This window comes from Antrostomus carolinensis, unplaced genomic scaffold (genome assembly GCF_000700745.2).
Source record: "Antrostomus carolinensis isolate BGI_N321 unplaced genomic scaffold, ASM70074v2 scaffold498, whole genome shotgun sequence".
In the NCBI taxonomy this organism is placed as follows: Eukaryota; Metazoa; Chordata; class Aves; order Caprimulgiformes; family Caprimulgidae; genus Antrostomus; species Antrostomus carolinensis.
Window position 1 is genome coordinate 1 of NW_010330643.1, and position 63734 is coordinate 63734.

Below are 63734 nucleotides of genomic sequence, written 5' to 3' on the forward strand. Positions count from 1 at the left end.
CATTCTATGATTCTATGATTCTATGATATTGATTTATTTGTCATAATTGTCACTGCAGTAGTCAACAAAGCTTTGGTCTGTGAAAACTCTCACCCTTCTAAAATTTGTTGCCTCTTTATTTTTTTGAAATGTAAATACAAACCACGCTTGAGAAAATAAATCCTTTTTCCTAAGCTCACTCTTTTGCTGCTGGTAACCCTGAAGAGCATTTAGAATGTGTACTGGCCCTGAGCAGAGCACATCAGATCAAACAAGGCTATCTACCTCCATCAATTACTAGCTCTACTGCTGGGCAGGTTCAAAAAGGAAGCTGCAGGGTTTTTCTGTGATAATCTCAACAAATTGAAAACTGATGATATTTAATATTTTAAATTTTCCTTATTTTTCAGGTGTGATGGGGGAATACGAACCAAAAATTGAAGTCCATTTTCCTTACACAGTTACAGCTGCAAGGGGAACTACTGTTAAGATGGAGTGTTTTGCACTTGGCAAGTAAGTAGAGATTCTTTCATAATTAGACATTATTGTTTATTAAGATGTGACATGCCTAATTTGTTCTTTCATTATTTTGCTGGATTTCATTTTCACAGACAGTCCTTACTGCACACTCAGAGTAACCAATTGACTAAGTAGCCAATTATGAATTCCCTACCCAGCCATTTCTGTGGACAGTAATTCATTCAAGTTAAACGACACCTTGTCAAAATGAAAAGCAATGTTCTTGTAAACAGAAAGAGGAAAGTTTTTTTTATAGAAAATTTTATCAGACTCACATGTTTTTTCACTGTGATACTATAAATCACTAAATTAGATTTTAGTCTGCAAAAATGTCATACTTGGAAAATAAAGAAGATTAGTAGCTTTTTTTCCCCCAAATGCACATAGTTTATATATGAAGTTGAGCACAATGTTTTAAACATGTCCAAATATACTTTGTAGTGGTGGCAATTCTCTAATTTCTACCTGATCTAATAGCACTACTAGAGAACAGATGTTTAGTATTCATGTCAAGGGGGTTTTTATATGTTTATTGATAAATTAGTTAGAGAGAGAAAGGTTTTAGAAATTTGTTTTTATTATTTCATAAAAAAATAAATAAGTGAAATTACTTCTATACATTATTCAGATTACAGAATATAGGCTGAAACTGATAAGATTTCAATTTTGTTGTGGCAGTTACTATTATTATTGTTGCCAAGAATAAGGGTGGAAAGGGTAGTCTACAGTCAGACAGAAGAAGCAGTTCTAGTGATCCAAAGAAATACTTCTTTCTTCTGTACATGTATGTAGCTAAAAACATCCATCAGTGGTGTTTCACTAGAGATTTACAAACAAATTAAAAGTGTAGAGTTTTTTCAAAAATACCCCATCAAATTCTGTTTGGGGTGTGTACATTGAAAGAAATCTCACTGTATTGAATTCCTTTCAATTCTTTTTTATAATGGTGTTCCTTTTGGACATCTCCCCACCCCCTAAATTCATGCTGCTCAGTATCATCAATCCCGCTTGGTTTTCTAGTTTGTAGCTTATCAAGGCACGTACAGGTTCCTTACAGCCTGGCTTTGATTAATAGCGGAAGGATTTGTCTTTGTAACTCCTGTGGAAAACCTTCACAAATCAGTTAGTTTCAGGGGTGCCGTATCCTCCATACTAATTCTTTTTACTTGTTTACCTAAGTAGGAACAAAACATAAGAGGAAAGGAATTTTAAAGTAATAATTTGTTTTCCTGAGGATTGCCATTCCAGCTTGCTCAGCAGGTCTGGTTTTCCTGTCTCTACTACCTGAGAAGGCTTTTTAATTTTTTTTTATGGTCATTTTGACCTTCATGTGTAACTGATTGCTGGATTTTTTGTTCAGATTTTTCGCTCAGATTTTTCTCTTAACAATTCCTGTTTACTGGCTGGAAGAGGTATGTCTTGAAGTTGCTTCCCTTCTTGTCTGTTTTTCCTGTTTGATCAACATCCAGATACACTCAGTGAACAGGTCAACAGAAAGTATTCATAAATAATTACAGAGGAATTCTGACAAAAATAATTAATTATATCTACTTAGGCCCAGTAAGGTTGAAAGCACACAACCAAACCAGTCCAAACAAGGTATGGGCCACCATAGGGAGCCATTAGACAGTGACAGAAATTCATTCCCTATTTAAATGTAAGCAGGAGTTTAGAAAGCAAATGTGAGGTGCGAACATCTGTAGGGTAAAACACACAGTATGTTTTATATAGTAAATATAAGGAAAGAGATACATAAAAGAGGACAGAAATGCAATAAATTGATAAATTCTCTGAAATGCTGAAATACATGAGGACAAGGGCTGTTCTGTAGAGGCTGGTGGCTCCAGGCTCTCTCCTGTCAGCAACACTAACCAATTTTCTGCCAGGTCGATAGTTGGTAACAAGTCCCTTTTCAACTCTTTGCTATATGGCTGAAGAAGTAACCAATGTGTTAGTTTTAGTTTTCCTCATTTCACTGGAATTAAATTACAGCTGCTGACAGATTACAAGTCAACTGTCACTTTCCAGTGAAGAGGAGGTATGCCACACATTGCCTATACCTAGGAGGTATGCCTATCACTGACAGGCAAGAAACACAGCTACTGATGCGTTCCATCATTGGCACCTTGGGTTTTAGTAAAATCTCTCAAAAAGAGTCAGTTGCTATTCAAATAGCCACAAAAGGAAGGCAAAGGTTGACAGGAGGTGCTTCAATTAGCTTATTTACACATTCATATTTGGTGTTAACCTTTGATAAACAAAAAAACAGAAACATCTGAACCATCAAGGAATTTAAGGTTATCTAATAAGTTGACCCCATTTGCTGGTATTGTAATGGGCAGATATTTTTACCATGCACATTCCTTATCTTCTTTTCACAGCGATTAATGCATAATCAAATCAGCTGAGTTGAAATTGCTTTCAACCTGATATTGTAATAATTACATGAATGGCATTTCAGGGTTTGAAACCTGGAGGCTGAGGTGGGACATAGAAATGCATCAGATTTCCTGTTCATGTTCATAATTTTCATTTTCTGTCCCCATCTCTTATTCCCAATAGCTTGTATGTATCTTTTCTTTTTACACTGCCATGAGTTCCCATTATCAAACTGAATCAACAACTAATTTGTTCCTTCTTTATTTAGCATTTTGAGATTTGACATTTTGAATTCTTATTGTAAATAACACAGAAATTATTCCAGTCTCAAAACCAATGTGATGCTGTTTTTGTCATGCTTTAATTTAGCTGTCTGAAACACTCACTCTTCTCTCTCCGCTATAATTCAGAGAATGACAGACGTACCAATGAGATTTCCTGAAGCAGACATTTGGCAAATATTCCAGAAAGAGCCTAGTCTTTAGTTACAGATTAATGATTTATTAATAGTGTTTATTTAGAACTGCCAGTCACTATGGCTGTAGGAATTAAATAAATTGGAGCCATGCAGGTTTTGTCTCCAAATAAAATCAAATGTCTTAATTGCTTGACAGACAGAAATTCTCTGAGAAGGATTTTATTCTGACCCAAGCAATATGTAGTTGGCCCAGTTACAAGTGAAAATATTATCACAGAATTACAGAATCGCCTTGATTTGAAAAGACCTATAAGATCATCAAGTCCAGTCATTAACCTAACACTGACAAGTTACTGATGCCACTTAGACTTTGTTATTGCTAAAGAATTCAAAGTAATACAAGAGTGAAATATCTCAAAATTATGTGATTTGTATTAGATAATGCTGCTTATAATGAGCATCAGTCATTGGTTAAGAAATCACTTCATATATCCATGATTTACTGCTGTGATATAACAGCAGACATGACAGACAAAGGAGTCAAAATTTACTGTATTATATCAGACTGTGCATTTTGCAATTAACAATGTATTGTGATTTGTGCTGGCTATTTATGCTGGCCCATTTTTGTTGAAAGGTTGTTTGTATAGCCATATTCACTGTCATATCCACACAACAACTTGTGTTCTGATTAAATCTATGTTTCATACATATCTGTATATATAGCGTACAGATATGTTTTCTGCCACCCATTTAATTATGTCATTTTTATTAGGAACACTTGCATTTTTGTTTGTTTTCTAACAAGACAGAGGATCATATTTTTAAAAAAAGAAGAAATAAAAAAACCCACTGACAATAACAAAATATTAACATCTATTTTCTGAACTTTTCATGAGAACAGAACTAGATCTTTTAAATTTATGTAAACACTAATTTCTGATTAAGACCTACATTAAATATTGTTAAAATAATATTTTTTAAAAGAAAATATCTTTTAAAATTTAGTGAATGAAAGTATTCAAAACACCTAAATTAAAAAAAAAATAATCAACACTATGTTGATATTTACTTTTGAGTAACACAATTTTCAATACTTATGTTTTTTGTCATTTAAAAAGACAAGCTAAATTTTTGGTAAAACAAATAAATTAGCTTATTGTTAATGAGGTGGTGGTTCATAGTCCAGATAGTCCTGGTTTTCTAACAAGGAAAAAGTCCACCATTTCAATGTCAGAACTTGAATCAGGTAGATAGATCAAGACCTTGTTCTTTGGGTAAGTTCTGGTGAAAAAGTATTCATTTTCCGAGCTGACAGTCTCGCACAGATTACAGCATTCCTGACATTTCCTGCTCCGGAAATGCAATTTCTTGGGCTGTTCCTTTTGTCACATGAGGTTGCCATTTTCATTTTCTCTCAAAGATTACTGACTTTGCTTCAAAGAACATCTGGAGGCAAAGGTTAATTCTTTCATTTCTTTTTTAATATACTTTTTAAAAAGAAGAAATTCTGATTTCTTCATTTTACTCCCCATTAAAAACATAAGAAAGTAATGGTACTGACAGGTAAAAGGACTTTAGTTCTGTCCTCACCACGTGACATATTCATTAATGAAGCATTTCCAGTCATAGCCATGCCTGAGCATTCTTTAACACTTCCTGACTTTGAAGTACAGTTTTCACATAAGTAGTTTTAATATTATTATTTTGACATGAGATTTAAAAGCAAGTGTGGATGGAAATATGTGGGGTTTTCTTTAAAGCCTCACAATGAAGAAGTTTTCATAGTTCAAATAATTATATAGGATGGATTTGTCCAAGCTTACATGAAAAGCTGTAAGGTACAACCCTCCTCAATGATCACAGACCCTTGCCCTCAGAGGAAGACAATCACAGAATCACAGAATGTTGGGGATTGGAAGGGACCTCAAAAGATCATCTAGTCCAATCCCCCTGCCGGAGCAGGAACCTAAATGAAATTACACAGGAAGGCGTCCAGGCGGGTCTTGAATGTCTCCAGAGAAGGAGACTCCACAACCTCCCTGGGCAGCCTGTTCCAGGGCTCTGTCACCCTCACTGTAAAGTAGTTTTTTCTCAAGTTTAAGTGGAACCTCCTGTGTTCCAGCTCACACCCATTGCTCCTTGTCCTACCATTGGGCATCACTGAGAAGAGCCTGACATTCCCCCCAGCATATACTTCTAGGCTGACTTATTTTCTCCCTTTCAAATAATTCTTCTACATCCACTCTGTCACACAGATTCCTCAATTTCCAGTCGTGTACAATGCACTCGTCCCACCTCACACTTCAGTCTTTTCCTCACTATATTTTTGGTCCTGCATCACTCCACACAGCAGCTTCTATTTTACTCTCCATATAAACCTCATACTTCATTGGTTTTATGGGTCTAACCAGAAAAATAATTTGTATTATGACAGTGCCAACAGCCAATTTTGAGTGAGTAATCATATTTTATTTCTCATTAGAACAAATTAGAGGATGTGCGCTATTGCTGTACTTGTATGTTACCAAAGTTTTCAATCTTCTTTTTCTTAAAATAGGGTCCCCGGGCCATGTAGACTTGCCAGAAGGATTGTCTTGTTAAAAAAAAAAAAAAAGTTTTATGCATCTTTTTTTCACTTTGGTTATTTTTAACCATATAGATCTACACATAGAGATTTTAATCAAGAAAAATCAATAGAGAACAGTGCTGAAATTTTTTCTTACAATCCCATATGCTTGTTTTTCTATGTTTTTGAAAGACTGTTTTATGCTTGTGCTATTTGTCTATAAGTAACATCTACACAGTGTAACAATATTCTAACTACTAACTTAGTTCACCTTAGTAGTTCCAAGACTATGTTTTTATTATGAAATATTCTTAGTTAAAGATAAGAATAAAATAAAGATATTGACTTCCTTTTATTATTGAATTATGATGAGGTTGTTATGATAGAAGCATTGTTCATGCTGTTATAGTCAATGTTGCTTTAATAATTCTATTGTAAACTTTGTTTTGAAAAGATTTATAGCTCAGTCATAAACATTTATCCCATCTGTTATATGGCTTGCAAGAACTCAGCTGATAGTGCATTTTTAACACTTTCTTTCTAAATGTAATAAAATAAAAATAAGGTGAAGTTACATATCTTTAAGTCACATAAGTGAATGCAATTTAGTGACTTGTAATCAAGGAAATGTTCAAAAATGTTCTCTTGAAACAATGAACTCTGAATCAATTCTAATTAATAAATATCTCAAAGTTTTAAATCCATAGAATATAGGATTTTATTTTACCTCCTTGACCTGATTTTCTTTTAATTGATTTTTCTAACTGTCCTTCAACATTTTATTACAAATGTTATTATTTATTTAATATCATTATCAATATTTTCATTACAGACTATGTACATGTAGAGAGAGCTTATGAAAGATTTTTCAACATGCAGAAATAATAGCAAAAAGTATTTGGATAAGTGAATATGATATCAAGGCAGAGATCAGAGTGTCAATATAAAAAATCTTTATGAGACTGAAGGGCATTTGTCTGAAACTGTGGAGAATTGCATGAAGCATCTGAAGAAGTTATTTTTCTACTGTTACTCATTAAGACAATGACATAGAGTAATGGCTGCAAAGAAGGTTTCTAGATACTGCAAATCTTTTTGCAACTGTAATAAACTTTGCATGTTCACATGTAAAAAGGATGACTCTGTGATGTCTGGTTGTTGTTGTGCAAACAAGGTACTGAGGATGAGAATAATTTCAGGAAAGAAGGAAGGTTAAAGGTAGTCAAGAAATGCATCTTTGGTCAAAGGTTTTGTAACACTTGGTTCTTTTCTTTCTCTGAACTTAAACTATATGCGATTTCTGCCACAACCACAAAATTCAAAAAATAATCCTATAATGAGTCACAGATCCAGCTTGCACACTTCTCTTGATCCGTGACTCATTATAGGATTATTGTGTTATAAAACTGCATATGCAGTTATCCATATGGTCCCTCTATGTAGGTGATTAGAAGTTTCCAGTATTGCACTATATTTTTTCTTGACTGACAAGGATAAAACAACCCTCTCTCCTCATCAAATTTGTAAAATATGGATTTTCCTTCCAGTCCAGTTAAAATGATGCCCCAAGTCTTCCATGTTTCTCTCGCTACCTTTTATCCTTTTGTTGGTTGATCTTGACAAGTCCAATATTACCTTATTTATATTCATCCAGAATGTTTCAGAACAGGTATTCAGCTGTAGTCTGTAGACAGCAAGATTCTTCCTGGCTTCAGATATAGCAGGAGGCATCTCCTGCTACAAACTATCAAGAGAAGCAGACAATACTTTCCCTTGACCTGACCCCTTCCCACTAATCCAGTATCACAAAAAGTCTCATGGAGATTTCTATTTGGAGATAAATTATTTTCTGACATAAATCTCCTTAATATAAAACCATGAATCCACCTCTCACTCCAGTCCTGGTATTACTCCAAAGAGTAGCAGACCTAGTGCATTGATTGCATTTTAAAACAAACTTAAAAGTTAAACTCTGTTAACTGCACTACACGGCATCCTAAGGGCATCGGGATGAGTGAGGGGTCAAGGTGACAAGCAGCAGCTGAGTATCATTAGGTGTAAATATGGGAATATAACAGGAGTATAAAATGATACTGATATCTGTGATATAAAACAAAATTCACTGGTTTTGGGGCCAAGCATGATAGTTCTGTTGGCTATTTCTTTGGGATATGTAGGCAGATATTTACAGTGTGGTACCGGTCAAGAGATACAGCTCAGAAATTTTGTCTGAAGTGGAATGGCTATTCAGCCCCAGCAGCTGCTCCTTTCTACTTATTGTCTTTTGGAAATGACTAAGTCTCCTTGTGGTTTTCTATGAACATAAACAAGTCTTACCTCTTTCTGCAATAATGGTGACATACAGAAACACCTTTGATTTTACAGATACCCTGATTTTATGCTAAGGACATTCAGAGCACATTAACAACTCTTATTTCCACTGAATCCTGTGCCAGTTGTGTGTACACTGCTACTGCCTACACAGGGAACTATTGGTCAAAATAAAGTTTAAAACTACATGATGAATCACTGCATTGATAAATAAAGGTTGGAAGGTTGAGGAATTCTAACCAGATTTAATATAGAATTTATAGACAAACAGAAAGCTAATTTTGACTTGTATTTTATTGTATTGTATTGACTTGTATTATGATACTCACAATTTAATGACATGCCAAAATCTCTGGCTTGCATTAAATGGAGCAAATCATTCGAGATGCTATACATCAGATTCCTTATTGGAACTAGAGATTCAGATATTGTTTTCCCTATATATAGGAGAATTACTAGGGGAACAAGGAGTGCTAGCATCTTAACATTGAGTATTAACCAAATTCATGGTGTAGAAGTCCACAGGCAGTAATTTGCCTTCACCTGCAAAAACAATTCTTATCATAATGTTCTATTTTTCATCTACAGGTCACAGAGATATAAAATGGCTGCTTTCTTTTTCTAAAACAGGAAAACCATGGTTTAGGGTATTGAAATATAATTATTTGCCCAAAATCAAACTCTGGGATAGGCAAAAACCTGTATAGAAATATGTTTCTAAGTCCCATAGGACAAAATACCATGTTTCTTGACACTACTTTAGGAAAAAGATTTAGTTAATTCTATCAGATGACAAACCTGGAAGCTGTGGAAGCTACTCTTAAACTTTACTGATAACAAAACAATTCCAAGAGGGAAATGAACATTCTCAGTAGAACAGCATTTGTCAGTGTTATAAGTAGGGATGTCCTTTCCCCTGGAGATAAATTTGTGATGAGAGGAAGGTACTTTTTTAAATATAAACATGGCACCTTCAAGCTGAATTTTTTTATATAAGACAGGAATACATCCAGGAGTTTTTTGTCCTTTGATAGCACATATTGTTTATGTCAAAGAAATCTTTCTAAGTCTTTCATCAATCTAAAGTTTGTTTTTAGCTCATACTGAATGAGAAATTATGTCATAAGGTGCTAGACCATCACTGGGTTTTGTTCCTAATTTTCAGGCTGGGTTGATTTCTGCCTTTCTTTAAGTAGACTTGTTCTTTCATAGACTCTTTACAGAGGTGGCCAGTGATAGGACAAGGGGCAACAGGCACAAGCTGGAACACAGAATGTTCTGCTTAAACACGAGGAAAAACTTTTTTTTTTTTTACTGTGAGGGTGTCAGAGCACTGGAACAGGCTGCCCGGAGAGGTTCCTGCCGAGAGGTGGAGTCTCCTTCTCTGGAGATATTCAAAACCCGCCTGGATGCAGACCTGTGCAACTTGCTGTAGGTGAACCTGCTTTGGTGGGAGGGTTGGACTAGATGATCTCCAGGGGTCCCTTCCAACCCCTAGCACTCTGTGATTCCTGAAGAAGACATATTACCAGTACATTACCTTTCTCTCTCATGATCATAAGAGAAAACTTGTAAATGTTACTAAAGACTGTTTAATAATTTACACAGCTTTGCTTTAGCTTTAAAGATGGAGGTGCATTTTCTTGCCTTCCAAACTTACTGTCCAGAAGCACATGTGTGTCAGAGATTGAGAGGTTCAGAAAGAAACACATTCTGGCAATTGTCGATAGCGGCTCCACAGGGTTACCAAAAAGTTTGGAACGGATAAAAATGATGTGACAGAAAGTCCAGTTATAAAATAGCTTTACACAGGGCAAGTAAGCACAGGGGTACTGTAGCACTGCAGCCCTGAGAATCCATCTGAACACTTGCCAAAGACATATCACCTTCACCACAGGCAAAATTTCTCCTTCAAAGTATTTGTCACAGAATCTCCTCTAACAAATCTCTGGATTCTTCCCGTATTATCCCCCATACTAACACAGCACATGTTATGTATGTCTTTTGCTTTTCAAGTTGCTTCAGATTATCTTCTCAACAGCCTTGATCAAATTGCAGGCTGGTGGCAATTTACCTGTTTTTGTGTCTTTAATATGTTTTAGAAGAATGTCCATTATTTCAGAGCACCTCTAGCTAGCAAGCTGAGGTAGGGTGTGATACAGAGAGTAGAAAAAAAGGGTCACTGGTTGGCTGAGGGAAAAACAGAGCTTATTTATGTCCTTATTTAACAGTTGTAGTAGTTCAACACCTCCTCCATCCCATAATATAACATTTACTGTACTATGATGACATTATATAAAATATGGAATTTTTTCAATGTGGTCAACACTGAATCCACAGGATGAGATGTTCAGCTCTTTTCTGCTAAATTTTTCATCATCCAGCTGTGCTGTTGTGGTTTCATTAAGAACAAATACCATTGTCTAACTTTTAAATGGAGAAACAAAGGTTGCATAATAGCTTTTCCCCTTTACTCACTACTTGTGAAACCAAGACTTTGCCTATTGTGGATCTTCTGTTCTCTTGTTTGATTACACCTTATTCAGATGACTCTTGTGTTCATTAATAACTTGAATTTAAGAATTTGGAAAAATCTTTGAAATCATCAGAAGTGTCAGTTATTTTATCTAACTTTAGCTATCAAACAGTTAAGGATCAAGTTTGAGCTAACAGTTTAGGCTCTGATAAATCAGTAAAGAGAAGCCTCTGGAGTACAATTCACTATGAATAATGGATCATTATAGATAATGAATAATTACCTATAGCACTATTTTAGACATTAGAGATTCTCCAACATGTTATGATTTCAAGGCTGAAGAAAATGATGTGGAGCTGGACGTGCAGCTAAGGAGGCACATTGTCCTTGCTCTGTGCCATAAAGAACAAGCCCGCAGTGGTGGGAAAGCATATCCACATTAGTATATGACACTGATACATGCATCAGACTGTTTTAGTACGGTCATGGATATGTGTTGATGTGACTTGCAGACCTGGATTTGTTGATGCACACAGGCTTCAAACTCTTGACCATTTCTTTCTATTCTATTTCTAGTCTTAAACCACCAGTACTGACAGCTGCTATATTTCATGAGTACTAACTATATTTTAACAACCAAATGAAAAGAAAAGTCAGTTATTATCTTGTCTCCTAAATCTCTGCATCTGAGCAGAACAGATTTATATGGGATGTTCTAAAGGTAGAATCGTATAAATGGTTGATGGGCATTTCTGGAAAGTATCTGGTGGAGAGAATTTCATGATACTCCTCAACATTTTAATCCTATATAATTATACTGTAATAATTAGAAGATATTTAACACAGTTGCAAGGCTGGAGGGCACAAGAAGAGAGGTTTTTTTCTACTCTGAAATGCACAGGCATGCAAAGGTTTTCAAGATATATTACGATGTGAACCCGTGGGTTTGAAGGCACAGCTCAGAACAGTGATGCATGGTAAAGAGAAATAGTGTGGAGAGAAATTGAAGTTACAATAGAAATTAAAATATTTCAAAAGAGCACATCAATTTGAACCAACCAAAAATAGAAAAAGTAACCTATGCATTCTTATTTAAGATATTGCTTAAAAACTAGAAGCTCAGATCCATGGAAAAGGTATTTTGAAATCCAGACATTATTCTCATTTACACTTCATCTCTTTCCTGAAATAAAAAAAGATCAACTTAATTAAATTATTTTTCACATGAAATTACAAAACATAAAAAAGTATAAAATTCCTTCCAATAGTTTTTTTTCAAACCATAAAACTTGTGAAGAATTCCCAACAAATTCAATAGCACTTGTCCCAAATACTATACTGCTGAAAATTGGCTCACATAATATCTTCTAGATATAAACGTAAAATTATGAGTCATATTTTCTTCAAATTCAAAGTGAACAAGCCCACAGTAATGTCTATCACAGTCATCAGTGACCTCTTAGAACTTTTATTTCAGCTCAGATGAACGAGAAGTTTAATGATGATATTTCTGTAATCAAGTAGGATTTTTTTCCTCGATGGTGCTAGAGATTTGCCAGTAGTATACAACAGATTATTTCCAAAAGTGAGGAGAAATAATATTTTTGAACTCAATTTAAACTTGAATAAAATTACTCATAGGAATTGAATGTGAAGAAGGTTATAATAAACAAGAAAATTATATTCCCATAGATGACTGTTGAGATCAAAATAAAAATAGATTGTAATGATGATAAGATTTAACAATTATGCATATTACATTAAGTTCATATTAATGTTAGAGATACTCGTGTTGTTGTTCTATTTTTTGAAAAGCTGTGGATCATCAGAAGAAATGAACAATATCTGCATATGTTATTTAGCTTTTATGGTGGATTTTATGAGTTTTCTAGAACAATCACACAATTTTATTCTTTTACATCCTCACTCAGATATATTTCATTCTTTCATTTCATTCTCACACAAGTCACAGAGGACAAATAGGTATAGATATATTTTTATTTCAGATATAAAATTCATACCTCACTTGTAAGTTATGCAAGGAAAATAAGAAGCTTCATTAAACAGAACTACTAGTTGTCTGCAAATAGTGATTTGCAGTTTGGGAGTACTTTCCTTTGAAATCATTAAAACTACACAGCTAAAGTAATTTTATCTCCTTGAAAAACTCCACTTACTACCTCATATTGATGAAGAAAAAAGTGGTCTTTTTAGAAAATATATTTCCTAATGACCCAGAGAACAAGAAGTTTCCTCAATATTTGCCATGCTATACCCCTGTACTTTCTGACATACCTGAAAGCAATTTAAAAAAAAAAAAATAGTTAAATGCAATTTAAACAAAATTCTAAACACATGAATTTCTGAATAATCTCATAGCACCTAAATAAGACCTCTTTCATAGTTTATAATGTCATCATTTCTCAGAAACTGACACTGAAAAAATCCCATTTATCAGTTCTATTCATCAGAACCAGTTTTCTTCCATGACAATAGAGCAAAGGCATTTTTGTCACTGATTTTACTGGAGGTAGGGCTGAAGGACGGATAAGCAATAATGTGCAACAAGCATGGCACCCTTATGGTGCCAAATAAACTGCACCTGCACATCTATCTCATTCATAAAACAGTCGCTGGGTAGTATTGCACTAAACCACCATAAAATATTCCTACTGTGGACCTGTGTTGTGATTATTAATGATTAATGACACCCTTGTCTGGCCATGATGGTTGTTTTGCAGCCAGCAATCACAACATAATCATATTCCATATAGAAAGAGGACAAGTATGTCAGGAATTTACTTTTCAACCTGAATGTAAAACAAGAAGAGAGTTACAAAATCTCAAAAATGTCACTCAAGAAAGAGTATAAATTTTTATATCAAAGTCAAGTGTGCAATTAGAAATAAAATATGAGTGCTAATAGGTGGGAAAAAAAGAAAACTAATTGTTATTTATACTCCTTCTCATATATAGAAATAGTTAACAAACTATGGCAAATCAAAATATGTAGCTAAGGATGTGAAAGGAATATCATAAATGGTAGACCTAAAAACTAAGTTTTATTATTGTATCAGACAGAAACACTATTTATTCTTCATATTTAGAATTGAACAGTTTGACTTCTTGTGTCAGACAAGAATAGGAAGTTATTTTAGGCTTCTAATTGAAAACTATGTAAAATAACTTCTATCAGAAAGCAAACTTTATAAATTAGAACCATACAAGCTGCACAGAAGAGTCCTCAAATTAAACCTACAGGACATCAAAATTTGAAATCAGTCATGAAGAAAGTAATTTAAGATTAATAATGATCAGGCTATCAAACTTCTCTGGTGATACAGTAGGAAAAAAAATAGAGCTCATGGTCCACACCCATCATATGATCCACAGCCATCTATACACAATCATGACTGGAGTGCTGAAGAAAAAGAGATTGATGTGTTTCGCTTACACAGGTCAAAAAAAAAAAAAAAAGTTATTTGATTTCCATACATGTATTTCTTCTGTGGGGGACAGTGATAAAGGACCATTTTGCAGAGGTATTGTAGGAACTATGCCTCAGAAATGAATCCACACACATTCAAAATAAAGTATCATTTGTCAGGTTGAGTAATCAGTACAGCAAACTGATAAGGGGAAAAATGATTGTCTCTTTCTGATACATTCAAATAAATAGTGAATGTCTTTCCATATGGGATTATATGTTGGTCAAGAAACAGACTTTGTGAAGGTAATTATGTTAATAGGTGTAATGAAATTCAGTGATTTGTGACATCCAGGAGATAAGATTAGAGAAACCTTCTGACCTCCAATTACAAATCTAGGAATTTTCTGAATCTCTATAAAGCCCTAGAATTTGGAGCATCTAGTTTGGAAGTTTGAGTACAACTGTAGTTACTCACAGCCTGATTTTAACTGGTTGAAGAATAGCTAGAGCTTTACCCATGGGTTGTTGCCATATCTGTATTTGTTGTGTCTCAAACTGGACACTCTGAAATAGTGAGGGAAAGCTGGTTTTTTTAATGTAACTTCATATAGTTATGGCAAGTGGAAATTAGCATATTATGTCAGAAGTTAATAGAAGCTTTGAGTTTTAATCTATGCTATGCTGTACTTTTCCCCATCTAAACTGCCTCAAGATCCAAGTATGTTTATATCCAAGCACAGACTTGAAAATAATACAAATAAATACAAAATATTTTTTTAAAGTACCAGCATATAGCAATTACATTTTATTTTATTATGTCCTCCAAGCTTCTTTTGGAATACCCCAAGCATTATAGTTCTACAGTTCACAATCAAACATTTCATAACTACAGTGTTGGTTTTCTTTTCTTTTTTCTTTTCTCCTTCCTTAAGTATCCACTGCCATATTTAGACAAATGTATGTCTGTACCAAAAAGCCCAGTGGGTTCACAACAACTCACAAGTGCTTGGGCTAAAAAGAAAATTGAATGAGTGCAAACACTAATCCATTTCTTCCCTCAATATGAATGTAAAATGACACAGCTTCCACACAGACCTGTTTGGAATAGCAAGCTACAGTGAAAAGCCCTTCCGCTCCTGCAAGCAGGCCTGTAATGCTGTGAGTCAGAAGCAGCAGTGCCATTAATAAATACTTCTTAAGCCACCGGTTTTGTAACCTCAAGAATATTGCAACAAAAAAGGTCTCCAAAAGTTTGGTCACCTTAATTTATCCATGATACAGTGGTACTGAAATCCCCCACTTGGATGACCGTTATCACTGATCTCCTGAACTGAAGTTTAATTGCACGAATATTGGGAAGTGTTAGAATTTGCTAAATTCATCCAGATTTTGAAGTCATTATTTTATTTGCCTATTGAGTGGAAGTGTTCAGGATTAAAATATGGAGTGCCAAAGAAGCTCTAGAGAGAGTATTTCAAGTGATTTACTTGATCTCAATAAAAACTTAGCCTCTCTTGTGGATGAAAAAGACACATTCTATGTAACAAACCATTTATTAAGGATTCCCTACAGAAAGTGAGGTATATCAAGCATTATATGAACCTTAATTGTGGTTATATTTTATTGCTACTTAGATTATTAAGTGTTTAAACTACCAGATAACAGAATCTATATTCTCAATAGTGGAAGAGTGCTAACAGTAATTTTACTAAATGTTTCAGCCCTGTTCCAACAATCTCTTGGAGGAAAGTTAATGGTCATAATCCAAGTAAAGCCCGCCTGAGAAAATCCCAAGCTGTGCTTGAAATACCTAATGTGCAGCTAGAGGACGCAGGGATGTACGAATGTAAGGCTGAAAACTCTCGTGGAAGAAACGTCTTCAGAGGACAACTACAAGTATACAGTAAGTGTAGCTGCACACAGTATTGTCCAGCAATGCTTTATCCACACGTAGGGTTTAGCTACACATGAAGGATGCTGAGGTCCAGTAGAAACAAAATATTTTTCTTCTGAAATAAAATTAGTATTTAATTAAGCTACATATTTCTATTCCTTAGTAATGCATTGAAGCCTGAAATATAAATAAAGTTGACACCCTCGAAGACCTGGCTTAAATACAATTTCACGTTTTATGTTTATGGGGTTTTGTTTGTTTTGGAGTTTTTTTAAGAGAATTGTTATAATTTCCAGTCTATTTTTTTTCTCCTGATGTGATATACATAACAATGTCATGCAAACCATATATGATGTATATGTCAGAAAACAGTATCAGAAATACTTTAGGATTTTTATCAGAGTTTTATTAATGTTTCACCCTTGCCATGCCTGGGTGCTCAGTTTTGTCAAACTCATTGTACAGGAATCAGAGCTGGAGAAGTGCTTCTGTTTTTTTAAAAGTATCTCAATCTAGACATGCACAATTTCTGAATGTTCTGATTTTCAGGAAGTACTGAACATTTTTTCTATAAGATTAATCTTTCTAAAAGTTTTTTGAGTGAGCATAAAAAAATTGAATCATGCATCACATTGAGAAGAAAAATCACAACTTGTAATTAAAAATATTTAGTAAAAATAATGAATTTTATATAATATTTTTGCCGCATCCTAAAGGCTAAAAACAAAAGCCTATATAATATATGCCTTGAATATTTACACATCAAAGTTTTCCTTGCATTGAATATATGCTTGAGTCACACTTATTTCTTATTAAGTTGTATCACTTGCTATCATGCCATGAATCCTACAACCTTAAATACTGAGCAGGAAAGGTCTACCGCAGGAGATCATACAACAAATCTTTCAGACTCTGAAATGTTTTCTGTCTTCAAATATCACAGTCAGTGGAATTCCAACTGCTGCGGTTTAGACAGGTGCTCAGTCTAATACATACCTCTAAGAAGGACTCCCTCCTGTTAATCAGTTTTATTTTTCTTTTCTTGTTTTCAGCCCATGGCTCCTAGTGCTGTCTCTCCATTACTAATCATACACATTTTTCTGTCTTTGTTACACGCTTTCATCAAATAACTGTAGAGTGGCATCAAATATGTAGTTTATTTTCCACATATGTCAATAATTCCAGGTCCATAATCAATTTTCCTGTCTCCTACAGCTTTCCAATGTCTTTCTCTTAGCTCCCTTGTTTTTAGTCGGTATCAGCATATCACTGAATGATACTTCTAACCTTGCTTTTCGTTCTCATCCATCTACAGCCAAGGGCAGGTTTTTCTCTTCAATTTTTTTTGGTATATGCTGGAAAAAATATGCCATGGCAAAAGTGGTAGTTTACACCTTTCATTTTGGACATGCCACCCATATTGCACTTGCAGCAAAGGTTTTGTAAGACTTTTACTGAAAACAGTAGTCAAAGCCCAGGAACTACTTCATGCCTACTGCTATGCCAATACTCCAGTAATATTTCTCCAGTATTACAAATTCTTACTGTCAATTGCTTCTACTAAATTATGACAGCTCCTGTTAGGGATCTGGGGGCCAGGGACACTTATCAGCATGGTTGGTATTTTTCAACATTTCTTAAAATGTCTGAAATTAAAAAAAAAAATAATTTCAGTTATAAGGTGCATGCCAGCTCATAGACTTGCCAGCTGTTTTCTGGAGCTGTGAGACTACTAGATGCCAAAGCACCTAGTAAAGGAGTTTACAATCATCTCCACTTTCCTTTTTCAAAGTTCAAGGAGTATAAAATGTGCTCTTCAAAAGAGAAATTAAAATGCTGGAAAATTACATTATTTCCTCAGAGCGTCCTGGAGGTCTGTGGCAGGGTGATAAACATAAATTACAGCAAACATGATGTAGTGTTCTACACAACTCTGCCTCTCTCATTGACTACGACACATTTTTGGGTTTGAGCAGAAATAAAGATGGTCCTCAAATCTGAGAGTCCATAGAAAACATTTTCTGTGTCAGTTTTATTCTACTTTGTCCAGATAAAAATAAAAATTTTTAGTTCTCCACCACTGTATGATTGTCAAAATTGTATTTTTTGCGGTCACTGCCTGTATGGATAGTGTACAGTTTCTGTTAATCATCATTTTTTTGCAATATTAGAACATCTGCTTTAACATTGTAGAATGGGGGTCCACTCCAGATTGTCTCATTCCTCTGATTAACAGCTAAGTGACACTAGTGTATTAAGTTTCTGTTAAATCTATTATTATATTTTAAACTCTCTTACAATTAATTTAAAACCAGATCTGAGACATTTTCACCTATCTGCATTAGCAGGAAACAAGGTTAGAATAGGTAATAGAGGGCTTCTAGATGGAGACCAGCAGCGACCTCCAGTACAGCACAACAAAAAGGGTAAAAACTGTTAATAGCCCCTACAAGTGCCTTTTCTTGGCCTCAAGATTAAATACTCCCCAGTGAGCCTCTTGCAGCCTTCAGTGCTCCTGAAGACAGCATTAGTGTGTCATTGGCCTACAAACTTTGACAACCCTTTCCAGGGGTGTAAGAGGCTTTGGGTAAGAAGGTTTTTAGCAGAACAAAATCTAGTCAAATATTACTTTACAAAATTCTCAGCTTCCTTCAGTGACAGTCGATGTGATAGGATTTGGGGGCATTACTTCAAACAGCATTTCCTGCTGTACCTCTTATTCATAACAACAGTCAACATGAATTATTTACCTTTAAGCTCATTGTCTTTTCACTGACAACTTATTCCTCCAGGAGACAGTGATTATTTTGGCTCAGAAATTCAGATGTAGACCATCATTCCTTACCAGGGTTTTCTTGTAAAATTTCAGAGCAGGCTGTAGGACCAGCTGTGTCATACTGCTGTCTCACAATTTGCATATCTCTGTAGGAACTCACTTGCTGTCTGTTTGAATCTTCTTCCTTATGTCAGTTACATCTGAGCTAGGTCACCACAGAGTATTTTGGAGAAAGCCTAGGACACCCAGTCTGCCTACCTGGTCACATTTAATCACAAACTACTGATTTTTCATTTCTTACCTGATGCTGCAATCCGTATATGCCATGATTGCCTGATGCAGCTGATATTTTAGATGTTGTTCAGAAAGTGGTATTTTGGATGCTGACAATTTCAGATTGTTGTAGTCTCATCACTTAGTGGAAATTCAGCTGTAGAAGTGACAAAGGCATTAAAAACATAATTTTGATAATGCAAGACATCCTCATATGCAAAGCAACCTCTTTTGGAAGGTGTGATTTTTCCCCAGGTGATTGGCTCAGTCTGTAGTTTCCATTAAATTTTATTCAAGTTCAAATTGATTCATAGAACAGAGTACAAAAACTAAAATTTTGGGACATTTTTTGGGCATTAACTTTTTGTAACCACAGTTCGTCCACAAACCCTGACTAGCAGCTTTTTCCTAATTGTAAGCACTGGTTTGTGCAATCCCTGCTCCTCTCTCACTCTGAACTTCTTGGGTTTGCTTCTGTATTACCTACTTACTAGTACCAGTTCAACAGAGGGTGGTGGTGTGAACTAAACCAAAAAAACACTTTTTTTGCCATTTTTCTTTTGGCTGGATCAATTCCCTGATCCTGCTCAGAGCCATGCCCCACAAGCAGCACTGCTGCCACAGAAGGAGGGGAGGTTTGCTGTTAACACCACAGCTGAGAGTAGGAGTATTCTGTAATGCATGGTAATGGGCCATCCTGATTTAAAAACCTTTTTAATAACTTCCTTATAAAAACTGTATGGAAGAAAATCCACTGGTGCCACTATAGGTTGTCCCCAGATACGTGTGGTAAAACTAGGTAGAGAGGAAGAGATTTTTGTGGTCAGAATTGCACATTCAGTTTAAATTTGCTAAATTCTCACTGTGATAGCTACTTATTCTTCTCCTACTATATACTTCCCAATTGGCTTGTGTCCAGAAAATATTTTTTTCAGTTCAAACTCTGTACTTATTCACATTTTAGGACACTATCTGAAGTCATTTGTCTATGCAAAATTTTGTCCTTAATTTTCTTTCAGTCAAAAATTTGCTTAATAATTTGAGAAAGTAGGCTGACTTTTGTGCATCTGAATTTCATTTTGCACAGAGGATATAAAAACTGGCCTGTAAGCTTGCAGATTTACTACCATTTTGTGTTTGTAAAATATTTCAACATTCCTTGAATAAACAGGTGCAGAAATGCAGCATAAAATAAATAAAGGATTGGTCGGAGATTTTAAAATCTCAGGAGCACATTGTGAAGCACTGTGTACAATATCCATAAAAACTATTGAATAATAAACCAAATCTTTCTATCTCTACATTCACCCCAAAACTCTTCACTGGACAGATAAAAACAAGGCAAACACCCATTTTTCACCAAGATGGATGTTGCATTTATAAAAAGAAAAAAGAACCTGTTACTTTTGAAATCTGTTTTAATTATTCTTAGAATTTATATTTTCTAATTAAAATTAAGTGTAATTATGGAATTAAATTTTCTTTGCCAATATGTATATCAGGATTATGTATTTTTGTTAAAAAAAAAAAAAGTCAGAGATTATACATCTAGTGAAATGTTTTACTTTTTAAATTATTGAAAGGTTTTGAAAACAAATGTTAAGGTATTATGGAGAGTGACCCTTGCTAATGAGCAGAGAGGGAAAAGTGCCAAAGTAAGGAGTATATATAGAGAGGAAAGGGAACCAAAAAGTGATGGAAATATTTCTCTCAATCATGCATTTATCACTATTCCTGCTACATCTATTGCTTTACTACCTTGTTCTCAAAGGGGTGAGAATCTGAGTCATTGCCTTGGCTGATGGCAAGTTCAATAGTTTGAAAATGGATGGGGCTGGGCTCTTTTCAGTGGTGGCTGGTGACAGGACAAGGGGCAATGGGCAAAAACAGGGACACTGGAAGTTCCAGACAAACCTAAGGAAAAACTTCTTTACTGTGAGGGTGACAGAGCACTGGAACAGGCTGCCCAGAGAGATTGTGGAGTCTCCATCTCTGGAGATGTTCAAAACCCATCTGGATGCTTTCCTGTGCTGTAGGGAACCTGCTTTGGCAGGGGGGTTGGACTGGATGATCTCCTGAGGTCCCTTCCAACCCTTACCATTCTGTGATTCTGTGAAAATACAAAGGCCATATAGGCTATGAGGATAAAATTTAGGGTAGAAATACCCCAACTAATGAAAAGGGTTGTTAATACCAACTGATCATACCATTGTGAGTTGAAAGTACGTGGTTACATAGGATAACCTGAATCCATGACTACGCTATCACAACAGCCACAGCCAGAGGGTAGGGAATTGCAGTTGGGTACTGAGGAGAAAACCTCTGCAGGCAGACTTGGGGAGACAGTTTTACTTCAGTGTAAACAGGTACACACTTAATTCTGAACACCCTGGTTGATGATGAGGTCAAATTCAACATAGAAAAGTTAGACTAGATGTGCTTTGGTTCAAATAGAATTTTCAGAAAAGCAAAATCATAAAAAGAATTAAATATAAATAGGAACAGCTTAGTCCCTCTTTGAAACTGTCTGTTTTTATGGCACCACTGGCTAGTGTTTATGAATTTTTAGTTACATGTTTAACTGTCACATCTTCCAAAATCTTATTAGTGTTCTCATTTTGAAAGGAAACAATTGTTTCTCAGCATGATTCCTTTGTGCATACTGGAACACTCAAAAAGAAAACAGCATCAACTACACAATGCTATTGAATTTTATATTTAGGACAATTAGTAGACAAGTGAGCAGGGACGCTGGCAAACTGCTTCTGAGGATTTCATGGGATCCTTTGATATAATTTAAGAATCAAGTGATTCAGTGCAGCAGAGCACATATGGAGCATGCCATGTATTGCCTTGACTGTAATGAGAAGAATAAGGGAGCAGATGTTTTTGGTCTTGGGTTTGGGAGTGAGGTTGGGTCAATCTTATCTCTGTTTTCCTCTACCAAAAGGGAAATGAGTGATTCTTTTTCTGATATATTTTCAGCTTCGAACAACTGTATGGTCAGGGACTCTGAAGCAGACTATTCTCTGCTTAGGAATGATAGATACCTCATTCATTTTCTTTATCATCCATGCACGAGATTTAAGCTAGAAGCAGTTAGTCACCTGTCATGCCCTTTCATATCTTCTCACGTCTTTGATTGGTGACCTGTCAAATGCCAGCTAGATCCAAAGATTTATTTTTAAACTTGATTCCACAGGTTTAAGTATAGTATCAATTATCCAACATTTGAAGCAGAGACTTTGTTGTGACAGATCTGGACTTCATGCCAAGCAGAATTTTACATTCCTTTAACAATGAAGGCCTTTTAGCTACCTATTCTCTACTATTTAAAAAAAACCAAACCAAAACTGCACCCAACTATAATATAATGAAGTTAATTAATTTCACCTATCATCTTCTTTGCTATACAAATTTATATGGCTACAGTATGAAAACCCAAAAACTGGCTTTGAAGCATACGTTTTTATTGCTGCATATCAATGTTCAGTTCCTCACTGAGTCATACAAAGTTTTCCAAATTATAAGATCCTACATATAGCTATCTGATCTAATGCTGCATTAAAGATCTTCTTCTCTGCAGAAACTATTTCCAGTTTTTAAATAGATTATCACATGAAATTTACGTACTACTGATCACATATAAACCTAACAGCTGTCTACCTTTAAAAAAAAGACCGTTTTAATATTGACTTACTGTGCAATTTGTGTTCTTGATGAATGGAATCTCATGAGTTCTGTGCTTAAAATCTTTAAAAGCATTATCTCCCTTGAAATAAGAATTAAACTCAAGACGCTTTAAAATACCTTACCTGCCCAGTCATTCCTAGCTAAATAAATCATTACTTCCTGGTAAAGGGAGGAAACTACATGAAACAGAGTCTATGATGGTTGACCTCCTTACCAAAATTTAAATAGCTTAGGTCTTGAAAAGTTGCTAAATATTCTATTGTGACTACCAAGTAAATGCATTTAAATTCAGTAATAATTAATGCATTAATATATTGTACTGTAGTTTAATCTATTGGACTTTATTAATCAGGCAGATTTCTGTTCCTGGGTACGATATTGCTCACTGTCTGGTGCCATTATAACATTTCCTTTGAAGCTATGAAGGTTTGTTAATTTTATTACTTTTCTGTTGTTTTGGTTGTTTTGTTAAATATGCTTCTTTCGAATAGTAAGCTGAGCTTTGTAAAGACCATAATTTAAGCTTTCTAATTTATTAGGTCTTTCCATATCAGCTAGAGATTTAACAGTTTATACGCTTTGTATATAGCATGTTATTTTTTTCTTACAGCCTACCCACATTGGGTGGAGAAACTTAATGATACTCAGTTAGACAGTGGAGATCAGCTCCGATGGGAATGTAAAGCCACTGGAAAGCCAAGGCCCACATATCGTTGGCTGAAAAATGGAGTTCCTCTTGGGCCACAGGTACTTTAGACGAGGAGTCACCAGTATGTTGCATGTTTCTCCTTTCATTCAGATAAAGTTAGTTAAAGAAAGTACTGAAAAGGACATAAATTCAATAATTCAGTAATTCAGAAATTCAAAAATTGCTGTTTTCCATGTTAGTTTCTTAACTGTCAGTATACAGACAGGTTTTCTGTGTATGTCCCCTCTGAACCATCTCAAGCGATGTAAAATTGCATTCATCAAACTACATCATCCCTCTGTAGTTCAGAAATATTTGGGAGATGAGACCTTCTGAGTTGTGTCTGCAACAGCATATGCCATTCTACTCTAATGTACAGTTAAGCAATCACCAGTATGGTGGTTTTCTGGGTTTTGGTTGGGTTTTTTTTTTTTTTTTAATTTAGATAGTGGTATTATGCTATTTGTGTCTATTTTTTTTCTTATAAAAAGATAGTAACAACTCAGAGAAGTCCTGTATTGACTGAATCAGATTCCTTCCTATTTCCCCTAATTTTGTGTTAGGTTATTTACCACATTTTGTTTACACATAATCACACTCTTCAAAACACTAGCAGGTTAATATAAGAGGCACAATGACAACTATATTTTCATCAATTTTCAATACCATAAATTCTCTGCAAGTAACAGAGCTCACTATCAAGACCGTCAAAATATTCCATGTAAGACTCCTAGAACGTAAAGTCCTTAATTACAGTCACCTGATATGTTTTATAATTAGATCTAGCCAAAATCATCTTCCTTTTAAAAGACCACTCATGGCATGGCCTGCCTTTTATTTCACTTTGTTCTGTTTCTCTCACCGAATCATCAACACATCAGCCCAAATTATGTGGGATTTGCCTAACACCTTTCAATATTTATAGTCTCCAATTATTTAGAGTAAAGAAAAGTTTTGTAACTTTATTTCCTGCATTTTTACAGATTAAAATAAAGCTGTTCAGTTCTGGAAGAAAATGTGTCAATTTATAAATGAATTCACAGAGTGGATTTATGATTTATTTATTATATAAAAGATGTAATATCTTTCTTTCCAGTGAAAGTTGCTTCTATGTGTGAACAACATCCAATTATGCAAACAATGAGAAAGGAAACATAAACACAGTTTACTTTTGAAACTGTGAGATGCTGAAAATACAGTTATATGCCTTTACTTTATCCATTTCTGCCTTTTTAGATGGAGCTATTAGTCCTGAAGTTGAAGCAATTTAAATATCTGTACTTTATGGTTTTCTGATTTTCCAAATCATTAGTTACATCAGGTTCTGAAATTTCAAATTGAATTTCAGTTTAAACTGGGGGCTTGCAACAGAGAGAATTTTTTTCACAGTTTCCTCTGCATTCCCAAACACTGTCTTCTTCATCAATGTTTAATTAAACCTGCAGCTGTAATAATGAAACTTAGAGAAGTTTATTGCAGTTCAAATTATTCATTATACAGGTCCATGAAGTACATTTCCATAAACAGCTATTAATGCCCCTTCTTCTCCAGCTGTGGTAATTATTTTCTACTAGTGGACCTTTCAAATAAGAAATTTGCACTAATGATGAAGGCGATTAGACCCTTTCACTCTAAGTCATGCAAGCAATCTTTCATCTCTACTTTTATGAAAATAGTCCCATGACTAAAACCAAATATTTGCTAGAGATGTTAAGATCATCAAATCTGTTACAGTCACAACTGACTTCTTACCTCATTAAAGTTCCCAGGATGAACTTCTTGTAAAAATCATGCAAGGATTATAACAGACAAACAAGCAAACAGACAAAAGCAAGCCTTGGAGATAGTGAACTTGCACTGAGCAAATATTTACCTTTAAATATTTTCGGAGTTTCTACTGCCTTCCCCCATCTATTTTATTCTTGCCATTCCTTACATAACAAGAAAAAATAAGCTCAAGGAAATTTGTTACTCAGTCTTATTTTAGCTTAATAATGTCTTTTGTCCCTTTACCTTAAGCTAATAGCACAGCAAATTTCCAGTGCCTGTTTGCTTTTATATATATATATTTATTTTTATTTTTAATTCCATTACAGAGCAGGATTGAGATGGTTAATGGTGTTCTGATGATCCATAGTGTGAATCTCTCAGATGCTGGAATGTATCAGTGCTTAGCAGAAAATAAGTATGGCACCATTTATGCAAGTGCTGAGCTGAAGATTTTAGGTAAGTATTATTAAAAAAGAACAGACTGTTCATTTTTCCCCCTTGATAATTACATTTGTTCTTAGTCTGTTATGATAAGGAAAAGCTTCTGCCAGTCCAAACTTAGCAGAGCAGATAAAAGTGGGTTCGTTTTTCTTCTTGTTTTTTATGTGATTGGGTCCTTTGCTGGTGGAGAGACCACAGGTCCTTCTGTTCACTGAAAATTTTCTTTCACAAATTACTGACTCAGTTACATTATGTGACTGTTTCTCATATAAAACTATTTCGGTTCAATCAAATGGAAAAATATTTTTTATTCCCTCAAAAATAAGTGCAGAAGAAGAAACTTAAAGAAGGTAAGTATATTTTAGTCTCCGTTAAAATTAAATTATTATTTCTATCAAGGCCATTATTCAAAGATAATTAAGCATTATCTTAGTTTTAAAGGTGTAAAAAATTCCTATAAAGTCACCAGAACTTATTGAATATTGGAAATTACGTACTTGAGCTAATATCACAGAATCACAGAATCACAGAATGTTGGGGTTTGGAAGGGACCTCGAAAGGTCATCTAGTCCAATCCCCCTGCCGGAGCAGGGGGATGGTACTATCATCCATAGTAAAGCAAATACACTACATAGTGTTGCCCAGAAATACAATAAAAAAATCATTATTCAAAAGTTGAAGTGGGGAGTTAAGGAAGAAAACCTTGAAGCATGTCTTTCCAACACTCTAGTTTTCCTTAAAGTAAACTGTGGTAACACACAATGGGACAATAGTGATAAAAGAACTTCCAGAGGGTTAAGTAAGACAAACTTGTAAGAATCTCATGATCTATATTAGACTATGGTATAGGTGGAAGACAAGTGTCTATCAAAGTAATTCAATGTCCATATCAGAGATTAGAGGTCTCTGCACTGCTCAAACCTTGCAAATTTCAAAACCTACACCTGGGAATCATTCGTGTAAACTCCCAGCCAAATGAAGAACAAAGCTGAAGTTACTGAGATAATATACTACATTTGAGATAAGATTAGATTCATCTGAAGAATAACCTTTCTAGAACATTTCCACTATTTCCTAGCTGGCCAACATAAGAATTTCACTTATAATTCTTCAAAATATTTCTATCTAGCCATAAATTAAAACCCACAGTCAGTGGTTGTTCTCTTTCTATCACTTTCCTTTGTCATTTGTGATTCTGTCAGCAAAGAGATCCCTGTTGGTTACAATGTTCTCTTGCTCTGTTTTTTATATCTATTATAAAATAGGTATACCTATTGTATCAGGTAGTTGTACACTTTCTTTGATGTTCTCTAATACTGGAAATGGCCATTATGTTGCTGTAGTAACATCAGCCTTTCATTTTGCCACTTGTGAAATTGTACCCCTGTTAAATTTTAACCATAATGTTGCATTAAAGAAGCAGTTTTGTTTAATTTTCTGGATTATTAAAGGAAAAGGAACAGAATAAATTGTCCATATAAATACCTCTGGTATTAAAATTACCCAAAATAATAGTAGGAAATTCCTATATAGTTGAGGCAATGGAGTGTAATATGTTCCTATATGTGTAGCTGAGACAGTTGCAGGAGAGGCTTTGGTTTTGCAAAACCAGTTTAAGAAAAATACAAACAAATGAGATTACTTGAGAACAACTGTCCTTGGTGTGAAATTACAGTACTAATTAGTGTCATTTTATATGTTTATTACCTTATCTGATGTATTATAATCAATGGGACTTCTGGAAGACTGAAATACTAAGAACAAGACATGGTTAAATATCTTCTATTAAGAAGTTCTCACTTTTCAATTCCCAGTATTCAGATAAATATAAAAAGGGAAAGCAATAAAATTTCTCTAACAGTAATACTTTTTGTAAAATTTAAGTCTAGAGAGTGAATTTGGGGTAGTTGTTGAATTTAAACTTCTTTTAATTTTGAAGTAGTTAGTTCTAACAAGTTATCTATGAAATAATTAAAAAAAAATGAAAATATGTATCTAAATCAACTGCAGTGTTTAATTTCTAAAGCTATTGATTTTCTCAAGCAATCTTACTTTAATATGCTGATGTGAAGGATATCTCACCAATTCATAACTGAATTAAATTATAGACCTGCAATCTAGCCTTGGCTAGATTGCAAATATTTTGTAAAATTCTGTCTAATCTGTGGTGCAATAATTTCCAAGACAAAAATGGAGATTCTATCCCCCAAACCAAATACATTATTCTAATCTTCTACTAGAATGCAATGAAACAGTAGGAAGCTGTGCCTGTTCTCTGTAGAGTTAATATATTTCTTTTTAACAGCTTCAGCACCCACTTTCCCACTAAATCAAATGAAGAAAACAATAATTATTACCAAGGGCCAAGAAGTTGTCATTGAGTGCAACCCACAAGCCTCTCCAAAGCCAACTATCACTTGGAAGAAAGGAGACAAAGCGTTAAGGGAGAGTAAGAGGTCAGAAGCCTGTTCGGTAAACTAAATATTGTGTTTGCATGTTTGATTCTGTCATATGATATGAAAATACAGCAAGTGACAAGAACACGCATATGTTAGCATGAGTGTGCCATAATTATTTTGTCAAGATGATTTGTCTGACAGTAGTGACTTTATCGTTCCTATAAGACTGAAATGAAAACTTTTAAAATTGTTCAGAGAAGCAGGCAGACAAAAAGAAGTTATTATTTTGGTTTTTTCCTCAATTTTCTGTAGCTCATTTAAAAAATGCTTGAGTTACACTGTAGAGATACTATGAATTTAGTGTATGAGGGTATTAAAAGCATAGAGGTTGAAGTAGTCAGGACCACATGAAATATCAAATATGGTTATTCATTTGAAATAATTTTAAGAAGACAGATATGCAGCTAGATCACAATGGAAGTCTGTCTAAGAATAACTTTTAAAATATTCAGATAAGAAAAATATAATTCCATTATAGGATTTAATTGTATAAGTAATTTCTGTACTCAGAAGCACTCCTGTTTAACAGAATATGTTCGATTAAACAAGTTCCATCCAGCTCAGTATGTTAAACATAGTTCAAGCACTGCAGGTTAAATGCCAGTTGTCATTGCACTTTACAAGATTGCATGTCTGTACACTACAATAGTTTTGCCACCATGCACATGGTCTTTAAGTACGTTGAGTATTCCTCTCTCCTTTCTGGTAATATATGTGAATGAACCACTTAAACTGACTTGTATGGCATTAGTAAAAAAGATAAAAGCAAGGCCTTTTTGTTCATTTATGCAATACTGATGAAAGCAGTAGAGTGCATCTGTCCTCATTAGCTGCAAAAGCCATTTCATTTGGTGAGTTTTATTTTCATCTTATGCTATTTATTTTGTTCTGAGAAGGAAAAATGGGTAAATTTTCATGTTATATTGTCTCTTTGGGGGGGTAGCGCAAATCAGCATTAAGTATTATATTTTACTAACAAATATGAGTTGTATAGTAGATGTTGACAACATACGACAGAACAATATTACAAATATGATGATAATATCAAATATTTTGAGACTGATGCCTCTATGCTGTAGCTACAGAGTTAAATATTTTTGCTACATGACCTTTTCCTCTACCATCCACAAAACTCGCTATGGTTTCTCTGATCACCACATGTAAATCAATTTTAATACAAGACCAGTAAAGCATTTTGGTAATTACTTGATGTGTGTCCAAACATAGCCTAACTCTGAAGTTAATAGCTCATAATAACATGATCTGGAGCTACATTTTTGGTATTTGCAGCTTTTGATACTTGCTTATTTTGACAGAGGTTGGAACAGGAAATGATGAAACATGGAAGATACAAAGCTGGTTGAACTATTTCAAATCTTTGAAAGACTTGGGTTGTGTTCAACTTAATTTTTAGTTAGCTGTTCAGGGAGTATCTTGTGTCATTCAGAGCAATTCTCTTGCATCTCCTGTTTATAGAGGGGTGGAGGTGAGGGAAATATCAGTTTCAAGGGAATTCAGTTCTGTCTCTACATACAGTATGCTTTAAACAGCAAAAATAGTCTGTTTGAAGAGGAGATGAGGCAGATTTGGGGAAAGGAAGTGTAAAAAAATGTAAGGGAAGTGTAAAACAATTGAGGTAGTATGTGTGTTTTCATGTTTGGGGCACTCTGAGAAGGAATTCATGGAAGGGAACTGTGTAAAACATTTTTAAAAAGAAATAATCTGACATTATGAGCTTCTATATACTTTAAAAATGGGCTTTTCATAGACCATTGATAAAAATCCCAGAAAAGAAAAATAGGAACTGTCATGTGATGAGTTTTCATAGAATGTTAAAGCATCAAAGATTTTTTTTTTTTAAAAGCATTCTAAATAAATAATAAGGAAGTGCAAGGATAAAACAGCAGAATCTTTTTTTTTTTTTTTTTTTTTTTTTTCTGCCACAGCTTATTCCTCTTCTAGAATGTCTGTACCAAGTGCATGTTGTGTTTTACTTTTGATTGCCAGCCCAGAAAAAGAATTTTCTCCATTTAGCCACATCTGTTTGAAAAGTCTCAATACAAAAGAGACCTTCCCCTCTATAAAGAAGAAATTCCACTTTACTAGTGGGTCTACTGTCATCTAGTCCACACCTTCCAAGCTGTGTTGCCTCCTTAGGTGTTCCTCCATACAACTGAAAGCTGGTTGGCAGAAATACCTTAACTGACATTTCTGGTTTTAACAGAGCAGAAGGATGAGTTTGTTCCTGTGGGACTTGTGTCTGGATACAGTTCTTGCTGCAGTCAGACCTTGACTCTAGCTCCTGGAATTTAATGCAGTCTGAAACCCTCAAATGTTTCAGATTCATTCAAAAGCCTAAAGCCACTCACTTGAACATAGCTGTGGAAAGAGTCTTCATGAGCTCCATCTCTCAGACTGTTTTTACCTTTGAATAAATTATCCAACTCAAAGTCTTCATAATCACAATCTATCTATGCTAGATTTGCTCTCCCTGGTGAGCAATCATTATTCTGTGCAGTCAGATCATTTGATTCCACTTGGAAAGCATCTGTGTATTATAACAGCTCTTTTGAACTGTGTTCTGCGTAAGTAACAAGTCTATAAGATAGATCAGAAAAAGTAAGATATTCACAACTATTTTCTGACAAAAAGTATCATTCTGAGTGTTACAATCTCATCAATATTTTAAATTTGATAAAATAACTCTTATAGAAATATTCTTATTTAATAAATATTTAAAAGTATTCACAATTCATTCTATTAACCAGATGCAAAGATCAAGACCTGCAAAAGTCACATTTTAATGACAAAGTATATGTTACTGGATATCTACTACGCAGAAGATTAAAACTTCCAAAGAACAAGGCATAGTCTGTGAATCTTACTCATATGGGACATTTAATGATCACTGCCAGCATTTGAAAGGAACAACATGTAAAATTCAAATCTCTTTCATATATCACTATCTCAGTGAGTTGTTAATACATTCAAACAAACGTAGATTCATCAGCATTTTCACCCAAAAGTTAAGAGGACAGAAAAAAAGCTATTGTTATATTTTTATTTTGGAATTAGAACACACCTGAGCACACCAGCAATGGGAGTTTTGTAGGTAGATAAACTCATTTAAGCTGCTAATTTTCATTAGTTATCTCACAATAATTAAAATTGTTAACTATCTTTACTAACCTCTTGTTTCTGGACTCTACTGCCTCATAGGCCTGATAGATGACTGTGTGTCATTTATGGCAGCCTATGATAATGTGTACTCTGGTTATTGATTTGAACATTGAGGTTTTTAATCCATAAGAATTTTGTAAAGATTTTTTGAATCTTTTAGTTCATAAGTAGTTTTGGTTTTATAGAAAAGTAGATTATATTGAGATCCAAGTCTGAAAAAAAAAAAAAAAAAAGAAAAAAGCTTTGTTTTTTAATAAAATGTTTGGTAGGAACTTTGATTAAGATCATAAATAGGAAGAGTCTGGACCGTGGGCAAGAGTACAGTGATAATACAGTGATAAACAAATATTTTCGTGACATTTCTGAAATAATCAAATCAGATACTTCCTTATCTGTAATCAAACCCTCATTTACTATTTTATCATCAGCTGCTAAACAAGACCTAGATCCAGACTATTCAGATCAGAAAGTCAGTCAGGAGCCTGTTTCTAATTAAACATTTTTTCAAACTTACATATCAAGCTAAAAGAAGCCAACAAAAGTGATATTCTATGGAGATACTAAACTTTATAACACACAGTAGAATAGACTGGAATCTGCTGTCAGTTACATCAATATAAATCACGAATAATGCTAATAAAGTCAACAATTAAATTCTGGACAAATACTTTCTCCTAATTTTTTCAGTTCCTGTGTCATGCTTCTGTAAATTGCAGGTATTTTCTAATGATTTACTACTGCACAATTTTTTGTGAGCCATTGCTCCATGAGTTATAATCTCTGTTTCATCACTTTCTTAAAAGTCACCTATCTTTCTTGCCTAGATTGCCCTGTAGTAGCAACTAAATTTGATGTTTAAACAGGTATGCTTGAGGAGTCATAGGTATTAAAAAGCATTATATGTCTTTGTTCATCTATTTTTTTTTCTTTCTCCTACATCTAAAATATTCTCATTTAATTTACATTGAATTTTCACTCTAGCTCATTATTTCCATTACACATCCATTAATTATAGTTAAAATGAAATCATTCAAAAGCACTCTAGCAGTGCTAAAAGTTCTGTTCAGTCCCTATATTTTCTTTTCCATTCAAACCACCAAGAAATAGAAAATAGTACAATTTACCCAACAAATGAGTAACTGAGGAAGCAGGATTTTTATAGTGCTAATTTTGTGCTGCTTTATTTTGCTTTTGTTCCTTTCCTTTTTGAAGCTTCTCAATGCTTATTTTATCAATCTTTCTTGTATATCTCAATTTGTGTGAAGGTTACTATTTAATCTAAAATATATATATATCTAAATACACTGATGTCTAAACATATATGTATGCATTGGTAATATTGTTCTGCATTTATTGACTTCTTCCCTTCCATATGGCACAGTTTAAGATTTCTCCTTCACATGACAGAACAAGCTTTGCAGAAAAACATTAACAGTCTCTGAAGGTCGTATTGACAATAGATCACCATGAGCAGAACAACAGTGGCAGTCTCTCTGTGGCTGCTGTATAATTGCTCATATTCCTCCACCTCAGTCCAAGGTTAAATTTGGCTGAGGACCTAAATATATTAAGATTTCTGTAAGGAAAGTAAATTATAACAGTACTCCACTTCCCACTTCAATTCAGCCACTTTTTCTATGGAGCAATTATTTTCCTGTGTTTGACTTCTGTTTGAAGGAGTTCTGTAAATAAAGTGAAGAAAATTTTTGTCAGGTTAAGCAGCAGAGGGAATTTTAGATAGTTTGAATGCAACAGCCTGACTTGGGTTTGGCCGGGACACAAACTTCAACGTCCCTATTCCTGCAACAGGCATCATAGTGTTTTTTTTTGTTGATTGCAAGTGGGTAAAACCTTTTAATTTCATTTTCTCTGAATGATACCAGGGAATTACAGAACAGGGACCTCTTGATATCACCTGGTCTAACACCCCCTGATCAGAGCAGGGTCAGCTAGAACAGGTTGCTCAAGGTCATGTCCAGGCAAGTTTTTAGTATCTCTGAAGATGGAGACATGACAGCCTATCTGGGAAACTTGTTACTGTTCTAGTTAATCACCCCCACAGTAAAACAGAAAGATATTCTTATGTTTAAATTGAATTGATGCTTAAATGGAATTACCTGTATTTCAGTTTGTGCCCATTGCCTCTTGTCTTGTCATGAGACACCACTGAGAAGAGTCTGGCTCTGTCTGTTTACTCCCTCCCGTTGCCGTGCGTATCAGTTGATCAGTGTGTCAATCAGCTGGGAGGCTCTGATCTGTAATAAATTTGGCCATATAATAAATTACTATCAACGCTTCTTCCATGACACATGAAAATCTCCATTCAGATCTTCCTCAAACCTGTTGGCCACCAAATTTCATAAAACGGAGATGTCACATACTCATATAAAACCCACCCCCTGTCTATTGCCATGTAGCAAAGTTACTTTCTGCTTGACCTATTCTTCATTTACTGTGTGCCTCACCTGAGGTCATTGGGACTGATTTGCAGCCACAGAGAAGTCTGAAGAAGCTGTATATTAAACAACAAAGTACGGGGTATTAACAGCAAGTGCTTTGACAGTCAGTCTTTAAACATTACAAATAAAATTAGTGGATACTGAAAATAGGGAGAAATGAATATGTATGAAGTTATCAGGAATTAAAAACTTCGAGAAAAATTAACGAGGAAATTTTGTCTTTATAGTCATGTCATGATATAAAATTTCAAGGCACACATTGACTTATGAAGAACATGAAAACACTAAACAGTAGCAATTAAGTGAGAACCATTGTCTACAGGTACTAAATGAAGAATAAATCCACTGGAGGGGACAAAGTGTTCATGCTGTGTGTAACATAATACACAAGGGAGTGAATGAGGCTGCTGAAATTTTGCCTTTACCTAAGTCTGCATCATTTTGTGTTCTTTCAGTTCCGGTTCTCTAACATTCAGTAGCTGTGACAGAAGTCAGAAGAAAGAAAGAGAAGAAAGGGACCTCGCATGAGGACATTAAATCACAAATACTAATATAGGATTGCTACAATGTTCTAGACAGAGACACAGGGAAGGTTGAGACTATAGCCTTTTACCTACCTTCAGGTTAATACTGAAATCTCTGAACTACAGAAGTAGTTGTCTGGTATGCCTAGATATTTCATCTGTCACATCTGTGATAGTTTCACTGGGCTAGCCAGGCACCAGGACACACTTTGCTATGCAATTAGTGGAAACACATAGAGCACTTAAATCTAAAAATATCAACATTCAAAAACTTAAAAGTTGACATGTTTTTATATTCTTCTGATCTCTCAGACTCCTTCATTTTTAGTTTTAGCAGGCTCTTATTACAGTTTTAATCTTCACTCCACTATATTTAAGGATCTGTCAGTGTTTCCATTGTAAGTTCCTATTTTAATGGCTTTAGAGCTCAGTTGCTATGAAAAGAAAATCAAAGAGGAAAAGAAAAAGAAAGAAAAAAAATTGTTTGAGTTTGTAGGTGAAATCTGTATTCAGTTTTATAAAGTGCTTCTGTTAGTGGATGTTGGGTTATGTTTTTAAATATGAACATGTATTTGCATGTAACAGGTATATTTTATATGCTTTCTTCATAATCATGCTGGTAGCATTCTGAAAGAATTTCAATTCTATCTAACTGTGGTATGTAACATTTATTTAAACTGAAAATTGTGCACTGTGAAGACAAAAGAAGGTATATAAGTAAACTGGATGGAAGATTACTCTGAACTGTAATTTTCAGTTTGTCTATTGGTCCCTAAGCTGCACCAACCTCAACTTCTATCCAGCAGAATTTTTTCTGCATCTGTGTGATCTGCCACACAGAGAGCATAGTATCCCAGTCTACTACCCTTCCACTTTTTGGTGAAAACAACACTATTTTTTTTCCTGGTAATAAAGAAAGATCTTCAGAATTAATCCAACTATGAGAGCAGATTATTAAACAGTTTGAAGATTTTACTTTGTGTCCCCAGTTAAATATCCAAAGAAAATGGCCACTCATGAATTTCAATTAGTTTAACAAATAGCATTTCCCACAGGCTACAAAATGAATTCTGTGGTTATATTCAAGGAAATTATCTACAAGATGCTAAATGACTTCTCCAAAATGAAACATCCTAGTCTTTCTTCCCAGGAATGGTATTCAGGACAATACTTTCTATTATTTCTCGTTAATATAGTACTTTATATACTGCTATACAGATCTTTCGGTACTTGCTGACTCTTTTTAGGGAAATAATGCTTGATTCTAATAGAGAATTGTATGTTTAGGTAACAATGCATTGAAGTATATATTATTTTAGAAAAATATTCTCTTATTCACTTGTTCAGTTGATACTTAAAGAAGTGTTCCACCATGTCTTACCAATTTTCAATTCAAATGTGATTTAATTATGTCAAAAGAGATATGCAGTTCCCTACAGTAAAGCTCCTGGCCTCCAGCTGCTTTGTCAGCAGAGTGCAAGTCTCACATAACTACTCTGTAGTATCTGTCAAACACATGTCGATGTTTTGGACCTCTTCAGGCCCCTACAGTCTAGACACTAATACTTAGGGAGCTGAGTCCCACCCTGTATGACCTTGTCTTTTGGTATTTCCATACAATTGCAATTCTTGATTTTTTTCTCACTTACTGAACTGTGAGTATCCCATATATATATATATATATCCCGTAGCCCTATAGAAAGTAAAAAGCTGAAGAATTCAGCCTTTTCAGGTTCCTAACAACCACAAAATATTTGATCTTCTGTATATTAATGTCTGCTTACACAACTCAAGTAATTATCAGTTAAGCAAACAGTTAATGAATTCTGATTCTGTCATAGAATCATATAATGGTTTGGGTTGGAAGAGACCTTCAAGATCATCTAGTTCCAACCGCCCTGCCACCAGCAGGGACACCTTCCACTCGACCATGTTGCTCAAAGCCTCATCCAACCTGGCCTTGAACACTTCCAGGGAGGGGGCATCCACAACCTCTCTGGGAAACCTGTTCCAGTGTCTGACCACCCTCACAGTAAAGAATTTCTTCCTCATATCTAATCTAAAACTACCCTCTTCCAGTTTAAAGCCATTACCCCTCATCCTATCACTACCTGCCCTTGTAAAAAGTCCCTCTTCAGCCTTCCTGCAGCCCCAACAGGTACTGGAAGGTCACTATAAGGTCTCCCTGGAGCTTTCTCTTTTCCAGGCTGAACAGCCCCAACTGTCTCAGCCTGTCCTCATAGAAGAGGTGCTCCAACCCTCTGATCATCCTGGTGGCCATTCTCTGGGCTTGTTCCAGTATGTCCATGTCCTTCTTATGTTGGGGGCACCAGAGCTGGACACAGTACTCCAGTTGGAATCTCACAAGAGTGGAGTAGAGGGGCAGAATCATCTCCCTCAACCTTCTGGCCACACTTCTCTTGATGCAGCCCAGAATACAGTTGGCCTTCTGGGCTGCGAGCTCACATTGCCGGCTCAAGTTGAGCTCTTCATCCACCAGTACCCCAAGTCCTCCTCAGTGCTGCTCTCAATCCATTCTCTGCCCAGTCTGTATTTGTGCTTGGGGGTTCCTCAACTCAGGTGCAGGACCTTGCACTTGGCCTTGTTGAACACCTCTCAAACCTGTCAAGGTCCCTCTGAATGGCATCACCTCCCTCCAGCATGTCAACCACACCACTCAGCTTGGTGTCATCAGCAAACTTGCTGAGGGTGCACTCAATCCCACTGTCCATATCACTAACAAAGATGTTGAAGAACACTGGTCCCAATACCGAACCTTGAGGGACTCCACTCGTTACCAGTTTCTACTTGGACTTTGAGCTGTTGACCACAACTCTTTGAGTGCGACCATCCAGCTAATTTCTTATCCACTGATTGGTCCATGAATCTAGTCCATGTCTCTCCAACTTAGAGACAAGTATGTTTTATGGGAACTATGATTCATCTCTCTATTGTTATAAACAGCTGCCTGTTTGTGCACAACACAGGGAAAATATGACAAGTTATCAGTAGCCTAAAGGTTTTTCTTTGCTTAAGGCTCTTCAGACTATGACTTGCAGCATAATTTGTCCTTAATAGAAATGTAATCTAAAATTCTTGGGAATTTAAACACTTAAGTTCATGCCACCAGCTGATCCCCAGATTCCCAAGTGGCACTTTAATGATCGAAAAGTAGTGAAGAGAGAAAATACTGAGGACATTAAGAAACAGAAACTTAATGACAGAAACTCTTATCTTCCTGAGAGAGTTCTGCAAGTCACTTCTTTTCAATTTTCGCATAAATCATGGTCTAATTTAGCTGTGGCAGGCTCGTAATGGGAATTAGAGATCTTATTATAAAGCAGAAAAGGGAAACAATTATAACCTTGACTAAATAGTAAAAACAAATGGCAAAATCTTCCCTTCACAAAAAAAAAAAAAAAAAGGATATTTGTTCAAAAGCAGCACTGTTTTACTGATTGTATTATATAACATGAGTTTTGATGCCACAATGATTTTGGTCATGCTTCTAACTAACTCTTAGTCTTTACTCATGTTCTTTTAGGTAGAACATGATTAAAGAAACAGTCCAGTACTCATCATGCCTGAAATCTTTCCTGCTTTGTGGACCTCAGGCAAGAGATTTGTTTTTCTGCACCTGTAGATGCAGTCAGGTCTGGTTTCAGTGACAAAGTTAAATTGCTGAAATATCCTTCCCTTTTCTCAGGCCTCTTGCTTTACAATGAAGAGATTTAGGGGTCTGATTCAGGTGAAAAATAGCTCCTTTATTTCACCTGGGCTACTTTTTTGCTAGATCATTTCCCTTGTCATTTGGTCACATTGATGCAGCCATGCATGTGCCAGAGCAGCCCAGGAAGGACTGGAGTGACTGGCCATGGTCCTCACAGCAGAGGAGTTTCCAGGACAGTCTCACATTTTCCTGCCTGTATATGCTGTACACCAGTTAGGGCAGATTTTAGGGCTGGATTTTGGTCTGCTCCAAGTAGCTGTCCTCAAGTAGTCCTTAGGCATCTTAGGAGTTTGTGCACACCAAAAGCCAATCCTGCTAGGCTGTCCACATGCTGCCACCATGTTTTAAAGCCTAACAGCATTTAACTGGATGAAAATAGTTCTGTGATAGCTGGCTTCAACGTATGGAAGGAATGTGCCTATTTAATTTCCTGGTAGAGAAATAATGACTGTTTAAGTTGTGCAGTACATGAGAGTCTTAACTCAGCCAGAATGTCTGGGTATTATCACCGAATTAATCACACGAAAGAGTGACAAGATAAATAGTTACTGTCACTCAGTGACATGTTACCATATAGCAATAAAATATTTAAAGTCTGTAGGTATCAAGTCTGTTTTTAAATTAGGAAAAAAAGGAATGTTAAAGAGGAAATTCCCAAGGGAAATTTGTGAAATGAACCCAGATTGTTTGGATTGAGAAAACTTGTCAGACTCCAAAATACACACATATAATTTGAATGTATATTTTAATTCCTAGCACTGTAAAGGGTTGAGCTGAATTTTAAGAGGTGCTCAATATTTTGTTAGTTCTACTAGTCAGCATCTATGATCTGTGTCAATACTACAAAGATCTTCTACACATGGGTTGCTAAAATTCATTTTGCACTAGGAAGCAACCTTCCAAGGGAATATTCTTCATAAATCTAAATTAGTTAGGGTGTTTTTTCAACAGATTATCAGGTATCAGGATTTAGTGATTTTTGTAGTTATATTATGAAAGTTATTATTATTAAATTTCAAAATTTAAGGGGAATTTTTGGTGCATTTGTCATCTTCTCTCACATATTCCAACATTCTCCAGTCTGTCAATCTTGAAAATCCATGTCAGTATTTATATGCTAATTGCTCCCAGAGAAGAAGTCTATGCATATCTTTAAAAAGTTGGATATGCTTTGCAGAAAATTAAATTGTATACAAAACCTTAAACAAGTTATTTGATATCTAGAAAAAAAGCATGGTGGAAACTGTCATTCTAATTAATTCTAAAAAAGAATTACATTAGTCTAGAAAACAATAAGCTACAACGAATCTGTATAGTCATGATAAAAAAATAATGACTGTCTCAAGATCAATGTTTTTGAGGCCTCTGTCTAACTTTATGAACAGATTTTAATATATGTCCATTAATTTACTATCCAATCAGCATTCTCAATGGCATATTTCTAAGCAATATATGACAATGAAACTATATTTTATCCAGCAAAAAATACTTTAGGCAAGAACAGGGGATATTTCATGTTTGCACTTTAGTATATTTTCAAGCACTGTAGAACATCAGTCTTTGCAGTTGTCAAGGTTCAGATTTGCTTCACTAAAAAACAAAAAAAAAAATAGACACTATATTTCCTTGTGAAAATTCTATACCAACTTATTCATAAGGAAAGCCAGGGTATCCCTTTATTTAGGTAATATGGCAATTAGTATCACAAATCAGTATCACGCTATTACTGATTCCGAGTTACATTCCTTGTCTTTAACACTATCAATCTCTGTTCTCCTTTGACCACAGGGTTAATTTGAAAGAACTGTAAATTAAATGTTTCTCCTTAATAAGATTGATAGGAGGCAAGAATTTTGAAGTAATTATGAAAAATGACAATATAAATGATTCATCACTTCTTGTAAATTGTAAACCCATTTACCACTGTGAAAGAAACTATTTTTATTCTGAACTTCTGTTCAGAATAAATTCTTGCTAAATCCTTTTTAAAAATTACTGCTGTCCTTTCTGTTTTTAAACTTTAACAAGTAATAGCTTCCAAGTTAAATAATATGCCATATTTATCAGATTATTAAAATATTTTGTAAAACTAACACTAATATTAATACCTGTAGCACTTCATTGGACCTGACAGGATATTATGCTTTTTAAATTCCCCTGTCACCATAGCCTGTCACCTTTGTACACAGTCATTAACGTGCTTTTTGTAGTATGCTCGTTGGCTTTTATCTCTTTGCCTATGTTCACAGCAGACATAATCAGTCTAAAGCTGGGAAATGTATAAGTTAAATTTTACCACAGTGTCATTAAATTAACTGTGCAAAAGCCATTGAAACATCCTTAAAAGATTAAAAATTTACAGTTTCTAGTTAAAAAATTGGGAAGACCTATGAGAAATTTGTGTTATTTTCATATATGAGACTCACAATGCATAAAACCCCCTCATTACGAAGTCTAATATTGTTGGAAAGTGATGATATGGTATTGTCCCAATATAATAAGGTGATATGGTATGAGAGAAGTGTGATTGTGTAGGAATCTGAAAATGCACTTTCTGAAGCTGCTAAATGTTTGATGGAGCTTCCATAAACCTTCCAGTTTTACAAAGTTCTCAAACCATAGAGCAGGAGGACCTTTCACTTCCCCCATCCCTTTTTTTTTTTTTTTTTTTTTTTTTTTTTGTAGGAACAATCTCTTTCAGCATTCTCAGATCTATGCATTGCTGATTTTTTGGCAAGAACAATTACCACGACTCAAAGGAATCTCTCTGAGACTTTTGAGTGTTTGGTGACTATTTATTAATCTTATAATTTTATCATTGTATTTTCGAAAATTCACATCATCTTCCCTTTTCTCTTAAAAATTTTCTTTATTCTTTGATATGCACAGCAGCTACACAACCCCAAGAACATCCTCTGGTTTAGTTCATTTGTCACTAGGAGGCCAAGTGACATATACTTAGTAACAATAGGGTTTTTTGTTTGCTTTTTTTTAAAAGAAACTCTTTCACCTACAGAACATTCTCTCTTCATGTTTTTGAGTTTAGAACTGAAAAGATTTTCTGTAGCTTGGCTGGAAAGTTTTCACAACCCAAAAAATAACGAGTCTTTCCTCTAAGCTTCTTGTCTAGTAAAATCAAACGCAGCTTCCCCCTCACCAAAGAATGCAAAAATAGGTTCCAGAGTACAAAAAGCCCAAACAAATCTACAAATAATCTCAGCCTATCTTGGTAATTTTTTCTCTCTCTATCTACAGAAATGAATATCCACAAATTTATTTGACTCATTAACAACTTATATAGTAAAGCACAACTTCAGAACACCTTTACTTTTCTACTTTTTTATCAGCAATTTTTTAAAGCTTCCTTTCTACATCTCTGGTACCTCTTTGATGCGACTGGATCATTATATCCTTTACTAAAAATGCCAAATCTATGTCTTTCACAGTCCTCAATCCAAAGCAATATATGTAACCATGAGGAGTTAGTTAGCAAGACTTACTATAAACACCACTTTTTTTCATTAATCTTTTCTTTATATTCCTTTTCTTTCTTCTGTTTTGTATTGTTCTATTACATTGCAATGAAGCATGACTGTTACAGAATAACTGAGACTGGATAGGATTTCTAGAAAACATCTAGTCCAACACTCCCTTCAAAACAGGACTAACTGCATAAGGTTCCGCAGGACTTTGTTCAGTCCAGTCAGTCTTGAATATCTCCATGGATGGATATTCTACAACTTCTCTGGTCAACTTGTTCCAGTATTTGGACACCTTCATGGTATTGTTTTAGTCAGATATTCTAATTTTTGTCTGTTACCTCTTATTCTATGCATCTTCAAGTCCAGCTCTGTCTTCCTGACACTAACAGGCAGATATAGACAGAAAAAAAGATCTACCCTTAGCCTTCTTTTCTCCAGGATGAAACAAAGAATATTTCTCAGCCTCTACTCATTTGTCATGTGCTTCCACCCCATGACCGTCTCTGTGGCTCTCTTCTGGACTCACTCCAGTATGCCAATGTTCTTCTTGTACTCGGTGCCCCAGATACAATCCCAAAATAAAAAGTGCCAAACAGAGGGGAAGAATTGCCTCTCTCAATCTGCCAGGTGCATTTTCACTAATGCAGCTCAGAAGGTGGTTGACCTTCTTTACTGTAAGGACACATTGCTAACTCATATTCAGCTTGATGTAACCCAGGACCCCAGGTTCTTCTCTGGAGACCTGCTTTTATCTAGTCATATTGAATCTGTATTTGTGCACAGACTTATTCTTTACAGATTTAAAACTTTACTAAATATCCCGAGGTTTATCGCAGCCAATTTCTCCACCTGATGAGGTCCATCTGAATATCAGCCCTGCTGTACAGGATATCTATCACATCCTCAACTTGGTGTCATCTGTGAACCTGCTGAGCGCAGTCTTTGCCACTGTACAGGCTGTTACAAGACCAGTAAACAGCCCCTCTGTAAATCCCTGGTGGATGTTAACTAGCAACCAGCCACCAGATGAAATTTATGTCATTGATTACAGATTTTTGAAACAGACAATGCAAACAATTCATTCCTCCCACACACCCAAAGAAGACCCTAGTAGTAATCACCTACCTTTTCCTCTTTACACAAACACTTGGTCCAAGGTCAGCTGATTTTGATGCCTTGGTCTTTCTCATCCTCAGCTGTTCCCAGGGCACTATGCCTGTCCTGGTGTTGCAGATATACAGGTGTAAACAGTCTACAGATTGAGATCTAGGAAGAGTGCTGTTGCCTGAAGTCATGCTTTTCCAGTCTCACCCATCTTAAGAGTTTCTACCTACTGTTCCTTTAAGTATAGTGTCTAGCTGATGCTTAATTCTTATTTCATGTAGCTTGGGCTTTTGTCTCTTCAGGGTCTGTGAGAAGACCCTATCAATCTCCTGTCTATCCTCCCTGATGTCTCACAGTCTGCATGCACCGCTGCACTAACAACTGTCAGGTCTCTGTTATTGGCACTCCAGCCTGACAGTTACATGGCTGCCCCTCAAGCACGAGCTGAAGAGGTGGTCAGGTCACTTCTTCGCAGCAGTCAGCTAAAGACAGAAAGCACAAACTGCCCTTAACCAGAAAATAGCCAATAGAAGCCTTCTGTTAGCTGAGAGGAGCAAAAGTCTCCAGAAGACCACCCTCATCAGCAATGACAAGCCACCAGAAGCTGCCAGAAAGAGCTCTCAAAAAAGATGGGAACTGCAGCAGTAACAGTTCCCACTTGCTGTGCTTTGGGAATTGTGTTTGCTCTATAGCTGATTTTTTCTTTGTCTATTTGTATTTTTTTCATCTGGGATGGGAACATACTCTCAACTTACTTTTTTCTCAAGACTTTCCTTATCACTTCATTTCATGTCCACCTTATATTTCTAAAGAAAAGTTAAAAAAAAAAACACATTACCTTTTATAATTACCCTGCATTATAATTCCAAGTAAAACTAAGACTAAGACAATTGTTCCATCAGGGAAGAGAGGAAAGAATCTCTTTATAAAAAGAGAAAAAAAAACCAAAACAAACGAGAAATAGCTCAGTACTTGCAGAGGGTTTCACACCTTCAATAAATGTTTGACCTGAATCTTGAATCTGCATCAATTGGTAAATGGACATGGACTGAGGTTTGTGCAGAGTAGTGGCTCCTCTGCAGCAGGCTGATGGAAGAGCCAAACAAGACTGTAGGACATGAAGACTCAAAACCCTGCACTGCAACAACAATGACATTGATCACCCTGGACTTCTCTTTTCATATATGGTTTAATAATCAGTGACTCACTTGTGGGTCCAGTTGTTCTTCTCCATCCCAAAATTTTCCTTTCTGCATAAAGTTTACCTTTGGATGAATAGCATTTTTTGGATTTTAAAAGCGTTGAACTGAAGAAAACAGGGCATTTCTTTGAAGGTCTCTATTTGCTCTGAAGCTCAAAACCTACTGTGGTTGTTTTAATAATCTAAATAATAAACATAATTTAGATGTTAAAAATCTTCTTTTAGAGTCTGTATGGATAGGTCTAATTTTCTTTACAAAATAAAAGCAGCCTATGTTCTCATTGAAAAGCGAGACAAGGTGCCAAAGACATGTTTGTGTGCTGCTAACAGATATGTTGAAAATAGCATACTATTTAACACAGAGAATCTTTTACAACTCAGAAAGTTAAATCACTTATATTGTAAGCAAACTTTCCAATAAATAAAGCTATAAAAATATTAACATTAATGTACCTCTAATTTACCTTGGATCTTAGGTGAATTAAGGAGACATTATGCTGAACAGTTCAGATTTTATAACTGACATATCTGTAGCTGCAGATGAATCTTTCTCAGCCTATCTCCTTGTTCTAGCATTTCTCCTCATTCTTATTTCATGCATCAGTAAGCTCTGAAAAATCCATGTCTCGGAGCACACCATGCACTAATTTTTCTATGACAACTTTGTAATGGGAATTACAATACTTATATTTTTTTTCCTAGGTAAAGACAAGGGAAGCAAGACTTTCTGTGTTTACATTGCTTGTGTTATATGACAACAGAGATGCTTTTTTGCACTGTGAGTTCTTGGTTTTAAACAACAGCACCGTATGCATTATCTCTGTACTGAATATCCTTCAGGTGAAAAGTCGTATTTGTGGGGACTTAAAATTCCTAGTACTTCAAGACCTAAATGCAGCATTCAGAAAAGTATATCAGTTGAAGTTTTTATCACCATGTTCCCCTTAGGGGTGATTCATTTTGTCTTGCATCAGTTTTTCAACACTTACTCACATTCACATGCAAGGCACAGAGTATTATTGTAGTTATGCTTTTGTGTTTTGTTTGGGGTTTTCATTCTGTTTCCCTTTTCAGGATCAAGGCCAATACGCTTCTTTATTGTCCACTGAATACGCACTCAGGGATATCATACATCCTCTTCAATATTCCATTAATACACAGTGGTCTCTAAACTCTAATGTCAGCTTAAAAGACTCATGTGATTCAGACTGTTGAATTTAAGCACATGTGCTTTTTCCTTTAAGACATGATTCCTGCTTGATGTTTGACCTCTGCATTATGGCCCAACTGCGCTTTCATGTGACACTCAGATAAAAGCATATACCAGAAGTATACCAGATTTTATATTTAAGAGAATCCCTTGTGTCTAATGCAAACTCCTATAAAAATAAATACTTGCAACCAGAGCAGTAAATGAATCCTTGTTTATTAAAATTCATTTATTCCTTAGCTAGGGGTTTCCTCTTCTGTTGAGTGTAATTTGCCTTATGATATTAATGCAAAAATTGTCACTGCATAAATATAATATTGAAACAAACTAATTCAGACACTTCCAACAGGACCCCAGAGTGCAGAGAACTGTGTAAAAAAACTGACTGTACATAGGTCAGATAATAAAACTGGGAACACTGTTCATGTGCGGATCGTATTAACTTATAATTCTGTAATTAGGCCATTTTAGTTTAACTACTATTTGTCTAATACTATTTACTTGTAAGTGTGTATTGTTTTTTATGGTTTTGTTGGGTTTTGTTTTTTTAATGTAGATAATTTGCTTTCAGGAAAGTAGTATCATTTCAGGAAATAAGATTTATTATAAAAAAAAAAAAAACAACCTTATACCAAGGCATTGGAATTATACCCACACATTGCGGCAGATGAAATGTGGATGCCCCCCCCGGGAAGTGTTTAAGGCCAGGCTGGATGAGGCTTTGAGCAACCTGGTCTAGTGGAAGGTGTCCCTGCTGATGGCAGGGGGGGTGTAACTACATGATCTTTAAGGTCCCTTCCAACCCAAACCATTCTATGATTCTATGACCAACACTGAGATGTCTTCAGGCACCAGGCATCAGCAATTTATTGAAGCTTTGCACTGCTTATATACCCTTTTTTCCTTCAGCACACCCCAAGCATGCATCATTCTTTCACTTTTGGTTCATTACCCCTTATCACCCACACAGTGAACATGCGCCTAAACAATTGACATGATTGGATAATTCCACCTGTTCACAAGCCGTTCTTTTACTTCTGACTGGTTACTGATTACAGCACACAATTATCCCTTATCTTGTCTCATACACATTCTTGCTTGTTAGTCCTCTTTGGTTTATTTTCATTTTATCTTCACTCAAGGTCAGGAATTAATTGCTCAAGGCTAAATCCTCCTGCAGCTTTGGCTCTTAAAGAACCAACAACACATGTGAATTATTGTGGCCCTTTTTTTTTATGACAGTTGTGTGGCATTTACTGTACTGTCATTCACACAGCTTTGTGAACACATAAAAAGCATATTGCCTATATTCAAAAGTCTTGAACTTGTGGCACCATACTCTCATCCTGTCATCCGTTTGGTCTCCAAATGCTTGATTGCATGAATGGCAATGGCCTACCAATAGGTAGCTCTACCTTGCTGGTAGCTCCTCTCCAGATTACTGCAGAGAGGGAGTCCTATTCCTCTTTTCAGGTCATCAGTTTTGTAAATACACAAAAAAGATATGTCATCTGATTTTATTTTCAGACAACTAGTCTTCAGTTGCTTTTCTTTGCATGGACAATAAGTTTCTTTACAGAGCCAGACATGTTCCGTAGTAGTACATATGGTTAACTTCTCAGTGATGTGAGGTCAGCTGAGAAAAGCCAAAGGATAACTTTGCATTATTATCTCATACACTGTGAGGGCTCTTTTATTCAGAGTAACACTTGGATTCATTCTGTTCAACATAAATCTAAGGACATTGATTGAGAAAGTGCTGTAGTTCAGAGACTTAATTTTGTCTTCCTTTCAAATGACCCAAAGAGCTGTTCTTTCTCCCTGCTTTAACTCCCTATGGAATATATCATTTAGTCTTCATAGAATCATAGAATCATAAAATAGTTTGGTTCGAAAAGACCATTACAGTCATCTAGTCTAACCATAAACCTAGCATTGCCAAGTTCACCACTAAAGCATGTCCCCAGCTACCACATCTACACATCCTTTAAATACCTTCAGGGATGGTGACTCCACCACTTCCCTGGGCAACCTATTCCCCTACTTGTCAACTCTTTCAGTGAATAATTTTTTCCTAGTATCCAAACTAAACCCCACCTGGTGCAACTTAAGGCCATTCCCTCTTGTCCTGTCACTTATTTGGGAGAAAAGACCAACACCCACCTCACTACAACCTACTTTCAGGTAGAGAGCAATAAGGTCTTCCCTCAGCCTCCTCTTCTCCAGACTAAACAATCTCAGTTCCCTCAGCTGCTCCTCATAAGACTTGCTCTCCAGGCTCTTCACCAGCTTCGTTGCCCTTCTTTGCACACACTCCAGCAACTCAATGTCCTTCCTGTAGTAAGGGGCCCAAAACTCAACACAGTACTCAAGGTGCTTGAGATACAAATTCCTTATAATTTTTTGCGCTGTTGACTTAATAAAAATCAGTTTTCTCTACATTCAGGTCCTTTGTCCAGCAAGCAGCTTCCCAAGGTTTCATCTGTAATCAAGTCACTAAGCTTCTGCCTTTGCTCCCAAGTCCTGTATACAGAATGATCGAGATAGTGAGAAAAAATGTTGAAAAAAGTCAGTTGTCTACCATGTTCAGGAATAACTACATTAGCCATGATTAGTATTTATTATTCAATCCACACTATAGTCTCCAACTGTGACGTGATTTTGGGAAGCATTTGCTTCTTTGCTAATATTTCAAAGATGTCTGCCCAAAAGCAAATCTGATTTTTCCTGCAACTGTTTCAGACTTACAGCCTTCCTTAACTGATCAAAGTGAAAGAAATTACCTCTAGGAAGTTTATTATTCATGTCTAATATTTTCAGTATGTACATATTACCATAACATAACTCCGACAAATTTCTCTCTGTTTGGGGCTTCCCAGTAGTTCTTGACAGTCTGGACTATGTTGTGAGCACAATAACAACAGATCAGACCTTATTACAACAAGAAGACTACAGACAGACAGACTGCCCCACCAGCCCCATCTGAGAAGTGCTTGTGTAAGAGAATGGCTGGAGGGTGGACTGAAGAAGGATTTGAAGGGAAGTACACTCTGGACACAGATAGTTACATTAAAATTCTATGTAACTTTTATGTGGAAAACAAAACAAAATCAGTCATATAACTGCCTAAAGTAGAGGAAAGTATCAAAACTATATAATTAATTGTGCCTTTAAAGCATCTTAAAAAAAAAAAAAAAAGGTAAAACTGTTAACATCTATTGAACTAGCTAAGCCTTCACTATAGGACAAAATTAACAGTTTAATTACAGAAGCGACTGAAGCATTTCATTGGTAATATTACAAGCAGTAAAGTTTGCATTCACATTTCCACAATGCACATTTCAAGCAAAAAATGGAGGAAAAGGTAAAAGAATGTTGAGATTGATCAAGAATAGCTCATCTAACAAAAGAAGTGGCTCTTCAGTGAACACAAAGTGCAGGAAAATGTACTCTGCTTTAAAGCTCTCAATTCTGGGCTTCAGAAGCAGCTTCCTTTCTCCTTAAATGCTGAAGACAGGAACTTCTTTTTCTAGATTGTGGCTTAATGTTCTTTACCACAATGTTGAAACCTTGCTAGGAAAAAAGAAACACCTGCCATGCTTTTAATGGACATTCTAGAAGCTTAGAAATTTCTCTGCAGCTGCTATTGTTCTCATAGCAGGGTGATTGAAAAGAGGAATATTGATGCCCCAGGTTCTTAACAGCACTCCATGGAGCTCTGCGGTAGATTGCTCTGCCGCATTATTATCCATGTACTGATAAGTTGGATTTTGCACTTAGCAAGTGGAGGATTTTGATCAATTGGAAGGATTCTACACAAGGGAGTCTGTGGATAGGCATTAAACTTACTGAAGCAACTAAAAAAAGTCTTAAGGAGTCTTGACAAATTACAAGCTGCTGCTCTTGTCACATTCTTAGCAGTAAACTGACCGTGAGCAAAGAACTGCCATCAGAGAAGGCAAAAACGAGAAACTGTTAAAGCACTGCAAACTGACACCTTTTTCATTTTGTAGCAAATATCAGTTTTCCATTAAAAGATTCACTGGCTCTGCCCAAAATATGATGAAGAAACTGAAATATCTGACTGAATATTATCCAAGCTGCCCAAGCATTTAAAACTGTCCCAGAGGATTTCTATCCCAGCTCTATATAGGGAAAAAATGTTATATTTCAATGAATGCAAATTATTCAAAGTAATGAGAGAAAGATCAAAGAAGGTGAAATACTGAATTCAGGTAAAATCAAAGGATACCAAATGTTGAACAGGCACCTTGCTTGTCATTTCATGGACTCATTAATTTTTAACCAAAAGATATCAGAATATAACCTGACTGATCTATATATAGTCCTTTTAATTCATCTATTAATATATTAATTGAGATCAAGAATTTCATAAATGTCTATTTCATAATCCAAAGACAGAAAAAAGAATGGAAAGGAAAGGAACAAATAAAATTGCATGTGTCATTTCCTAGGAATTTTTGTTGTAACAAAACAGATTGTTGGTTTTTGTTGTTGTTTGTCAGCTACCAAAAATGTGTAAATAACACAATTAATGTGAATGTTGTCCTTGCATCCATTGTGCTAAGCACCGCTCAAGCACATGCAGTTCCCAGGTGAGGGTGTGAGTTGGTACAACAAATGATGCTTATGTAAGTAGGTTTCATTCCTTGTTGAAGAATTGCAATTCATTATTTAAATACCAGAAGTCAAAATGAAAAGCTTATGTTTTCCATGTAGAAAAGCTGGCACAGGCAGTTTGTCCCAGGACATGTTGCTTGTCATGAGCCACAAACACAGAATAATAAAAGACTTTGAAGTATTATTAGTGGTATTAGTGAGACTGCTACTCAATATGACACATGAAAACAATAGAAATATTTTCTCTGACGCATGCTGAAGCTCTCGTCAGATCCTCTCTAAATGCTAATCATTGTCCGTAAAAGAGTGTAGGATTTGTTATGTGAGATAATATAAGCACATTTCTTGGTTAAACGTATAATCCAGGAAAAGTATACTTTAATCTGATTTGTAAACCTTCATCTATACTCTAATTTTCTACTGCAAGAGAAAAATTACTTCTGCTTGTTTATAAATAGCAGCTTGAAAAACTGTTCGCTTAATTAAACATCCACTGACTGATCTGATCACTCTGGTATATCTTCATAGTTTGTGATTTATAGGCAGGCAAAGGGTCATGGGAGTCATTTACCACATTAATGGTGATGTATGAGAACAGTCATTTTAGTCTGCAACATTTTATTAAAAATCTTCAGGTGCAGGTTGTAACTATGATGCAGGTTTGTTATCTATCTGCCTCTGTGTGTGTTGCGTCTAAAAAACAATACAAAGCTTTGATTTTGGTGGATGAGATCTAAGGCCAAATTATGCCCTGAGAAACAGATGGTGTGTGAATGGGAGAGGTGTGAAATGAGCTGGCAGAAAAATGAGGCTGTAACTCAGACTGTGTGGTACCCGGGATTGAGTCATGCAATGTTTCTGCTTTCAAACCAGAAACCCAGAAGCAAATGAAACTCATAGATGTTTTACAGTACACAAACCCCTAAATTGGCCAGTTATGTCCCTGGTCACAAGACTTCTAGTCTTTTGTGTCTCCACTAAACCAATTCAGTGACACTGTCTACTACCTGGCATTTTATAATGTTGTTAGTCTTCCCTTCCTCATCTCTTTTACCAATTTCTCACATTCTCAGCTGTCATTCCCTTGTTTTACAAGTGTATGTGTTTTCTGTCACTTGAAAAGCCATTTCAAAAGCTGGGCTCTTGATTTGTAGCACAGCTAACTAAGGAAGTTCGTTACTAATAGCTTCTCAACTAGACTTAGTGCTTTTGGTAGCTCTCTTTACAATGCTTTCTTCTCACCCCCTTTCTTCTTCAAGATAACATAGGTAACTAAATTTATTGACACTTGTGTCGGGCAGAAGAGACTGCATGTGTAATGCATCACACAAGAAAAGCCAGAGGGAGTTTATTGACCTGTACCATCCCTGCATGCAATTCAGTAACACAAGTTTCCACACTGTGTTTTGAGATGCTTTCATGAGCATTGGATGTTGTAGCTAGTACCACCTAATTTTCCTTGACTCCAGTGTCTCTCTCGCGCCCTCTGCTCCTGTGCACAATACAAATTTCCCCCCTCTCCATCATTTTTTTGTTGTTGTTGTTGTTTTTCTCCATTTCAGTTATCTTGGACTAAATGCCTTGTCTCGTAAGTGTCCCTTATGCATTCATAAACACTATAAATTAAAAAAAAACACATTTCAACAAATATCACAGGATGTAAAAAAACCCAGTAGTTTTTACTGATAGAATACCTATGTGAGCAATGTAAAATCCGGACTAAAATATGGTACAACAATTGTTTTAATCAAAAATGCTAGGCACATTATATATATATATACACACACTTATACATATCTTATGCTTACATATATAGATATACTTTTTTCCATTTCCTGATTTAATTATTAGTAAGGATCAGAATCAAAACACCTGATGTGTGTGTGTGTGTGTACGCATATACTTTTTCCCATTTCCAGTTTTAAATATTAGTAAGGATCAGAAACAAAAGTCTATGAAAACCAGAAAGTGCACCGGATTCATTGTCATATCCACTGTTAGCCCAGCTTTTCATTCAGATGTTATGTGGCCCTATCATAAAGATTTGAGTGTCTTCGTGTGTTTTACACAACTATTCAGCAGCAGCAGCAACAACTTCTTGATTGTATCCCCCTCAGTCTCTGACCAGACTGCAGGAGAGTGTCCATGGAGGAGCAGATGTATTGAGCAGGAATCTCATGAGCCTAACGGTCACCACTACTCCTGTGCAGGCGTGACTTTGACAGCATGGGAACTGCCATGTCTCTGACTATGGTGTGGCCTCAGACTCCACTTTGGACAAAACAGGTCTTACTTTCCTTTTCTCAGCAGAGACTGAGAGTTTGAGATACACCAGGCTCTAGCAATCCAGAAAATGGGTTATTTTTCTAAGCCAATCATTTGGTCTTTTGGTTAGCAATAAAATAAGAGCTGGTCAGAGTGTTGCACTCAGCCCAAAATACCCATCCAAGATGAGTGATGTGAATTGTCCCCTGATATGCTTACTTCTGTCAGTTCTTTATAGGGACAGAGAAGGAAACACATAGTTTAGACAAGACCCAACAGTCTTAAGTAGCTGTGATAAGACAAATCTCATCTTCAGGACCTCACCACCAAATGCAGTTTTCTGTGAGAATAAATCCACATAGAGTCTTGGGCACAGACCTAAGACCTTTCTATTTGAAGACTATTCCAAATTGTAGTGACTTTCCTGCCCCAATTACTCAGATATACCTTCACTTTCATGGCTGCAAGCTTACAGAGTCAGATTTATTCACTCCCTAATACGATGTTCTTCTTCCCGCTGTAGTTATAGTAGAGTATGGGCACTTTTCTAGAGTTCTGCTTTCCTCTCTTTCTCTCTTCCAGTTTTAATTTAGCTTCAGAGAAAGGAAGAAGCAAAGCTCTGATGTATTGGATATTCAGACAGATCTTTGAAACAGTGGAAACTGATATATTTCACCAACATTTTTAGTATGGAAAGTCTCACATTACAGTGAAAACAACATTGCTGTGACTTGTGTCATGTGTGTTGCAATTTCATTGTCCTTGGGACTTTACAGATGTTAACTGTGTCCAATCTTTTTTCTAAGATTTAGGAAAACATACCACACTGTTTCTGTTATTGGAGTGTTATGGTTTTGTAGGGATTTTTATAGGATAGCAATTTTTCTGACCTTTGAACTGACTGTTTTATATTATTTAATAAATTAATACTTTTTAATGACAAGGAATAATATTGAAAAACATCCATACATATTTACATACCATATCTTTAATATATACAGTTTCTAACATTTAAGATCCTTAAATATTTGTTCATATAAGATTTTTTTTTTCTATGCACTTGCAAGTATAAATCAATATTTATTTACCTGCACTGAAGCTTCTCTCTGTGCAATACAGAGTTCAGGTTATTTTAATGTCTGTTAGCTGTATTATCTCTAATCTTAAACACAGGAAGTATAAACATCAGATACAACAAAATTATTTAGTATAAATCTCTTACTAAAAATGACACTTTAATATAGTTTGAGAAGAGACCTTCAAACGGATTTTAGATTTTAGAATGAAAACTCTGCCAAAGGATGTACCGATTTCTTTCTGACATTTATTTTCTGATATTTTTTGACATTTCACTATAAACAAAATACTTTTTTGTTTTTACTTTCTATTCTGCTTTTCTCCACTCATGGCAGATAGCTAATGCCTGATTTATAGCAATTTATTTTAATTAATTCTGGACACCTGCAACCTGTAATTGATTTGGCACTGATATAAATTTCCTGACTCCAATCCAGCTATTACACTGCTTTCAATCATATTCAACTTCTCCTTTGGATATGGAAACATGCCTTAGATTGAATTAATGGATGTTGTTGTTGTTGTTTTAGCTTATTTTTATTTATATTCTCTTCCCTCTGTTAATACTAAGGACTGTATATAACCTCAAGATAAAATTGTGCCAAAAATTTGCACTACCATTATCCCAGTTAAGTGGAGATTGAGTACCTACAGATTGAAACAGAATGCAAATATGTTTATTTAAGGGTTCAGAATACCTTTATTCTAATTTAGAGATTGTTTTTCTTCTAGATACTGAGCCAAGTTCATCAACAAAGAATCACAGGCTGCTGGACTTTAAAGAAAAAAATATCTTTTTGCTCAAAATAGCTTTTATTTTAATTGGCATTTGTTAAAATGAGAATATTTTCATGGCACTTATACCTTCTTCCAATTATCTTCAAGTTTCCTCCTACGTTACCAGATTCAGGCTCAATATGTTTAATTTCCTCATTTTTCTAATTAGAATAGGATAGATATCCAAGATGTTGAACTGTACAGTACTGATCTTTAGCATGAAAAAAAGGTAATGTGACCTCCATTTGGAGTAATGAGGATAAGGTCTCTGTAAGATCACTGACTTCAACAATTACTGAAGGAGCACATAGCAGAAATCATCTGGTTCCTCTGTCAACCACATTCAGAAGGACCAAAAAATACAAAACTAATTAGAAGTGCCACAGAACTGTCTTCTAAGAAGCTTAATCCTTAAACTCCAGTGAATCTCCTCTTACATGGTATATACAGGAATACAGGAAGCAGAACAGTAATTTGCATTAAAAACTTTAAGATATAAGAAATCCTCATCCATGTGTATTACAACACTAAATACCTGCAATAAATGTATGTTAACAACAAAAAATGTTTTCTGTACATTCTGGGGCAAATACTGGAGTATTTATTAAGGGGTACATATTATTTATATATGTACTATATATACACTATTCTGTATATACTTATAAATTATAACATATTTTATAATTATATATAATAAATATGCATATTAATTTATACATCTTAAATTTGCATCTATAAATAACATATAATGCATAAGTTATTATATGCATCTAATAATGGGCTTTTATTTCTTCCTACTGTAACAGAGGAGATGCATGTACTATTTTTGGTAAATACCATCAAGATTTCTTTTTTTCTTTTTTTGTGTAGTTGAACGAGCAATACACAGCACATACAGAATAACTACCTAATTATTTCAGGCAACACCATGCTCCTTTACTTGTCTTCATTTTACACTAATCATAGAGAACAGTTTTAAAATGAAAACAACAAAAAATTAGTAAACCAAGTATACACTAGATTAGGTATTGCTGAAATGCCCTGTGCCAATCAGAAAGTATCTTCCTATGGCAAGAATCACTGAGATTGTTTGATAATCCCTTAACGGATGGGAGGAAGTATGTACCTTTCTACTAGTTTCAGGGATTTGGACACAGATAATCATTCTAAAGTTAGGAACAGAACTCCAGCTAAGGAAAGATGTAAATTCACTTTGTTTTTATGTGTCTCTGAATATTTTCAGTTCTTTTTTTGGAACCTTGACCTTTCAAGAGTCTTTTATCATTGTTTTTTGTTCAATACATATCATATTCTAATATTTCAGTTCAGTAGAGATCAAAACTTCTGGATAACCATTTGAAACAGTCTTAATTTTTTTGAGTTTTAAATAAAAGCTATAATAGGAGTTGTAAATGCAGTAAATAAACTTAGAATTGGTTAACATATTAGCCCAAAATCTGTCTGCTCATTTATCTTCTGAAAAGCACAAAATCTCCTTCTGTAGCTTGTGGACCCTGGACTGTTATGAATTATTACAAGAAGCTTATTAGAGAACAAAATTGAGCACTCTAAGTAGCAGCATTCTTGAGGCAATAATCCTTACATTTTCTGTTCTCATATTGTTGGCAAACCACTGGCGTTGCCTTCCAAGTACAATTTTGTTACAGTGACAAATTGATGGGGTTTTTTTGTTTGTTTGTTTTTTCCCTGATTATCTTTCCTGTATTTCCAACCCTGGAAATAGCATGACCAAAATTTCTTGTTTGTCCTCTGACCCACTTGTAAGAGACCACTGCACAGCATGTTCCAGAGCAGCACACTTGTGCTCCTTAAGCACACTTCTCAGGGCAAGTAAGCAAGTTAAAACTTGTTTTGTCCAGGCGGTCTTCTCATGGTTCATTATCTCCCTTGATGCTTTTGACTGATGGGAGATTTCCCGTGTATGGTGAGCCTGTAGGCAGTTCTTACTCTTACAAACATGGAAAACTGCACTAATCTCATGCATTTGATGCTTCAGTTCAGCATATACTGAGGGAAACTGTCTGTGAACCTTGTCTCTTCCTTTCTTACAGCGTACAGATATCTTTAAGAATCTCTGGAAAAAAAAATGTTTTCAAGTGTCAAGAAAAATACTTTGCTCCAGAATGGCATAGTTCTGTGGCAGAGGAGGTGGAGTGCTCAGTGTCATCTGAACCCATCATGGCTCATCATGTACAATCAAGAGAAAATTTTACATTTTTTACTAAGCACTTGCATTGTTACAAATGACATGGATGCAAATGCACATAAAGGCAATAGACTTCAATAGCTGTAGTATTTTCATATCAACAACAGAGAATAGAGTGTATGCTATACATTCTAACTTTCCCTTCTGGATTTTACATTCTGCTTTTCCTCCTGTATCAGTGATGATTTCTGCCCAAGATAGAAGTGATATATACTCTTAGAAAGTTTATATATAGCACATGATGGATGCCATCAAACTATGTATAGTAAATAGAGATAACTGGAAAAGATTAAATATTTATCTTGAAAACTATCAATTCCTTAATGGCTTAAGGTTTCTTATTGAACAAAAAAGAAATGCAGCCAACTGTTTTTTGTCAATGGAATCCTTCTTGACAAGTAAATATAGTACTTTTTAAAGGCATTTGTTTGTTTTGTTTTGTTTTTTTCCAAATGTCAGTAACTTGCAATATTAACTTATTGTTGGCTTGGATTGTCAACAGTGTTAGGATCTTTTCTTGTAATCTATTTTTCTCATAAACCATTAAAGTCCCTTTGAAAGACAAAGAAAACATATATAAGAAGGTCACATTCAGTTAAACAGTATTCTAATACTACATCTCCTGCCTATATAAATTTTTGTTTCAGTCAGAAGTTAAATAGTTGATTCCACTGAGATGAGAATGAAATACGTTCCATGAATACCTGAATGTATAATCTTTCCTTTAAATGTTGTATATGTTCTCACTATGTAACTGTAAGAACCTTCCACAATGTCTATAAGAAGGAGTAGGCACAACTGTATTATCCTCCTATCAGTCAGAAAACCTACAATTGCTTTGTCATGTAGTATCAGATATTAATGTCCAGGCCTGGTATAAATACAGTTCTAATGTCTTCATCTCAATCCAAAATAGGGTTAAGGCTGAGTTTAGCCTTCAGATTTGTTGTTGATGTTTTTGTTGTAGTGAAATGGCTTTGCCGGTTGTCAAAAAAGATTTCCTTTTTCTATTTTTTAATTAGATATATTTGTTTTTTTCTTTATAACCGAATACTAGGTAGCCCAATGTTCAACAATTTTTAGCATATTATACATTCATGAAAGAAGGTAACACATGCTGACATCAAATATAGTTACTGTGCTGAGTATTGTATTGTGATTTACTGCAAAGACAAATAGAACAAAGAGCTTTTATCAGCTCAGTCCAGATCTGCTTTTCTGGTAATTCAAAATATCGAACAAATCTTGCTGTACTCTACTTTGTAACATATCAAAGGAGCTATTTACTTTCCACAGAGATAGCAACTATCAGATCCAAGGAATTATAATTTCTGCTACCTCAGGACAGGTTCTACAATAGCTTGATGCATTCTGTATCGTAAATCCAATGGCAATAGACAGAAAAGAGGAATCTTCCACATTCATGGAAACGTGAAAGGAGCAACTTGCTTTTTCACATGCTTCACATCACTTCCAGGGGATGATTCATTTCAAACAAGAAGCTGAATAGTTGGAATAATGTCTCCTTAACACTAAATGGTCTTAAGTTTCTTCTTTTATGAAGTGTGTTGCTGGATGCAGTGCAACATCTAATGGCGGCCAAACATATGCTCCTTTGTCAATGCTAGTGAGAAGAGCCAAAAAGAACACAATAACTGAATCTTTCTTAGTTTTATAGAGGTTAGAACTGTAATAGGCAGCTGGATAATCTAGTCCGAATTACTTTACACTTCAGATCCTCAGTAATTCCCTGCCAAACAGCGTGTTTGACTACAGCATGTCTTCTTTTAAAAAGGAAACAAATTTGATACAAATACATAAAAAGATGGGAAACCATCTCTTCCCTTGGTAGTTTTGGGGATATTCTTCTAGCAACTAATCTCTCTCACAGTTTGAAATGTATTCTTCTAATTTTGTTTGTCTATAGCTTTCTGCTATTTGCACTTTTAATCCCTTTACTTTCTAGGTTATGAAGCCCTTTGGGACCTAGCATTCTCTTGTCCCAAAAAGGTTTATGAAATAAGTGTTTTAAAATAACCAAAGAGATGGAACTCTAAGTTTTTCAATATATAATGCTTTCCTTAGCTCTTGAGTCACTTGAAAATTTTTTTCTGAATTTTTTTTAAAAATTATATCTTTTTACAATATAATGTAGAAGCATAAAATTTATGCAGTGTCAGTCTCATAAGTGTGACCTGTCAAAGTAAAATCACCACTTTCTTATTTCTCTACCTAAATATCCTGTGACTCCAAAAAGAGTCAGCAAAATTCAGACATAAGGAAAGAATTAATCATCATTTTGGAGGAGCTCTGCATTCCGCAGCAGCAGTACTACAAATTCAGTCTTGTTTTGTTCAAGACTATACTTCCAACTTCTCTAGCGAACTCCTAGTTACTCTTTAAGGGTTGTACTATAGTGCCACAGAGGATTGCCGTCCAAATGAGAATGGAGAGCTGTGTGAAGCTGTACCTTGCCGCATGATGTAGGAGAGAACATCATGCACTGGTGAGTCATATTAACAGATTAGGAGTAAACTATACATTCAAAATTATTTAATTGTCCTATTTTTCTTAAATAATCATACTCTCTTAGGAGAAAAAAAAAAAAAAATAAAAAGGACAACACAAACACTTAAAAACCTTAGAATATACTTTCAAGTTTTGTAACATGTTCCTGTGTTCATATGCCACTATGTTTGTCTTACCCCTTGTCAAATAAGGATGGAATAAGATCGCAGGAAATTGCATTAGCCGTGCTCAGCTTTTGTGATGGATCTCCAGTATCAATCAGAGGCAGCACAAAAATCTCTTCACTCAGGCTCTAAAATTCAACTGATGCTCTTTTGCCAGTTTTCATTATGTTAAAGTAGTGTGGCAACAAGATTTCTTCTGTTTTGATGTTATCAGTTTTCTTAGGAATAATAACCATTTCAGATTTTTTTCACCATTGAAATATAACTCTTCTCAACAGCCAGAACCTCTGCTGTTCTTACATTTAACAGAAAAACTAACCAAGGAAAACAGCCTAGATTAAAATTTTAAGTGGTTTAAAGACATTAGGACCTATCCTGTGAGCTGATAATAAATTATTATTTAGAAAACATTCAATAGCAAGGGTTTGATTGAAAAGCAAGCCGTTCTTAAGACTTTTATCTAATGTCCTCAGCTGTGCAGTGCTAATGAAGGTTTGCAATTGCCATGAATTTTAACTAATACTCAACTTTATTTTTAATTGTTTTGTTTACAAAATGCATGCATTAATCACATTAATGTCATATTTTATCACTTTCAAAATTATCTGATGGCAGTTGAGGAGCTCTAGATAGACCAGCTTGTTTCTGTCTTTTTGAAATGCATTATGAGAGGTGATACAATGAAAATTAAAAATTTTATTAATTTATTCTTCTGAAGAGAGTTCATAACAGATTTTGGCATTAGATATTTCCTAGGTCCCATCTTGTTTCAGTATTTTATGACTATAATTGAAATTATAGTTCTATAAACCCTTTATTTAAATGTTCTTGAAAGGAAGTTTTAGACAATTGGCAAACAAATGTGTTATAAAAAGTGAAATCCCAGCCCTAAATATATTAAAGGTAATGACCCCACTGATTTCTGTGAGTAGAGAGTGTTGAGTACTATATGTCAAAAATATACTAATAATACCAATACATACTAATAAATCTGTTATAGTGATAAATATTGAGATTTTTATAAACTTTTTTATAATCACAACTCTTTTCTTGTATCTCTCCTTCCCTAATTATATAAGTGCATAATTATTTTTGACATAACTGATACTGTTTAGATCAATAGCCCTCTGATGTGGTGCAGATAAGGAGATGTCAGTGTGGTACTCTCTGAACCCAAAGAACTGTAGGCATGTGAAAAGGAGGGCAAGATCAGACAGGGCCTCCTAAGCTTCTTCTACTTTGAGCCCTTCCATGCTAAGTTGAAGATGTACAATTACTTTCAAAAGTGTTTGCACGTGCAGTAGTGCCATTTATTTTCAGAACTGTAGCAACAGGCACAGAACCCATTAACAATGCACAACAATATGTGGCACTGATTTTGCCGCATAGTGCAAAAACTTGGTGTCGCAGGGCAGAGTGAGCTCAGGTTGCCTGCATGGCCACAGTGGGCATCAAGTTAACACTGAGATGTGTTAAAGAATTAGTCTAAGAAATAACTGGAGGTTCAAAGCATTCACTGATTCTTCACTACCTGTTAAGCTGATGCAGACAGTGAGGCTAACATACACCTACACTGACAGAAGTGGAAGATAATACTTAGTGCTGCTGTCTCCCGTCTTAATTGTTCATTTTTGTTTTCCTTAAACTTACTTGGTTGTAAGTGCCAAAGTCTATAATTGAGTTCCATTTGAATATGATTATGTTAATCCTTTTACAAGGTTTGCCCCTTTGTTCCTCTGTGAGCAAATGAATTAATTTTGATAAAGCAGAAATGGAGCAGCTAGACACACAGCATGGATTATATAGGAGTCAGAGCTTCTTTTCCCATAATATGCCTTACTTTTTTACCAGGAGGTATTTAACCAAAAGCACTGTCCAATTCTCTTTGTAGACTGGAAGGGAGATGCTAGTCAAATGTTGCATGATCTTTGTCAATTAGCATTAATATGGAAGAGCAGGAGGTGATTGGCACTTTCAGACAGCAAGACAGCACTGAAGCATGCTGCTTTTAAGACCTCTCAATTCTTCACTTTGGATCAAAGACAAATTCCATGGAAGTCATCTGAGCCTTGGGAGTAGCTGATATCCTTACTGAATGAAGTACACATGCCTTTCTGAAGGCCTGACTCCATGCACCTGTTATTCTTCTGATTTCATTTATCAGGCAATCACTATATTTCTGAAGCGTGACAAACAGCAGCAAAATCCACTCCATGACCTTGATAATGGAAGTGGGAAAACAGAGAAACCTTGAAAAATGCTGCTTTTAGATGTCAGTCTGTTTTAGCAATTTAATAATTTAGTGGCTAGGTAAAAATAACTAAATAAGTTTCTTTTTAAAGTTCTTGCTGAGAAATAAGGAATGTTTTCAGCTCTCAAATCAAAAAGTAGATTTTTTCTACTGTTTTATTTTACTTATTTTTTTTTTTTTTTACTATTGTATACATCCTGGATGAAAGTGAATTCTTTCTCTCAGTGGCTTGTAGAACTACTCTTAATATTTTATGTTGAAGGAGGAATCAGATTCATAAATAATAAATCTAAACCTTCTAGGTGGAATACACAGGAATATAACAAGTTTCTGTGAAAAATCATAGATTTAATGCAATAATGCAGTGGTTTAATGTCAGCTACACTAATTTGCTGCTACTGAATGAGAATAAATTGTCAGTCATTACTGTATGCATTCAAATGAAGACAATTACTATATTCTTCACTGATTTTTGCTACATCACTTGACAGGAATACAAATCTTAGAGATTAAAAAATGAACCAGTGTACTGCAGAGAGTAGGGTCAAAATGAACAATGCATGATAAAAGATTGTGGTTTATTTCGTAGAATACATTAGGTTATATTTGAAAGCCCAAGTCATAACCACAGTTAAATGAAACAAGGGAAGCAATCAGATAAGCAAATAAAAAAATTATGTCAGAATAAAATATTGGTGATAAAGGGGGAAAAAACCAGTCATAAAGGAACCAAGCTTAGTAGAAGAGTTGCAAAAGGTTTTTGTAAACTAAAAAGTAGATGCTAGCCAGCACCCTCAGACTGAAATTTTCAGAAGACCTAAAACACTAGTTTCCTGTGTTTAACAGGGCCAAACAAAACAAAAGTAAGGATTCATCTATACAACAGACAGATGAAGTTGTGGGGTTTTTTTCTACTCTTTCTTTTTTCTAGAGTGTCACAGTTATAGAGGTGTCAGAAATATGAGTACCATTAGGGTCAAGCAGGATAAGAACCAAAAACTTTAGTCTTTGGATAAGTTTACAAACCTAATTTTTAAAAAGTCACCTTCCAGTTTTGTGCCTAATCTCAAAGAAAAAAAAGTTCCTAATACTTTGCCTCTTGAATTTTCAAATGAATTTAGAAGTTCTAGAATTTTCTGAATATGAAAAGTAATAACAAAGACCTGAGTTAGGTGCCAAGGCTTTGATAAATTTCTAATAAAACTCCCTGGCTAATATTATTTTTTATTGACTATCTGTGGTTCACTGTACTTCTTGTAGGCTCTTTTGATTGCTGATCAAAACTGTCTCCATTGGTTTGACAGAGTAGGATTTCTTACTGTGTAAGCCAAAGCATCAGTCTGAGAGACAAATATAAAACTTCTGGGTTTGGTGGGGTTTTTTTTTCCCATTTCATCTCCTATCCTTTATGACATGAAGTGAAGTATTATTGGGTTCTTAATGGATTGACATAAAATATTGGCAAAAATATTGACATGGTAGTATGGGAAGCCTAGCTGTCTAGCTGTGTCATCTCAAAAAATCAGGATTGAAGTTGGGCATATATTTGCAGCATCTAAATTGTAGCCATCTCTTTAGACACTTAACTTGCACCTTCCTTCCTTAAAATCCTGGATGATCTACTCACTTTCCTCACATGTACAATACTATATTGTAGCAACGTTAAAACAGGCAGACTTCTGCAATGGTTTTGACTTAAAAGATGCTGGGCAAAGATTACTTGATTGAATTAAATAAGTAGGTACTAATGAAGTCACTAAACATTTAGCTCAACATCTTTAATTTTTCACTTCAGATGTCCAGTTGGTTGACTACTGTTGGGATGTAAATTTCTCTGCATGAAATGTCTTGCCAGCAGTGAATGTGCACAAAACTGTCATTCAAGAAAGAATTTAGGGAACTATAAGCATGACCACCTGTCTAATGTCCTTGTCTTTTATTTGTTATCAAAAACACTGAATGATTTGATTTCTCTGTCTTTCAAGAAGTAGTTCTATAAAAAATATAACCATGCACACAAATGTGTCTAGATAAACAGATATAAATGAATGTATAGGCAATGTAATTTTTGAGATTCCTAGAGAGTCAATATTCTTTTTCTAATTCTGGTTGTATGTATGTAAGTGGAAGCAAAATGTTCCACTTCAAACTGTTCAGCTGTGTGTAGAATGCAATCTGGTATAGTTACCTTTTGTGATGAAAAAGCAGTTCATAACCATTGTCATCTGTTCATGATAGTTCCATTCCAGATATTCACATTTTAGAGTTTGTCACAATAAACTGTCACAGAAACTAAGGTTTAACAAGATTCAGTGAAGGATTAGATGTTTAGCTGAATAATAATACCCAAATTGTAAGAAAGTATTATATTTTTTAACTTTTTTAAATTAAAAGAGTTCTGTGGCTTAATCTCTAATGTGGATTTTAGAAATAGACTGTGATAGACTTCTTTGTTTTTCTTCTGAAGTATTTATCAAACTCTACCATTAGCAATGAACTATTGTTTTAGACAGGACTGTGGTCTCATCTACCAGTTTCTATCTTCTTAAAGCAACGGGGTCAGCAGCCTTGTCCTGTATATGCCAAGCCATCCTCCTTCAACCTTTCTGACTGGAATAGCAAGGAAACATTTACAGTCAAATAGCATTGAACTTCTTGTGATATTATCTGTTATTCCTCAAGGATTTAGACATGATAGAACTAATTTTTCCCTTGTCAATTAGACTGAGAGCTATATGAGTACTAAGGGTATCATACTCCCATCATTTTATTGACAGTTTGAAAGTACTTTTTTTTCTTTCTTTTTTTCTTTCTTTTT

At 35.2% G+C, this 63734-nt stretch overlaps 1 protein-coding gene across 1 annotated transcript; it reads left to right on the forward strand.

The window, feature by feature from the left end:
• Positions 1 to 389: 389 nt before the first annotated feature.
• On the forward strand, positions 390 to 28108 carry LOC104519187 (contactin-5; the record flags this gene model as incomplete). Its single annotated transcript, XM_010172947.1, has 5 exons — positions 390 to 492; positions 15823 to 16004; positions 23348 to 23484; positions 25522 to 25651; positions 27942 to 28108. Coding segments are annotated over 5 exons (719 nt in total), but the record flags the coding sequence as incomplete, so codon positions are not given.
• Positions 28109 to 63734: the final 35626 nt, after the last annotated feature.